Source organism: Cavia porcellus, unplaced genomic scaffold (genome assembly GCF_034190915.1).
Source record: "Cavia porcellus strain 051 isolate PalLab524CR breed Dunkin Hartley unplaced genomic scaffold, mCavPor4.1 scaffold_8, whole genome shotgun sequence".
Classification (NCBI taxonomy): domain Eukaryota; kingdom Metazoa; phylum Chordata; class Mammalia; order Rodentia; family Caviidae; genus Cavia; species Cavia porcellus.
Window position 1 is genome coordinate 90600701 of NW_026947491.1, and position 71027 is coordinate 90671727.

At 49.7% G+C, this 71027-nt stretch overlaps 3 long non-coding RNA genes across 3 annotated transcripts; 2 read left to right on the forward strand and 1 right to left on the reverse strand.

Annotated features, from left to right (window-relative positions):
- The first annotated feature begins 8357 nt into the window (after window positions 1–8357).
- Window positions 8358–21160, forward strand: LOC134477398 (uncharacterized). The gene is made up of 3 exons (XR_010049457.1): window positions 8358–8750; window positions 16237–16337; window positions 18935–21160. It is a non-coding gene; the product is annotated as an uncharacterized LOC134477398 (long non-coding RNA).
- A 22232-nt stretch (window positions 21161–43392) lies between these two features.
- Window positions 43393–56356, reverse strand: LOC134477399 (uncharacterized). The gene is made up of 3 exons (XR_010049458.1): window positions 55969–56356; window positions 55343–55516; window positions 43393–48094 (listed from the first exon to the last, which is right to left on the reverse strand). It is a non-coding gene; the product is annotated as an uncharacterized LOC134477399 (long non-coding RNA).
- Window positions 56357–56865: 509 nt separating this feature from the next.
- On the forward strand, window positions 56866–63059 carry LOC106028932 (uncharacterized). The gene is made up of 4 exons (XR_002792757.2): window positions 56866–57094; window positions 58456–58614; window positions 59470–59640; window positions 60343–63059. It is a non-coding gene; the product is annotated as an uncharacterized LOC106028932 (long non-coding RNA).
- Window positions 63060–71027: the final 7968 nt, after the last annotated feature.

Sequence of the window (71027 nt, forward strand, 5' to 3'; positions counted from 1 at the left end):
AAAGAAAAGATATAAACAGTAATAAATCACTAGCTGATGTATACATATTGTCCCCCTATAAATAGTTGTTCAAGGTACACAAGTGGAACATATAAATGGGAATTCAACCAGGGAGACTGCAAACAGTTCTGTTCAACTATCCAACAAAAACTAAGTATTATGGCTATCAGTCCTACACACTTCGACATGTACGGGTTTATCCATATCTTCATTTATGTTGAGACCTAACACAGCTTATTAGATTAAAATCCTTCTGAACGAAGATTAATAATATTGCTGGATTTCACATCATAACACTCAAGAATCAGGATTGAGCCACTTTCTTTCCTTCAAAGCTTTTGTTCATTTCATCATGTGTCATCAGATCAGTTCTCATAAACTGTTTACAGGTTTTACATAAACATGAGTCTTAACATGTATTTCTATCCTTTCTATATTAGAGGGAGAAACAGAACAAAGCAGGACAGAATAAAACATATTCCTATAGACACATAAAACTAAAAAGACATATAAAACTGCTGTATAAGGAGTTCTACCATGATCACTGTGTTGATTCTTGTTATCATCAACAGAATTGGCTATATCATCAGATAAAGTGTAATTGAATATATCAGTACATAACAGAATTTACAGAAATACAACTGTGTAGATAATGTAGAGCTACAAAAACAGGTAGTAATCAAATCAGAATGGATATCATGGTGAATCATTGTCATTTTCAGTATAGTTGTCTATACTCCTCAACTTGATACCATCAACCTAACAGTTTTGAATAAAATCTGTCAATAATAAGCAGCAATCAAAGAAGTCAGATTTAACTAACATCAGTCATGATACAACATTATAAGTCATACATGGATCCTGACTGAGTTAATAGGAAATTAAAGATGTCCACTGTGCTAGGGACAGCTGTCTGTGCCCCTCAGATCCAGTGCTTTTATACAAACTAGGACGGAACAAGTTCCAACCAAGCAGAGTGGTGTGAGTAATAGGGGTTTTAATTCCTGATACACTATTTGCTATATTTTCTGCTGTTTTTAAAAGACTATTCCTCCCCTTTAGTCCCCCAGAATGAACTGTGTATTTTTGGGTCTCCCCAAAACTCATGGTTTTGTATGGGGGGGGGGCAACCTGCTATTTACCTAAGTGTTTCTGAACTTTCTCACTCCTGGGCTGGATTTTTAGTTATATTTCTTCATTTATTAAAGACTGTCTGTTCAACCTACCCATAAATACTGGTCTAGTTACCCCTATTACTCTCTGGTTCCCTATCACATTGAGCTCCATTTTCTCATGTTTGATTTTGGTTCATATAGCCTTCTTCAGGCTAATTATATTTCCTGTAAAGAGCCTCTCAGTAGACCCTGCCTCTTGATCCATTCTGCCTGCAATTCTCTCTTTTTTCCCTTAAGTTAGTGTATCTAGGCCATCTATATTAGACATTATATCCAACCTTCTCTCCTTCATTTCTGTTGAGTTCTTTTTCTGTCATTACTTGTCAGTTTGTCTTCTTCATTTCACTTTCTGCTCCATTCGTTGTGGCCTCTCTGCCACTGTTTCTGAAGTCTTGGTATTTTCCTTTTTTAGAATATCCTGCAATTTTCTCTGTAGAGTTGAATTGGTGGTTGCAAATTCCCCTAGGTCCTCTTTATCCTGAAAGCACCTTGTTTCTCCATTAATTTCTAGGGACAGTTGTGCAGGATATATCAATCTTGGCTGGAAGTTATTGTCTTTCAAAGCTTGGATTATTTTGCCCCATGCTCTTCATGATTTGATGGTTTGTGCTGAGAAGTCTGCTGTAATTCTGCACTGAAACCAACAAAGAAAGAAACTGGGCCTCCTATATACGCTTGTATGGAAGGAACAAAAAATATGAGAAGAGGAGGCAACAAGAAAGGGTCCTCAGCCCCCAATACTGAGAAAACTGATCCAGGAAAGGTAAATGCAAAGGAGAATGAAGACAGAAAACAAGCAATATCAGACACGGCACCAATAGACATAAAGTGATATCTCTGGAGCCTCATAGACGAGTTCAAAAGTGAAGTATTTAACCAAGTAAAGCAAGATATAAGTAGAATAAAGAAATGCTAAGCACCTCCCAAGAAAAAACAGATGGTGGAATGGAAGAACAGAAAAAAAGGGGAGAAATGTTTGATGGAGAAAATAGAGAAAACATAGAATACGTGAAGCAGGTTCAAAGAGATTACCAGGAAACTAAAAACTCTATTGAAAGCTGGCATAACAGCTTGAAAGAAACTAAGGATAGATTATGTGAACTGGAAGACAGATTTGTAAGGTGGGAGCATGAAATGAAAAACTTCTTAAAAATAACAAAGAAATAAGCAGCAATAGTACAAAGGAAAGAAGATGATAAGAGGGTCTATAACTTAAGAATTAAGAATGTAAAGGAAGAAGTAGGGACACAAACAGATAAACTACAAAGGCTATTCACAGAAATAATCAAGGAGAACTTCCCTAATATGGGAAAAGGTAAAGATACTCAGATGTATGAGGCATACAGGACCCCAGCCACCTACACCCAAACAGAGCTACACCCAGGCATATAATAATCAGAATTCCAGAAATCCAATATAAGAACAGAATATTAAAAGCTGTCAGAGATAAGAAACAGATCACTTACAAGAGAATTCCCTCCTTACTCTTCAGGAAACAGCACGGGTGAGGAATCACGCCGTCCCTTATGCTTTATTCATGCATTCGCTGCTGTCTGGGGAGCCTTCCTGCAGGCCAGCTCCAGTTCCAGGTTCTGGGGATACGGTGGAAAGCAAGGCAGTGTCACCACCTTCCTGGAACTTACATTCCAGGAGTGTGCGCACGTGTGTGTGTGTGTGTGCACGTGTGTGTGTGTGTGTGTGTGTGTGTGTGTGTGTGTGTGTTGGGTAGGGAATGGTGAAAAATAAGCACACTAAGAAATACCGCAAATAAGATAATTTCAAGAAGTGCTAAGCACAAACAAAGGAAACAGCAGAACATTTGGAACAGCCCCAGGCACTAACTCAGCCACAATGCGTGGAGATCACCCCAAAAGCTTGCGTGAGGGAGAGGAACCGTTTTGTCTCATTTCCCCTTTTTCTTCCAGAGTGTTTGTTGATGTCTTATAGGGAAGACAAAAATGATCTTTTCCTCTCCTAGATTTATGGCTGAGATCGCTACGGCCAAAGACCGGTTAACAAGAGACAAGAGACTGATTTAGTTTAAATTTTACACAGCACAGGAGCCTGCACTGGAGAGGCAGCCCTAAAGAAACACGCGAATATAGGTCGAAGAAGAGCAGATGGTGGTGGAGAAGCAGAAACAGAGGACCGAAGAGAGGATCTAAGGTGACAAACTGGAGAAACCGAGCAAGGCCTGGGCATCCAGGTTCTTCTGATCTCCAGGCACAGGGAGGGCGCCTCTCAGACCTCTTAGGACCAAAATCAGGGCAGTGGGTGGGCCGGTCAGAGAGACCTTCCTGCTTCTGCGGTGGATATGTGGGGGCAGCGGTCCCAGACTCCCTTCCCGCCTCTGTGCCTGTCTAGTACGACTCTCTGAGCCCCGCGTCCCAGCCAGGACCCAGGTCAGGGCCTGATGCCCTTGAGCTTGCTTGGAAGACAGAAGTCCCAGAAACCCAAAGCAGAAGCCACCGCTGTGGGCTTTGGCCAAACACTTTGAACTCAAGACATTTAAAAATATTTTTTTAGGTAGAAAGTTGGCTGGATTGGAGAGACAGTGGATAGTTTAAATTGAAATAAGAGATACAGAAATCTACAGGTAGCTCTTAGAAAAACTGAACATGTAAAAGTTACATTGTTATAATAATCATATCTAAAGACGTGACGGTACAGACTAAACCGCAAGCTGCTTCAGAGCTCCACCTCCAAGCCCAATCGAATGTTCTCCTCATTAGAGACTGTAGAACTGTAGTTTCTGTACATTGAAAGCACAGAGGTAGGCAGAGAAAAAGCAATGTTCTTGAGAAATGAGAGAGCGAATGAATTAGTAAATCTTAGTTAACCCGTCTATGAGTGCACGCTGCAGATAAAACTCTGGTGCATTTACCATGGCCAGACACAGCTTCATCACGCCTGCCAGGTGACACACTGACACACGGAAAGGCTTCCAGCACTACTTCTGCACCTAAAGTCAGCCCAGAGCAACCAGCTGGGGGCGGGTGTGTGTGTGTATGTGCATGTGTGCGTGCGTGTGTGAGTGTGTGCGTGCGTGCGTGTGTGTGTGCCTTAGCCCGTGTCTTCCTACTCATGACCCTCAAGAGTCATGATGTCCAAGCAGAAATGCCCAAGAGCCCCAAACTTACTTGGAGCAACATTGTGTGTGTGCTGACGTCAGTGTTGTGAGCTTGGCCACGCAGGGGGGATGGGGAAACAGCGCTTAGGGCTCTGATTTAAGGTAGCCAGTCGTGACAGACATCTGGTCTACTCCACTCCCTCGGTAGGCATTTCACAGACACAAATAAATAGGATCCGTGACCCCAGGCAGCTTGTTACCTTATGTAAGAGACACGACAAAGAAGAAATTAGGATGTTACTGGGAGGCGGTAAGTCGAGCACACGATCAACGTCTAAGCTAGGTGGGTCTGTCGCTGTGGGTTTACTGCTGGAGCACAGAGGACAGGAGGGCAGTCAGGCTGCAGCCCTCTGTCTGGGGCTCCGCTCCTCACACAGCAGGTTTGTTCCCACCTTCTCCTCTCCCCCTGTGCTCTGATTCCGTCACCACCATCCTCGCTTTTAGCTGAAGATCTCACTGTTTCATCAAAAAGATAAAAACAGTTAAAAGAGGTCTTCAGTGAGTTCCACACACACGTCTACCTATCTACCTGCCTGCCTACTATCCAGTACCTACTGCCCACCACTCCTGTCCACCCACTGCTGCCCAGCCACTACTGCCCACCCCCCCGGCTTGGCCCTCTGTCAGCAGGGTAGACGTCCGCGTTCCTGGCTGGGGCCAGCCCTGCCCTGCGCCTCTCCTGACTACGCGGGGACCCCTCCAAGCGCCTCTGCTCCGGGTTCCTCCCTCCTGAACCGTCACACGCACCTCCTTGTCATCGTAAACCGGATGGCGGCTTTACCTGGACGCCGCCTTCTCACACGACTGCCGCCCGCCCGGTCTCTTTCCTTCCCTTTACTGCCATTTATTTGCTGTGTTTTCTCTTACTGGAGACCAGCACTGTTATGGGAGCGGTGGAGTTAATGTCTTGGCTCAGCAGGATAGAATAAAGCCAGTGAGGAGAACAAGAGACTGAGGGTCACATCAGCACCCCATTTCAGGGTGGCTCCCCAACACCTGTCTAGCAAGGTAAGGAACAACTCCAGGCCTCGGCTTCCTTCACTGTAGCTCTGATTTCTTTGAGTCAGAGCACAGTGAAAACACGGGCATTGGCTGACCACACATTGCTGTTTTTATAACCTTCCTAGATTTAGCCCATTAGCAGGGAATAATTTATTGTGCTGAATTGCAACAAAGCTGTCTTGAAGTAGGTGGGGAGCTATTTGAGACAAACCTTGGAATATCAGAAACTGCTCTAGCTGAAGCTCAGTCAGCAGGCAGCCAGGACAGTTTCTAAGCAGTCAGCTGCAGGTCTCTGAGGAGGAAGACAGGCGCTGGGTAAGCACACACCTTCCCCACACTTGAAGTCAGTCCAAGCCATCGTCACCCGATCTCACTACTGAGGGCCTGGAAACTAAGACAAAACCTCGGCCTTCCTTCTCGTTACAATCAAACCTGGTTACCTAAAATTGCAGAAGAACTAGAAAAATGGAAAACCAACATTTAATATAATTATTACAACCAATTGTTTGCCAGGGGATAGACAGGAAGGAGAAGAGAATGCACACACCTACTACCAGCACCAAAGGCACTGTCCTGTGTTTCAAGACAAGGACCACAAGGACAGTGCTGCAGACCCACAGAGTTTAGGACTGGAAGGGACCTCAGCGGTGACTCAGGTCCCACTGCCTGCTCACTTGCTGTCTGATGGAAAAGGAGGAGGGGAGGGCTGAGGAGAGGCATGCACAGGATAATGGGGTACAGTGATCCCCATTGGGCACGAGACTAAGAAGGAAGAAATGGGTGTTTTGCTACATACGTTCACTCATGTGGCATTTTGTTTCAAAGCTCATGTGGCAGTTTGTGTGAGAGGCAAGGGGAAATAGGATGACTTCCTGACACACTGCTGGGCACCTGACTGGACAGAACTTCATCTAGATTTCTGCACTTCAGCAAAGAGGAGCAACACTAGATGAAAGAGAATTTAAAAGCAGACTTTTGCGGGGGGGGTGGTGGGGTGGGGAATAAACCAAGCTTCAGGATGACTCAGCCATGGAGAGAATGCATTCTGGTGGAAACAGAAATAACTGTCCCCCAAATAAGTGTTGCAGACGTTGAGATGACTGGAGTTCAAATCCCATAAAACATCACTGAGTAGTTCTACAACCTTAAGGAAGTTACTTACTTAGTGTGGGGTCTACCATGGTCTGTCCTTGGCAGAAACATTGGGTCCAGGTCAAGATGACATGTTTTAAATGGACCATATCATACATAATCAGATCAACATTGTGGTCAGATTGACTGGTTATAATTTACTGGGATAGGTGGTCAAATATTCAAGGAAAACCAGGCTGGAGACTTTGTTTCATTTTGATGATTCCTTGACAGGAAAGTGGCAGCTGTGCCCATTGTTCTGCTAGATAAACTCTGCATGATTAGCTGGGTGAAGAGGGTGTATATATTAGACATCCGTTGGGGAGACAAAATGCAGGGCCTCAGGAACCCTTCCAGCTCCTTCAGGAAAACGGCCTCCTCAGGATGTGAACGGTCCCTGCCAAGATGGCGGTCCCTGGGAGTTCCCTTTGACTCACTCTGGGTTCCACATGAGACCAACAGAGCTCCTCACACATTTGAGCCAGGCTGTGTTGCTTCCTAACAACTTTCACCTCGTCACTGAAGACCACCTTGGAGGCTCATCTGTTCTAGTTGGCTGGGTCTAGTGTGGGGACTCAGGCCTGAAATCCTAGCTACCCCCAAGCTGAGGAGGGAGGTTCTATGGAGCCCAAGAGTTCCAGGTTAGCAAGGACAACATAGCAAGAGCCTGTGTAAAACCCAAACCACAACCAAACACACAGGACAGACAAGGAGAGTGCAGGCGAGTGCCCCAGAGCTGGAAACCCAAGACCTTTCCAGAAAGTATAGAAAATGCAGGGGCAGAGCATGAGACTAGAAGCCTGAAGACCGGATAGGATTCTGTTTGGAAGTTCAGGGAGGAGACGGTGGGCACGGGTGAGGGCAGGATAAGGACTGGAGTCAGGGGACAAATGGCGGCAATCTTTAAGAGAGGGCCCACGACTGGTGGGTGTGAAGCCTGCCCAAGGCCCTGGAAGTATTAGTATAGCTGTACAGCCTGCAGAGGGCCACACAGAGGAGCCTGCACTGCAAACAGAGACAATTCAAGTGGGAGAAGAGGGGAGAGAGAGAGAGACAGAGAGAGACAGAGACAAAGAGACAGAGAGACAGAGAGAGAGCGACCATGAAAAACAAGGCCGCATCCCAGTGCAGTTGTTTAAGAACCTAGATGGAGACAGCAGTTATGTCAGTGGATAATTCTATTTTTCATTTAATTGGGCTCGGCTTTGCTGAGGTTGAATTGTATTTTCTGCCATTGACAAGCAGAAGAGTCTGGCTGATGTGGACTGCAGTGGCAGAGGGGTGAACAGGTGATGTCACACACACAGAAGAGAGAGTGCCAGGAACAGGCGGTGGATGAATGGAGGAGGAGGCTGCAGGAAAGCGCTTGAGGGGCACAAGGAAGGGTAGACGCGTGGGTCAGAGAAACCCGGTGAGGACAGAGTTTCCCGCCGGGAGGCAGGCTCTGTGGATCTGGGCAGGGCAGGGACGCGAAGCTGGGGAGGGGAAGGGAGGTACAGATGAGTAAGTTGCGACACCTGCTGTACCCCTTCCTCGAGATGAGGAATTATCCTACATCAAAACATGCACTCACAAGATAATACACAGACTCAGGACAAAGGAGCAGTAGGGGTTGGTGACATGGAATGCATTTGCCAAATCAAAGTTACTGGGTCTCACCCCCAGCAGATCCGGGGCGAGGCCAGGAAGTTGAGCGTGTCGCGTGGTCTCGTGTGACACTGATGTCACATTTGAGAACCACTAATGGGAATATTTTGCATAAGGTGAGGTTGGAAAGAGTTTGAGTCAGAATGTGAAAAGAATCTCCGTGGCACGGAAACAAAGCAGATGCCAGAGGAAATGATTGGTGGCAGTGAGAATCGATGATTGTCTCACGTGACAGATTATCAAAGGCGAGAGGACTGTAAGTCAGCTAAGGGGATGACAAGGACGGCGCCTTTCTGTAGGATGGGAGGGCGCCGGCCTGCTGTCCCAGGACTGGGGGAAACACGCTGGGCACGGACCAGGGAAGACAAGCGGAGCCCGCAGGTGGAGGGACAATGACCAGGAGCAGCGACGGAGGTGGACGTGGGGAGGTTAACGGAGGGAGGAGCCCAGGCTTGAATTGGCCACTTTCTCCCTTAAAATTGAAAATTGACTCATGTGAGGGAGGAAGCAGAGGCGTGGGCGGTTAAGGAGAGAGGGGAGGTCAGGACCCACATGCACAGGCCACAGCGCAGCACCGGGGCACAGCTGCAGCGGGGACCCCTCCCCCAGCCAAGCCCGGCAGTCCGCTCTGGAAGCAAGAAGAAGGACCGTGGGATTTGTCCAGGGTAAGGGTGGCTTTCTCCCTTGTCTTTTCAAAAACAATAATACCTCCATTAGTGAGCGTTCTGGGAATAAAACTCTTTACTATGAAAACAGGCAGCCTGAAAAACAAAAACATGTCCATAAATCAGGCAAGCAGAATATTTCTAACCTTATGACAAAACTGTGTGGTATGCGGTTTCTTTTTGTCTTGGATTGGAGTCGAGTTTAGATCAACAGCAACATCCCCAGAGTGAAGACCCCTCTCGGGGGCTGGCATCTCCCTTCCTCTTCCTTCCCAGCCCGTAGGAAACCTGGCTGGGACCTGTTCATCGGGATTGTTACAGCTGAGGCTGGATCTCTCATTCATGTGTTGCTTTCGTCAAGATTATGGACTTTAGATGCTTTTGTTCCCACTGTGCTTTGGTGCTGGACTTTGCTTCCACGGAAGAAGTTTAGATGTTGGTGTGGTTGTGTATCTCTGTCCCCTGCAGGCTCCCATGCTGAAAGCTTGGTCCCCAGGGTAACTACTGAGAGGTGATGGACTCTTTAAGAGAGGGAAGTGACCGGAACTTGGAGGCCCCACATTTGCAAGGGGTTCACGCCCGGGTTGGGAGACTAGGTTAGGTCTCAAGGGGCTGGACCGGTCACTGGGAGAGCAGGTGGTCAAAACGAGTTGGGTTTTCTTGGCTTCCCACTTGCCTCCCCCCTCATACATGTTCTCACTGTGTGATGCCATCAGCTCCTGCCAGAAGCTCACAAGATGGGGGACATTCATTTTTGGACTTTCACTGTCTGAAGCTGTGAGCTACATAAACGTTGTTTCTCTATAAATCACCAATTCCCAGATATTTTGCAATTGCAACACAAATGGGTGAAGATGGGTGTTAAAGGTGCACAGAGTTCTGATAGTAGAGATATTTCACCGGATCCCCATGCTTGTATTGTGCCCAGAGACCAGGAAGACACTCAGGAAGTGTTTCTGGAATGAATGAATGACCAGAAGTGAACAATGGTGGTGGGCATGGGCTTGGGACAGGAATGGGAGGAGACACTGTTGTTTTCCTCAGATCTGGGGGTGAGTAGTTGTCTCAGCCCATTCTGTGCTACCATAACAGAATACTCTAGATTAAACACTTTACAGAGAACAGAAACTTATTTCCTACAGTTCTGGAAGCTGAGAAGTCCAAGCTCTAGTGGGATCTTTATTTATTTATTTATTTATTTATTTATTTATTTATTTTGCCTGTGTTGTCATAGGTTAAAAGGTGACAGGGAGAGCGAGAGAGAGCAAAAGGACTTCCACTACTTTTTTATAGAATTCGATGCATCCATCCATAAGGATGGAGCCCTCAGGACCTCAATACCTGCCATCAGCCCCACCTCCCAGTATGGTGGCACCGTGGATGGTTAGCGACTGAGAGATACGTTCAGATCACGGAAGCACTTTATTTGAGAGATGATCCCAAACAAGACTGGCAGGGAAATGGGTGAGAGAGAGAGGAAAGGGAAGGAAAGCGGCAGAGGGTGATTAACAAGAGGGTGCCACTGTGGTCAGCAGGGTTCAGTCCCGCTGGGACCTTTGAGAGACGCTACAGAGCTGTTCCCGCCAAAGGCATTTAATCATCAGGTCCTATTTGCCATTGGGCGAGGACTGCTCGTGGGTTCGAGCACTCGTCTATGTCTCTGGGGACCCTGAAGTTAGACACAGCACACACAGCGTGGGACATCTCTCAGGCAGGGTGACACAAGCTGGGTGTTTATCCGTGGATAAATGCTCTGTGTCTTTTGATACAGAAAGATCCCCAACATTAGGTTTGTAAGAAGCAAGATGCATGGTGGTTGAGTAGAATAGTATACTGCCTTTTTCATATTTTTATATGCACAGAATGTCACTAAAAAGATGCACAAGAAACTGGAAACAGTGACTCCTCTGACCTAGAAATTGGAATGGAAGAAAAGGCATGTTTTTACTGTAATATGCTGTAGTATCTGATTTTCTAAACAAGTTCATATGTAACCTATGTTAAATATACTGGAATTGTTGTATGTGTGTATACAGATTGTAGTTACGAAACAGAATAAGAACTTGTTTCTCCACCTCCATTCCCCACCTAGACCTTTGGGGATTGGATCCCAAAGGACCGTGGCAAGTTTTGGAGCTCTCCATTCCATGGATGTTGGGATATTCCCCTGCCAGCCCCTAGGGGAAGGGTCCTTTTCTGGAATTTTTCCTTATTGCAGTTTTCAAAGGTCTCCGCTTTCCTTTGGCCCAAAAACATAGTGTCTGATAAATGTCAAGACAAACACCAACGATCAATATATTCTGGCTCAAATCAGACTAGATTTTCTTGATAATATACTGCCAGCAGAAATGTTCTCATCCTAAAGGAAAGTCCCCTGGAGCACAACGGTCCCTCTGTGGAGGTGTCCAGAATATCTCAGCACTGGGCCAGGCACTGGCCAGTCCCAGAAGTGCCTGGCTGGCGTGTTTTCACTTTGAGGAACTGGGGCTCTCTCTACAGGGCTGGCGGAGGAGGAACTAACTCGCCCTTATGAAACTGGTGGACCCCTGTTTCTTTTGCTGCCTCAGCCTCTCCATGGAAGATGGGGTTAATCAGCTAAGTGTTTAATTTAATCAGCACAATCAGCTGCACTGAGCATAGAATGCCCAGACTGGATGGCATAATGTTTTGGCAAGAAGTAGGGTTGGAGATGCAGAATTCCTAATTCTCTCTGTTGGCACCACTGAATACTGATGACAGAGATGGTGATTTTCATCTAGATTAGTGTAATAGCAACTCCAAACACTCTCCCTATGTCCGGTCATGACACTCTTTAAACCATCGCCCAAAAGGTGGTCACTGTGACTTCTAAAAGGTGGAAGCAGCTCTGATGACCCATTTCTTGTATTCTGCTTTTCTACATGAAGTATTCTATTTTCTACATTCCAGTAACCAGAGTGCTCAAGGCCTTTCATGGTCTGTAACTCTGGCCAGTTTCCTACCCATGTGACTACCGTTTCCTACATGTCTGTAATTTCAGCAGTGTCTGCTGATCTCTTATATTACCAAGCTCAGCAGTGCTGGTTCTCTGTGTTTCCATGGTCCTGTGCAATCCCTCCCTAGTATGGTGCTCTTTCTACTGTATGGCACTGTTGTGCCTTCTTGTCTACACCTTTTATTTGATGGTGAGTTTTTCTAGTCTTTTGCCTTTCTACTCAAAGCACGCAGTACACATTCAATGAAAGTTGTTCACTTTCATGGAGTTTTATTGCACATTGGGTGGAGGGCACCCCGCTGCAGAATCTTTTATACCACTGCCGGAAAACAGGTACCAACATAGAGCAGGGAAAGAGCCACAAGGTTGGTCCTAGACCTTGCTAACTGTGATGTTAACAGAGGCCCTCAGTGTAGATGAAGTTCCCTCTTCCTTTTTCCCATCCAGCGCCACCTACTGTGTGCTTCTGTTCCACCACTTTGTGAACAAACATCTCCTTCCACTCGCAGGGCTGCTTTCATGGTTCAGAAGAGGGTTGCGGGCTGAGCCCCTGGAGGAGAGGCTGCAATGGAAGTTCCTGTGTGGGAATTTGGAGGCGTCCTCTCAGGACTGGCATCTGTGCAGGAAGTGAAAGAACCAGACTGGGAGAAGAGGGAAGTTGGGCTGTGGAGAAGGAGCCACAAGGCCTTAGCTGACCCCACAGAGAGCCTTGAAGCTGGTGAAGTCCTTCAGGGCTGGCCCGGGTTGGGGACAAGTGGCTGAGTGTTTATGTCCCTGCATCAACCAGACTTTGGGTGCACAGCACCCCCAAGAAGGGTCATGAGTCTGAGCTAGGTGGCTTCTTCCACCACAGGCGATTTCTCTAGGGGCCTGAGAACTGAGAGCTGTGGGTGGGCAGCAGTTGCAGGCATTGTAGGGACTTAGTCTTTTAGTCCTGAACAGGGATCTGGGCCCTGGGCCATTCTATGTCGTGTGTAGATACTGATTCTGGAGTCCAAACGCCTGTGTTCACCTGTGAGCTCCACCACTGGCTGAGGGTTCCAAAGTGATAAACCTGCCTCAACATGAGTGGCTGGAAAAATGTTTGTCATGTGTCAGGATTCAGTGGGGTCAGCTCATTTGGGTGCCACATTGTCAGCCATGATGGCTCCCGCAGGGGCGGAGGCCGCACTTCCGGTTCCCCGGCGAGGCCGGAAGTGCAACGCAGATTCCGCTCCGACAGGGCTTGGGTGGCCCCATGGAGTTTTGTTTCCAGATTCAGCAAATCTTGGCACATTTATATGCAACAGTTTGCTCTTTAGTTTGCTCTGGAGCTGTAGATAAGTAACTGGAGAAACTAGAAGAGAGAAAGTGAGGGAATTTAGGAAGAAAAAGTGGCCGTTTCTCTGGGCTAAGGAGCAGCTTCTGGCCTATGACCTCCATTGAGTTTTCCCTTCCCTGCTCTGCTGCCCTCAGCAGATGATTGGAAGATGGAGCAGAAATGCCAGCAGCAGCTCCAACCAGCCACGCCCAGAGAAACCGCTGGTAAATCATCCTTACACTCGGATTCACGGAAATATCAGTGTTTGGAAGAAGCATAACATTTACAACTTTATTTTATATGTGATGGTTTGGTTTCATTTTCAGGAGTCGTGATTTCCACATAGATCGCAGAGGTTTGATGAGTTGCCCATCAGTGGAGCGTAAGAATGGCAAGACAGTAGCTTTCATAAGAAATTTAAAAGCCTTGTTGTGGGTTAAGCAGTAGCTTTTGAAAAATTAGACTGTCTTTGGCTATGGAAAGAGATGTTCTCTTTCTTATTTTGCTCATTTAACCTGTTGCAAAACTAGCAATGTTTTCAACCTTGACAATGTCCTGGACTTTTAAAATTTTATTTTGAAAATAGTGTCAGGTGAGGCCCCAGACTCCCATGACAACACGTGTTGCCTCAGGGTGACTTTAGAGGTGACTGGAACAGAGATCTTCCCTGCTACCTCTGGAATCATCCTGGTAAGTGAGGATGCATGGGTCAGCCTCTCATTGCCTCAGCTTAGACAGAATTCAGCGATTCTTTCAAGAACCTCACAAAAATGACCTACTCACCGCATTCACAGTCAGCAGGCTCATCTCTTTCCTGTTTCCCCATGTCTCCCTCTTCTGGGAACGAATAAGATTCTTTCTTCTCGAGAAGGGGTTCTGTCCCCTCCCTGTAGCTACTGTGTCATTTCGTGTCCCTGAAGCCTTGACTTCTCTAAATAGGCTTGTCACAGCCTTCCTCAAAACACATATTGCTATCCTGAAGGGCATTGAGGGCAAGGCTGGGAAATAGTTTTTAGCTTCTCACGGTGTGTGTGTGTGTGTGTGCACCAGCTTGCTGCAGACGGACATGTTTTGCAAGGAGTCTTCTTGATCTTTGATAGTCTCTTCTCATTCATGTGAACCCCAATATACTGGCTACAGAGCACCATATAGAAAGCATGTGACTACCTCTGTCTCATTTAAGAAAATGGAGTGGGGAGAGGAGGATTTCCAGCCTAGCTTCCTGCCCTGATAGTCCTCAGTATTGTGCACTAGGTGGAGGGAACCCACTGCAGAATCTTTTACACACAGCCGGAAAACAGGTACCAATGCAGAGCCGGGAAATAGGGACCAGGCTGATGATCCCAGACCTTCCTAACTGGGCCGCAGCAGTGACCATGAGTGTCTCCGCCCTGTCCCCCGGGAGCTATCTACTAAATAGAGCTATCAGCTAATTGCTTAGAATCACAAAGATCATCCACATCTCTCCCACAGGGTTTGAAAATACTGTAAGTACTTTCAACAGGTTGCAGAAAACTTGGAAAATCCAAATGAAAAGTACAGAGGATGACAAAATTCACCAATAATTCCTCTCGGTGGACACTGCTACTATTAAACCGTTAGTATATTTGGTTTTAAAAATGCATAATGATGCTTTATCATTGGCTGCATTCACTCAGCAGCAGGTTAAAATTCTCCATTTCAGCATCATGAGGTTTTCATCTTAGCATGAGCTTTGCAGTGGCTTGATGATACTGCATGGCATGGATCGCCATGATGGACTGATTGATTTCATACCCTTCTGTCTGATGTTGGGGATCCCTTCCCTCTCCTTGGATTTTTAAATAAACAAACATAGAATGAATTACTTCCCTACCAGATATTTTGTTTTCTGACTACTTTCTTACCAGATACTCTTCATGGTAAATTTATAGGGTATAATTTATATGTATTTTGGGGTGTTATTTTGGTCAACTTGTCTTATAAAAAGTGTCCTCAATTTATACTTCCTCCAGCAGGATAGAAGAGTGTTTTGGTGACAATTAGGGGTGACCAGTGACCACACTGGCCAAATAACTCAGGAAGTGGAAAAGTCTGATTTGGCAGCCGGAGTCAGATCTTGCTCTTTGATATTGCTGTGTTTGTCATACATCTGAAAACAAAGCAGGAAAAGCAAACTCTGGCCTTTCGGGGTCAGGGTCATCCAGAAGGATCGAGGGAGCTGAAGAGCCATCAAGGATCTTAATGAGACTTCATATTATTCTTATACTCGACATCTAGTTTCCTGTATTAGAAATGGCACTTGTTCAGAGACCAACAGCCCTGGTTCCGTTCCTGAGTTCAGGTTGCTGAGAAGGAGCAGGACAGAGCCTGAGACAAAAGGCCCAGGGATGGCATTGTGGGTGTGCGGATACACCCAAACCATCAACATGCAAGACTCAGACAAGGGTAATGTTTTGTGAGCTCTCAGTCAAACAGAAAGCAAAGTGAGCACACGGAAAAGCAGTGAATTTTATATAAGAAGACCTCAGGTTGTCCCTGGCATTGGAAAGCAGTTGGTGTGGAGTGATTCATTAGCTTCTCTGGGTCTGAGTCTCCCTTTAACAGAGAGGTCGAGCAGGACAGCTGGCCATAAATTCACACTGATGCATAAGGCTGCTGTCAGTGTTGAAATTCTGTCAGGCTTGTGGTGACATCACCTGGGGCCACCTTAATATTAGTAAAGTGGGACAATCCAGCTGGGGGACTCCTGGAGGAGACACCAGGAAGTGCTCCCCCGGAAGCTGCCCTGGTCAAACTCTGGACCACGGTCTGGTTAGACCTTCAGGTCTACCTGGTGCCTGTGGGAAGTGATGGGGATGGAGGTGCGTGTCGAGTGCCTCACAGGGCAAAGACTGCAACCCACAATTCTAAGTGTGTGCAATTCTACAGGACAGACCGCCTGGGAGTCTCTAACAGGCAGATGCACCTGGTGCATTGAGAAATATCCAGCTAAAACTAGGAGTGGCCATTGTTTGGACCTTCACTTCAACAAACTAGTTTTGAGGCATCCAAAGGGAAATGAAGCCAAACTTGGAGAATTTTAAGAAATTATCATTAATTTGTGGTCTTGCTATAGAAAAATGTCCTTAGGCATTGCCTGCTACAGTGTGTATGCACCTGATGACAGTACGCTAAGTAAAGATGTCACCCACAGCAGGGCAGACACTAAGTATGTGATTCCTCCCATATAGGTCTCTCGGATGCCGGACGTGGTGGTGCATGCCTGTGTCCCAGAACTAGGGAGCTGAGGAAGGAGGATCACTTTGAATCAAAGGCCAGCCTGGTCTACATGGTGAGTTCAAGGCTAGCCTGAACTACATAGCGAGACCCTGTCCCTATCCTCCTTCCAAAAGAACCTTCATAAACAGAAAGCAGAATGGTGCTTTACAGCCAGCAGTGGAGGCCTAGTAGGAAGTTAGTGCTCACTAGTTTCAGAATTTCAGCTTGGGAAGACCAAGGAAGGTCTAGGGTGGATGGTGGCGATGATTGCCTAACAGCACGAAATACTTAATGCTCCTGAACTGTACACATAAAAATCGTGGAAATGCTCACATATATGTTATGCTGATCACAATTTTACAAAGCCCTCAGGTATTAGGAACATCTACAAGTGGATAATGTGACCCCAAGATTTGCTTTCAAATAACCTAATAAGAGCAAAAGATGGGATGCTGGAGAGGAAGAAGACGAGGAAAGTGTGGGTAACTCTTGGAGCTGGGTGGTGGAGCCTGGGGCTAATCATCGTGCTCCCGTGCCTACGATACCCCAAACCGTCTGTCCCAGGGAGTTTAAAATAGATCGTGTTCTGATCAAGTTAAATTTTCTGAGATGCTCTGTGCATTTATGCTCAGTTTTGAAGACTCAGTGGAAAACAAACCAAAACCGAATCCTGCATCACCCTAGTGACACGAACTGTCACCGCGTGAAATTGAGCATAAAATGAGCCCCAGCCAGGAGGAGGCCACAGAGACCGCCTTAGCTCGAGCCACACTCATACATTATGCATATGTTCCTGGGGGGTCCTTGCCCTGCCCCTGTCGGGGTGCGCATCGGTGGTCCTCAGGTTGCTGCCACCTTCCAGCTCACTGGGCGCATCTGCAACACCAGGGCTCAGGTTATTCCCCAGGCCAGGGAGCAGGGTTTCTCAGCGGTTCCCAGGCAACTGTACTGTGCAGTCATGGGAAGACTACCTGTGTAGGAGCTGCTGGATACACAGTAGGCACTCATCAGACGGTGATGGAAAAGGGGTCTGGTCTGAGTTACTGATTATGCTGTGTTTTAGCCATTTGGTAAAGCCTTTTGCAGAAAAGAGTTTCTATGCTGCCCTTTCTCAGCCAAGGGAAGGACCTCCGGAGGCCCTAAACTTATTTGTTGGGTCCCAGCTAGAGCACGCGGCTTACGCTCCAGGCAGCAGCACAGTCGGTTGCTGTACCAGGAGCCTGGAGAGAGAAGGGCAGTTTCCGAAATGCTTTGGGGGCATCACGAAAACCTCACTGTAACACAACGCTTTTTGGAATAGCATTAAAGAAAAGCAATTGAAGCCCATTTATCCAAGGAGAAATGAAAGCCCCTGGGATGCGAGTTTTGTTTTGAAGCCGAAGAAGAAGCCTTTCATCATATCGACCAGAAAAGATACGATCGGTCTGAACCCGGAAGGATACACAGCCATTCGAGATCTCCACACGTGACTTCTGCTGTTCAGCTCTGGGCTCCACCTCTGGTGCCTTAACAGGCAGATTTTCACCGCCCTCCCTGAGAAGCCCAGTGCTCACCGATTTAGGTAACTGAATGCATGGAGTGAAAGCTCCACACAGGGGTCCTCCTCACCTCTGTGGCTTGGTATCTAGTGAGAGCACTCACTTGATTTTCACTGAGTCTTCAAAACTGAGCATAAATGCACTTTGGCTTCCAACGGACTGACAAGAAGCACCCCAAATAACTCTTCCCAGTGGCGATAGAATAAATGATCCCAAAACCTTGGTGTAGGGAGGCATTTTTCCCTCCAATCAGAGTGAATCGTAGAGGAATAGAGTCGCCATATTTGGCAAATAAAAAAATATTTGGTGAAATTGGAATTTTGGACAAATATTTGGAAATATTGCTGGAGACATCATTATATCATAGAGGTTTAATTTTTCTTGGAAATGTTGGTTAAGCTGGGCATCCTGTGTTTTATCTGGAAATGCTAAAAAGAGACATCCTTCCTCTCAGATGTGCAGAGGCTGAGTATTTTATTTCAATATGTTCAGAGATTCTGGGAAGTGCACATGGTCAGTGAATGTCCAGGAATATGGACCGGGGTGGGGTGGGGTGCTTTTGGTGAAGAGTATAAGAGGTCAGTGTGTTAGTTTGCAGTTGCTGTGTAACAAGTCACCCCAAGCTCTGTAGCTACAGGAAGTAGTCCTTTATGGCACACACTCATTGTGCAGTGGGCAGCTCCATCTCCAGTTGTGCCTCTCTGATTTGGACAGGGCAGTTCACCAGGGGGATACAGCTCACGCTCCTCTCCCTCCTGAGAGCAGACGGGTAATCGATGTGCAGTCTTATGAGGACAACACATGCTCAAAAGGCCAAGTGGACACATGCAAGGTGTGACTAGCATGCTGTCATTTCCACCCCTGCACCCTTGGCCAAGGTCAGACACAAATTAAAAGGGTACGAAAGCATATTTGTCCCCGGCAGGAGCAGGAATGCTGGGAGAGAGAAATGGGGCTGAGGTCCCACAGGGAGACTGAGGGCCAGGAGGAGGACATCCAACCCCGGGAACCTTCAGAGCCAGGCATAGGGGAAGAGGACAGAGCAGGTCAGTGACCAGGTGGCGGGATTACCAGGTCAGGGGGCCTTAGGTGGAAGAGTTATGTGATTCTTCATTTCTGCCCTCGACTCCAGGGTTTGCGTGCTTGCCTGGAAAGGTTTGCATGGCTTGACGTGAGCAGGCGGGAGTTTGATGGTCTGCAGTTCTCAGTGTCACCCCGCAGTCGCTCCTCGACTTCTCTGCCATCTTTAATGGCTCCTGTGCTTCAACAGGTGAGACACGAAGCCCACCGTACAAGACAATGCTTGGTGCTCATGACTGTGGGACCCAGGACTGTTCTCATTCCCGGAGGAGAAAGTGGATGAAGAAAATAGGAAATTAGTAGCACCGAGCCTACGATGCGAGGGCAGGCCGAATCCCAGGCTCACATGGTGTCCTGGGGAGTCTATTCCGCCGCTCCTGGGCTGCCTTCTCTCGCGTCCTGCTCCTTTACCAGACTCCAGGTTGGCTGCTGAAAGCTCCAGATTCATACCTGACAACTCAGGCAGTGAAACACACTTCTTCTTCTGTAGCCAAGTGAAAACCCTGAGAACGGAATGCTGAGCCCACACAGGGAAGATGTCCATGCGCGAGTCACCAACACCAGGACGCTGACCCACCCGCCCTGGGCGTGAAACCTGACTGTCCCCTAGACCCCTGGGCTGGGAGCCAGGGAGGGATGGGGAAGTCGGGAAACCACGGTGAAAGAGGGGACAAGGCGCCTCTGCCTTGCCTCGTTTCCTTCCACTGAGGCTGCGGGGGCGCCTTCCTCTCCCTTGAGCATCCAAGGGTCATCATCTCTGTGGAGCACAAGGTGCCACCCACATGGCTACTCTCTCACGAACACTCCCTACCTTATTTTGGATGGAGGCCACCACCCCTCATCGTGCGGATCTCTTTAATTCTCTTTTTTAGTGTCTATTTTCTTTGTGTACTTCTGTGGTGTAATTTACTTGCCTATTGTGTGTATTGTTATTTTGTGACCAAAACATTTTCCCTCCCTCTCGAATCTTCATGAAGCCCACCAGAAAGGCACTGTTGACCCACACAAGGTTCCCTGGCATCAGAAAGTGATCGGCTAGTGTTGTGCACTAGATTGAGCTCAGGCTAAGAGGCCAGCTGCGGTGTAGCTGGGTACACCAGATGTCTTATCTGGTAGACCACTGAAAGAGAGGTTCAGTCTTTGTATTTTACAGCTCATTTTAGAAGGAGAGACCTTAGTCACCTAGGCTAACATCAGGGTGCACGATGGGCCTATGTGTGGACAGCTCTGGCTTTGCATTTGGGGTTCTCTTTCCATTTACCTGAGCCAGTGTCTGGCTTCTCTCTGGGACCCGAACAGGATTGAGTTGATCCAGGGGAGCTCTGGAGCCCAAAGCCCACTTTCCATTTGGTTTCATGAGGAATAAATGTTTGCTCCTCGCTCTGCTGGGGCTGAAGCAGTTGGCATGTGCTGTGGTGAGGTGCAAAGTGGGCTCGGTCAGCAGTGGGTGGGATGACCCAGAGCCTCCTGGAAGGAAGCTGCCGGCATTTGGAAGAACTCATGCCCGGAAGCACTGCCCAGGGTTAGTCCTTCGGTGCTTTTGAGAGGGCTTCACTCTAACTCAACAGTGGATAAGCTAAGTGGTGCAGGGCGAAAGCAGAATGGAGGAGGTGACCCTGAATTAACACCAAGGCTGTCTTGCCCCGGAGAGCTCCAGGACACAGATCCTTGGGAATGTCTGTCCTTGCCAGTGACCTCGAGTGTTTATCTAGCTGTCCGCTGAAGGTTCACCCTGACATTTCAGCAGCGAGGCAGAGCTTAGGGATTTACGGTGTTGGTTTGGGCAAGAGAAAGGGGCCCCTCCCTGGGGCTCAGCAAGAAACACAGTGCAGGAAACCCCCGTTGTCTCACACCACGCAACGTGGGGGCTGAGCTCCCCACCCCGTGAGTGTCCCCAAGGTGACCACGTGGAGGTCAGCCACAGGCAGCCCCTTGTGCCCTGACAAGGAGCTCAGGGAGGTAGGAAGGAGGCAGGAACCAGGCAGAGGATGCTTCCTGTGCAGAGATCTCTGCCTCGACAGAGAGGGCGGTAGGAAAGGGTGGTTTAAGGGAGAAAATGCTTCTCTGTGCATTCAAAGAGAATTTTAAAAACCGTTTAGTAATGAGGAAGTATCTGTGCAGAGCCGGGAGGGACAGATAGGAAGAGATGCCCGGGGGGAGGAGATCTCTGCTTTCCAATTGACCACACTCTACACTGTTTGCTTAAATTATCTTTCATATCTATTGTTTTTTAATGGAAACATTTACAAAAGGCTGCTTTAATTAAAACAAAACAAGTCACAGGCCTCCTTCCTCCACCTTTATTCTCTGTGATCCAGGAAACAGGAATTCATTTACCAGCTGTGTGGACTTTGGCAAATCTCTTAACCTCCTCTGGCCTATTACCTCAGCTGGGAAGCAGGGTTTATAGCAGCGCCTGCTTCAAAGCGTGCCCGGGAGGACTGAGTGTGTAGGGAGTGTAAGTGTTAAGCTCTGGTTATCACATGCACTCCTACATCCTGGCATCGCTGGTATTGTTCAAACACTGTTTCAACACAGACCTCAGTGACGTGCCACTTCGTCCCCAAAACAGTGCCTAGCGGTCACGTAGGTGCCAGCAGCAGCTGTCTCGGGGGTGTGCTCCGTGCTGTCATGGCTGGGGCTGTGAAGGACGAGGACACACGGTGGCTAGCTGGTTCCCAAAGGTCCAGAGCGTCGGGAGGGAAAAGGAGCAGCTGTTTGGAACTGGAATCAGAGGCCATGGCAGAAGGCAAGGTTGATGGGGTAACACACACACCTGTCACCATCTCAGTAAAGCAAATTACCCTCCATCGAGTCCTAAATGTGTCCAGGAGAGATCTGAAAAGCACAGAAAATGTAGAGTTGCCCAAGCAGGAAACCAGGAAAGGAGTCTTTAATTTGGCTGAAATGTAGTCTGTCTACTCTTTCCTCTCCTTCCGGCATCTTTAAGGTTTATTCCCCTTTCTTCTGAAGCTACCAGGGCCGGAAGGATCTTTGCTGTATCTTAAATCACAAACGCACTGGACAGGATGCCCTACTTTATCATGTATTTCCAGCCAGTGGAATCAAGGGTGGGGAGAGAATCTTCCCTCCAACTCCATGATGAGATTTCTGTCTTCACAGTCCAGCTGAGCCAGTTTAGCATGCGTGCTCACCCCTAGGCCACTAGTAGTGGTCAGGTAGACACCTTGTGCTGCTGGCCTAACCTGGTGTTATTAAGGGAGGAGGGCTCATTAGCTTCGACCTGGGCTTTTTCAGCCTGGACAGTATTGGCGTCTGAGGAGTAAGAAGCTCTTCATGGGGCTGTCCTGTGAATTCCAGAATGTTTGTCATCCTTCTTTATCTCTACCCATGCAGTGTCAAGAGCAAGGGGCCATGTAGAAAGGGAAAGGCTGGGAGGAAGACGCCCTGGGTGGGTGTAGCAGTCCGGTTTCTGTCACTACAATGAAATACTTGAGGCGGGCTAATGGTATGAGAAAAAAAAAAAAAAAAAAAAAAGAGGCTGACTTAGCTCAAGGCTCTAGAAGTTCCAGGACGTGGCACCAGTGTGAGCACCGATCTTGTGCGAGCCCTGTTGGGTGTGTCACACACAGCAGGTCACAGCATGGTGGGAGTAGATGTGGGAGAGACAGATCACACTGCCAAACAGGAAGCCGGGAAGGCCTGGGGCCCACAATCCCTGCTGAAGACCCCACTCAATCTACATGAGGACCTCCCCCTTGGCCCTCCCTTTTCACAGCCTGGGCCCCCACTTTTACAGCGGGGAACAGGCCTCTGGCACGTGAACCTTTGAGGGATGCACTGAAACAAACCTCTAAACGCTGAGCATAGAGTGTGATCTTGTAGGCATGGTAGGGATTTCATTTCTTACCCCCAAACACCAGTGAACTACCAAAGGGTTTGGAGTCAAGATTAATGGAAACTGGGGCACGGAGAAGGAACGGAAGGGACGAAGCAGACCAGGTATTAGGGAAAGACAGTGAAAACTAAGCGCAGTTTCAGCTAGGTGCTGGAGGGAGGATTGGGTTTATTTCAGCTCGATAAGGAGCTGGACCAGGTAGCCTCTGGTGCTGGTGTCGGTGTGGTGAGGAGAGGAGGAAGAGGCCACCAAAGGTGCCGCAGGGGCTTCTAGCTTTCTTACTGCAGGAGCCCTGGAGAAGGATCCAGGTGAACAGGAAGATTACCTTCTGATATGCGAGTCCGAGGTGGTGTGAGACACCCAGGCAGCAAGGGAAGGGACCGTGGGAGGTGCAAGCCCAGTGCTCAGGGAGCACGCGGGGTTGGGACAGTGCCGCCTTTGGAACCATGAGCACCATGAGAACTCATCCGAGGGCTCCGGACACTCAACAGTGAGACACAGAACCACATCCTTGCAGGGAGCTGCCGGGGGGGGGGGGGGGCCTCCCCCTGAGGGGCGCATTCCTTAACAGCTCCAAGGCTGGAGCATTCTGAGAGGGGGCTTGATCAGCTGTTGGGAGGAGATGGAAGGTAAGAACCAAAAGATTTCCCTGGACTTAGTCACAGGGAGCCTGTGGTCAGCCCCAGCTAGAACTACTTTGGAAGTAATGGGTGCTGGGCAAACACAGGCTGAAAAAGGACTGATGCACGGAGAAGGCACACAAAGGTGATTCCTCCTGGGGAGACAGAAGGACAGAAGGGCGGAGAGAGACAGAAGGAGACACGAGCATGCATGAGCAGGGTTTCTCTCCTAGTGGACATACTTGACCACGTTTGAAGTGTTATGGCGGGGGGCAGAAGGATGAGGGTGGTGGCTTAAAAATCCAGGAGAGAGAAGCAGAAAGGGAGCGGGCAGGGTCCCTACGGAGGCAGGAGGGGGGCACCTCTGAGCCTGAGAGGGCAAAGGCGGGGATCCGGGATCCGCTGCTGTGGGCAGGGTGGGGGAGGAGAGCAGGGACACCACTGCGAGTGGTTTGTGACAAGCAGTGGACAGCATTCCTGCGTGAACTTTCTACAGCGCCTGAGCAGGAGAGGCTCACTGCTTACAGGAAGGGTGAGTCAGATGTGTTTGGGAGCCACACTAAAGCAAGTGGTTGCCACCTTCCCCAGAGTTTTCAGAGCCTTTAGTGTTCAAATATTTGCAGTACATGGCCAAGAGGGGGGCAGAGGAAACCACTTCCCATGGTCCCGCAAGTTCCATGCAAGTTCAGCCTCTCAAGGGAGCAGGGTTTCACACCACACCTCTGGGCCACACCAAGCCAGGCCAGCACTGCGTTTTATCGTGGGACAATATGGCGCCCCCACAGAGAGTGGCTTTGCTGGCTGAGGAGTCCCACAGGGTGCGGCTGTAAGAGGCAAGCTGGTGTCCCCAGGCCTTCCCTTCCCTTCCCTTCCCTTCCGTGAGCACACTTCTGTCACTGCTGTTTCAAGCCCATGGCTGGGGCAATCTGGTTCTACTTTGAGAGGTGGAATTAGACAGAGACATCCACCAGACCCTGTGTGTGATGTCCAAGAGTCCCAAGGTGTGTCAAGAATTGTTCTGCTCTGAGTTCAGCCCACAGGCTGTTCTTGAATGGGTCCTTAATTTATCTCTGCCTCAGTTGCCTTATTTGTACCAAAGGGAATAATCATGATGTCCTTTCTGCAAAGAGCTGTGATAGTCAAGTAGATAACACTTTCTAAGGGCCTAGAAAGATGGGATCCAACTCAGCAGGAAGAAACTGTTAGCGCTTACAGGTTGAGTATTGCTTATCTGAAGTGCTTGGGACCAGAAGTGTTCTGCAGTTTAGAAGGTTCTTTGATCCATGAACTTAATTTGTTCTGTGACTCTGGAGAAGATGGCTCTGGTTGTGTTCATCACTCAGTACAGAGTTTGCCAGCGGAAGGGAAATTTTGCCAGATGGTTGTGTTTGCAAACCGAATTGTTCAAAAACAGAAGCGTTTGTGAACTGAGGCGTTACTTGATCTGTGTGTACTCAGATATTTTGAGAACCAGAGCCAAGCCGAAACACAAAGTCCCCTTTGGTTTCGCACACATCCTTACAGACTTAGCCTGAGGGAAATTTTATTTAATATTTTTATAGTGTAATTTGTTACACGAGGTCAGGTGTGGAATTCCCACCTGTGGCTCAGGAAGCTTTGCATTTTAGAACATTTTGGATTTTCAGATTTCGATCTGGACTAAGCATAGAAGGGCCTCTGTGTCCCAGCTCATACACAGGGCAGCAGGAAAAGCTGCTCTGGACTAGGAGAGTGAAATGACACAAGTGTCAAGTGAGGGACAGAATGAGGAATAATCTTCCCAGAGGCTGGGCCTGCCTTGGGAATCAGGGTGGCACCCCAATCTTTACCGAGAAGCAATCCCCCCATTAGTCTTAACTAGCTCAGTAACTTACAGCACCTAGACACGATGGCCTCCCTGGTGAGTCAGGATTCACACCCAAGCCCTTTGGTTTTCGTGCCAGGATGCTGGTTATTACCACACACACAGTTTGCCCAGGACCTAGATGCACCTCACTGAGAAAAACCTCCCCTCAGCCAGGAAGCAGACCCCACTGCCAGCAGCAGATGGAGTTTGAGGATCCAGGCGGTGTTTCTCCTTTCGGGAGAGGCAGATGGTTCAGCCTCCAGCTCCGCACCAGCGTCTGACCGAAGCTGTGCAAGGTATTTCAGAGATCCACAGCACAGGGGACCCTGAAAACATCTCAGCAGCTGCTCTGCGGTGCTCAGCTCAGTGGCTGGTGTTGGACACCATGAATAATCTTAGCCTGCTGCCGCCATGAACATGCGCAACTTCTGAGTTTTCTTCTTCTTTCTTAGAATGCCTGAATCTTCGCCACCCGCTGTGGGCTGGAGAATCTTCAACAAGCACACCTGGATGATCCTGAGGGAGGAAAATACAGTACTGATCCTGGAAAGAACTCAGTACTCCAATCTGGGTTTTCTGGAAAGCACACCAGATGGAGGGATGGGTGGAGGGGGGTCTCTAAAGACAATTTTGAATGTCAAAGGCATATGGGGACCAGTTTTTTTGACTTGGACTTCTGAGTCCAGATAGAATAAAGGGGAAAACTTTTCACCTGAGACCCTTACACAGCTCAGATGAGCTCAGTGAAAATGAAGAGAGTTTGTAAGCCTTAACCAGCGGCAGTAAGTAGTTTGCATTAAAATCTTAGTCTCTGTGATGGATCTCAGTGGCTCAGAACCTGACACCTAAATTCTGAGCCCGCCGGGCTGCCCAGGGACATCTTTGCTGTTTCTCTTGACCCAGCTCTGAGCTCAGCCTGTGGCAGCAGGCTTGATTTCTGTTGATAAGGACCCCATATTTTTAAACTTTTGAATGCAAATGAGTCATCATCCAAGACGCCAATTGGCTGACACCCGTTCTATTTGGTCGGATACTGGATAATGAAGAGGAAAAACTGGTTATCTACGCAGAAAGGCAGCGAAGAAAGGCAGTGAACAGCAGCACAAAAATAGCTTCAATAATTACAAGCCTTACAAAGGCTGTTGTGACGTAATTTATGAGTCAAAAATGAAGTGTGGGTGACACGAAGTGAATCACTCTGTGAATCAGAGGAGGAGCCGCACTCGTTTAAATGTGTTTTGTGAGCAGCACCGATCTGTCCTGAATAATGTGTGCCCTTAAGCAAGTGATGGATAGCCCTGCGGTCTAACGCAGAAGAGATACGACTTTTGTATGAAAAAACCAGAAACAAAAAAACATGGTGATTCTTATTAACTTGGTTGACTCTGACCTCACTTTCCAAAAAAACCCTAAAAATCCCATAGCTAAAGAATGCTTAAGCTCTTGGGGGATGCAGGGCTGGCATCTTTGGCCTTAGCATGTGAAGGGTAGGAATAAGAACATAGTTTTCCATTTGTCTCCTCTGAGAACAATCTCTTAGTACTGCTGTGTGCTATGTGTATAAGGGTTTCTATTATGTACACCACGGACCCCCATATTTTAATACCCACATTAACTGTAATTCTTTCCAGTGATGGGGGGGGGGTAGGCGGTAGGATCTGTTTCTTTGGCTCACTGTACCTTGTTTCCAGAGGTAGGTGTAGAAAGTTTACCATCTTTACTGGTCTATTGTCCTATACTAAAGATTTGGGCTTCCAGAAATAGATTTTGAACTTCAATAATTGGTTGCGAACTTCAATAAACGACACTAGTTTCATGAATGTGCTCCCGATTCCAAGATGGAAATCATAACAGAACCACGTCAGAAGCAGCCTGAGGTTGGGGGGGGGGTCCACATTTCTCAAAACTGTCGAGGATGTGGGTCCAGCCAATGGCTAAGATGCCTTGTTGAGTTCATAGAACAAGCAGCGGGCTTAACTTTATAATGAAGCCCTGGACAACAGGATTTAGATAGTCTGTGTAAGTCTTAGAAATGTCTTTAGAGAGAAATCTATCTTTGTTTTCTTCCTGTTTCCTGCTAATTGGAAGGTGGGTGTGATCACTGGAACTTACGAAGCCAGCTCAGACCCTGGGGTTCTAAGACACCTTGGCACTGAGGGACAGTGACAGGAAAGGGTCTTGATTTTCCTGAACTGTTTATCCTGGAATTCCATTGACATAAATCAAGGAATACATTTCTGCCTGCTTAGTTCCCAAGTCTCTTAACATTAGTTATCTGGTGCCTTCGATCATTTGTAGCCAAATTTAATGTGAAGCAGGGCGGCACTGAGGAGCCCTTCCCAGGAGAGATGCAGAGGTAACGGCAGCGGGAGACCACGTGTGTCCTCTGAGGACAGCCTGTAAATGAGGATTTCTGTCAAGCAGCTGAGCCCTCAGCATCTGCTCTTCCCTCCTTGCCCACCTGGGTTAGCCACTGCCTACCCCAGGGAGGGATGATCACAGGTGCAGGGAGAGGCCAGGAGTGGTAACCAGCAAAGAGCCCTCTGTGGGAGACCGTCCAGCTGAGCTCTGCTGAGAAATGAAGCCCTTGTGTACACCTTTCCCCGACCTCTGCCTTAGCCCTATCTACTGAGATGTGCAAAGCTGGCTGTGTTGAACCAGATGCTCCCTTAATTGGCTAATAGAATGTGACCAAATCCACTGAGATGTCAACATGCCTCACTGCAGCATGTGACTGAGAATCCTCTGTCCCCCACTGTGCTGATGGCTGGCAAAGGGGATTGAGCAACAGCCTGTGAGATTCCAGGGCTATGAGATCGCACCTCGGCTGAGGTCACAGGACTCACAAACAGTGACACATTCCTGCCAGTAAGGAAGCCAGCCTTGCATACATCAAATTATCTACTGTATTGCTAACCGGAGGCCTCTGTGCCTGGCAGAAAATTGCTTCATTTCTCATTACAGCCATGCCTGCAAAGCTTCTTTCCTTCCTCTGCCAGGAGCCCACACTCACCTCCCTGACTGATACCTTCTGTTCCACTGAGCACACTGGTCATCCCAGAGTCCCCCCTCTCCCCCCACTGCAGAACTTTCCCTTTGTGTCTTGCTTTTGCATCTGAGTGTCATAGTGCCAGGTGGGAGATCTGAACCCTCTGCGGGGAGCCTTGTACCACTCCACAAGGCATCAGTCAGGTGAGGTCAGTGGCTGCAGTAAAGAAGGCTTCCAGCTCTTAGTGAGTAAAACCACCTTTGTGTCTCATGTGTGTCACCTGTCCTTACACAGGACAGAGACAGGGACAAAGAGAGCAGGGGCACCAGGGGTCGGCCCTGGAAGCTTTTGCCCAGAGGTCACACATGTCCCTTTGTTCACATTTGGTTGGCCAAAGAGGTCACAGAGCCAAGTCTGTTTCTATGTCTCACCTTCCCCAGAAGGGAGGCACGGATAGCACAGTGCACTGCAGCCCCCCGGTGCACCCCTTTCTGTCTTGACCCCTGCAGGGCTTGTGTTCTGTACTCCTGACTTTTCCTCCTCTCTGTCACTGCTCACACCAGGACCTGGGTGATGCCTCTTCCCTCCTTGACGTCATTCATTGTGTGAAGCTGGTTATCACGATCAACATGCTCAAGTCTCACAGCGTTCTTGGGAAGAAGGACTGTGATTCTCCCCACTTTACAGATGGTAAAACCGAGGCACCTAGAGACCGATCAGCTTGGCCAGGGCTGTAAGCATCAGAGCCGGGATGTGGCCCCAGGCAGTCCGTCTTCAGAATTTGCTGCCTTACCCTCCTTGTTCCTTTGTTTTATGCTAAGTGTTTCACAGATATTAACTCATTTATCTTCTGCAAGAGGAACCTTCTATTTGACACTGTTTTTATTGTCACTCAACATCTAGGAAGCCGGAACACAGGTTGCGGAGTTCTTGTGAACTTACACCAAGCTGACGGAGCCCTCTGCCCTGCTTCATCTTCCCACACAATGTGTGCATTTACAGCCTCCAGGATCCAGCCCTTGCGGTCATGGGACCAGATGAGTCCGAGTCTGGCTTTAACAAAGAATCCGATGGAAGCAGCCTGTCTCCACTTCAGCGAGTAGCTGAGGGTGTGAGTATCTGCTCGTTCGTAACTCAGCTACAAGCCCCGGTGTTGTGGCCAGTCCTTCCTCTCTAGGACTTTGGAGAAACATTCTGCTATGGCCACAGAGACGGCCTCTATTCCTTCCTCTGGTGTCTCCTGTCCCCCGTGGAGCTGTGCAGGTGGTTTGCTCCTTTATTTCCTGGTGAATTCATGGTTTGTTCCATGGACATTTATCCAGCCTCTAGTGAATATTTCTCAAACCCCACTAGGTCTCAGGCACTACAGCAGAAACTGAGGACACAGCGCATGGTGTGACACCGGCTGCTCTGCTGAGCTGAGTAACACACAGATAAACAAGTGCTGCCTGATGGGGAGACAGTGACGTGAGGAAGGGGGACAGGCACAGCGGGACGGGGAAGTCCTTCTCAGGGCTAAACAGCCTCAGAAGGCAGTGGAAACCTCAGAGCTAGAGCACAGGGAGATGGGGTGGGACACGGAGGGATGTGGGTAAAGATCCGAGAGAAGAACACGTACAAGGGTTCTGAGGCAGGTGCACGAGTGGCAGGATTGAGGTACAGCAAGGAGGCCAGCACGGCTGGAGCAGAGCAAGTGACCCAGAGAATCCGGGGGCAGGAGCAGGGGGAGAGAGGTGGTCGCTCACCCAGGGCTTTGCAGGCCTTCATGTCCTCTTTGGATCTTATTTTGCATGAGAAAGGGCACTGCTGGAGTGGGGGACTCACCCTGAGAGCCACAGCTGCTGCTGTGTGGAGAGCAGGGCACCTAAGGGCCACCGTGAGGGTGGCTGAATAAATCACAGCACAGGAGAACCACAGATTGAGCCATTACAAAGACTGCCTGCCAGCCTGCTAGTGGATTTGGAGAGAATGCCACCAGGGAATGCCCCAGAGCAGCATGGGTAGCACCCCACTTTCACAAGGGCTCTCTCAGGCTGCCTTACGCACAAGTCTATGTCCTCATGGATCCGGTTATGCAAGCTCAGGGGAAGGCAGGAAAAGGCATCTGTGAGACAGTTTTGGGGGCTGTGTAGTTTACAGGGGGCCAAAGAAGGAGGAGGGACAGAGAAGAGGCCATGTTAAAAAAATATCGTTCTTAAAAGGTTCATATTTGAATCGATCACCTTTCCACGTGTATACAAATGCCTTTGGACATGCATGTTTGTTGTGGACTTCATGGCTACGTGGAATTCCGTCTACATAGGAAGGAACTGTAAGCTAAATGTGGCTTTCTATCAGAAGTGTGACTGCTCACTTTCACTGGGAGGCAGCTGAGGCTGCCTTAGCTCAGCAGCTGCCCAGGGCTGCAGAGTCACCAGCACCTGGATGGAGGTCTCATTCCTCAGCTCCCCCTGCTTCTGCTCTCCATGTTAGTTAGTTTTGCATCTTTCTTCCTGCCTCCTAAAGGAAATCCTTCCTTAGCAAACGTGGAGAGAGCCGTCACCTCCAAGACTTTCTAGGAAGACAGATTTCCTGAAACTTCTGAGCTCTGGTAAAGCTCTTCAGCTTCCAACTCAACCCTGTCAACCCAAGGGTAAGGTGGCCCCCCTACCCTGGTGGACAGAAGAAGGCTGAATGGGAGACATCGCCCCTCCAAAAAGGAAACCAAAACAGAGCAAGGCACGTTATGCAAGCACGAACAGAACTAACTTGTGGGCTAAGATGCCCAGAGAGGGAACACGTGCGTTGCTGGTGGGATGTGCAATGGTGCTGCCCTTATAAAAATGAGACACTTGTTCTCCCAAAACCTTAACATTAAAAACAAGGACAGAGAACCAAGAGATGGTAGCAGGTGGCAGGAGAGACGAGAGGGAAAGAGAAGTGGGGTATAGAGAATTAAAACGTTTTATATACTCACACCAACTCCCCATGGTGAATATAATCAGTATGTACTGAGCAGGAACTGTCATGGTTCATGTCTGTGGCCCCCAGGCCTCATGAGTTGGCATTGTGCATTTGTGATTGGTTCATTGTCTAGTGCTTGGATTGATGGTGTCAGTGCTCCACCCACAGAGGGGTGGAGCCAGGATGTGATGTAATGGCAGGAAGAAGGTGTGTCTTGCTCTTTGCTGGTTCCTGTTTGCTGTTGGCTGTCGCCATGAACTGCGGCCCAGCCATTCCCGCCTGCCTTGGAGCCAACTGAGTGTGGACTGAAACCTCCAAAAACTGTAAGAAATAAGCCTTTCCTTTCCCAACTTTGGGCTTCAGGTGTTTTGTCTCAGTAACAAGTAAAAAGTAATACATGACTCTTGAAGACGGAGCCAGACCCCCAAAGGGACAAATGTGTGATGTTATTTCTAGGGGCCGCTAGACAAGTCACACTCGTGCAGATGGAGGTTTGCATGACTGTATGAGAGCAGGGGGTGGGGGCTGGGGACTTAGTGTTTATTGGGTACCAAGTGTCATTTGGGGACAAGGAAACAGTGCCGGCTTTATAACAACGTGCACATACTTAACGCCGGGCACTTAAACATGGACCCTTATACATGGCTCGGAGGGTGACCTCGACCTTAGGCATATTCTACCATAATGTTAAAAAAGGGAAAGGCAGATGAGAAGCCCTATCTGATAGAAAAGCCATTGTCCTAGTGACCGCTTCCCAAGATGCCTGGGGAGGGTGTCAGGCGGGCCGTGACAGCCCACTGCCCACTCTTGGAACCTTCTGTGGGCCAGGACGGGAGGCTTCTGTTCCTGGTTCACAGCATCAGCTGGCTCTCAGAGACTCTGGCGGGTATCACCAGCCAGCCGGCAATCTCCGCTGTGTCCTGAGGACAACCTCCTGACCCAGTTAAGTGCATCTAGATCTCTGCCTCCTGAGGCAGGGTGCGGTGACAGCCACCATCCATCACAGAGCCAGGCCGAGGGGACGGCCTCCGTGGAAGCATCACCTTCACAGAAGACCTGGCGAGGCCGTGAGCAGCTGTGCAGGGACAGAGCCTCGGACCACGCTGGACTTTCCCTTCCTGGATTCTGGTTCGGTGCCACCGTGTTGATCCCGCCTTTATGCTCAGTTGTCGCCCTCCCTTTAGACGCAGATAAGCATTTCTCTTCAAGGAGGAGAGGAGTTCTTGTCACCGTTCAGAGGCAGCACAGTGTCACGAAAGCCCCTGAGTTGTGCCTTCCTGCCAGCAAAGCCATTTCTGCCAGGAGGAAGGTCTCAGCAGCCATTGGTCACATTTCTAGTGCCTCACTGGGTGCCGGGATGCAGGGCTTCTCCTCCTCCTTGCTCCGTCACCAGCACCTGCCCCTGGGCCTGGAGAAGAGAGGACGTCCCTCCTCGGGCACCTGGCGGACAGTGGCGCACACACCATCCTTCTCAGCGGGACCCCACATCCGTCCCTCAGCCAGAGCAGCTGGTGGGAGAGCAAGGTTCAAGCTGGTGCTGAAAAGGAGGGGCACCGTTCATGCAGCGCACCCAAATGCCATTCCACTCCCTGGGGAAGGCTCAGCTGCACAAAGCTGCTTTCTAGCTCATGGGCACAAAGACAGAGTGGTGGGCAAGGCTGGGTGGGAAAGTCATACATCCGGCTGTCACCAGGCGTTTGCAGCCAGAAGTGGTCCGGTCTGAACCTGGGCTGTGAGCTCTCTCCTCAGCCTTCCCAGGGTCCAGATCGCGGGGATGAACTTCAGAGCTTCGCTTCTCTTCAGACTTCCTTCCTAGCACCCGCCCAGCCTAGAGCCCAGGTAGCCCCTCCTAGGGGCCTCTGTCTTGGTCACCATCACCTCTCTTTTAGATATTGAGACCCATCAGCTCCTTGCTAGTGAATAAGACTGTCTGGGTTCAAATCCCATGTCCTCAGGCCTCAGCTGGTCAAGGGGCAGCCCTCTGGGGGTGGAGGCAGAGGGCCTGGGGCAGCTCAGAGGCCCGTCCAGGTGCTGGACAGGGGAGCCCATGCTGCGCAGAGCAGTCTGGGAGGTGATCCCAGCTCCTTGCAGTTGCTCGCCTGCTTGGCCCCTTAATTCATCCCACATGTGTGCTCTGCTGGCTGGAGGAAGCAGCCCCGTGTCAGGTCGTGCCTGCGATCGAGTCAGAGTGGCTTCCTCCTGACACGCCCACGTCCTGAGCAGATGTGCGGCCAGGGCAGGGCAGCATGACCATACGCCTGCCTGCGGAGATCTGCCTGCGAGCACGTGTGTGTGTGTGTGTGTGTGTGTGTGTGTGTGTGTGTGTGCGCGCGTCAGAGCACCATGCAGCATGGAGGTGCAGCCAGCAGCCCCTCTCCTCTGGGGGACACTCGGGTGGGGGGTGACAGCCTCTGGCGTCTGAGGCAGGAGCAGCCTCTGTTAGGAGCCCTGCAGAGGGTGACTGCACCCTTTGCCCACTCATGCTTCCTATGCAGTGGGCGATAGCTGCCCTTGCTGTGGCCCGCAGGGGACGCGAGGCTCCCAGCCGTAGGGGAGCTTGCTGACATCACCAGCAAGGGTGTAGCATGTGTCCTTCTGCTCACCGAGGAAGAGATGGGTTGAGTTTTGCAGAGAAGGTTGTGCAGGCCAGGGCGGAGTGCAGGGCCAGGGCTGCAGTTAGCTCGGCCGCCTGCTCATCCAGTCCTGTGGTGTCTGGGGGACAAGAGCACAGCAAGATCTCCAGGTCCCCAAACACTCGCTGCTGCTCTGATCTCTTCTAAGCGCCCTCCCCAGTGTGAAGCCCCTTCCGTTTTGTTTCTTCTGGGGATTTCAGTTCTCCAAGGGTGGTGTTCTCTGTCACAGCCCTGGGCCAAACAGCGGTGACATGGAGGACAAGGTGAACCAGGGGCTGGGCTGAAGGACCAGGAGGGCAGTGTATTGCTGTCCTCACTTGACTGACCCTGCACTGAGCCCCCCAGGAGAACCCAAGGCAGCTGTGACCCTGCACCTGGCCACCCCTATGTAAAGTCCATCAGGGCCACGGTGGTAGAGGAGACCTGCTTTTGGAACTGCGATCTTTGGGGTCATTGCTTGCTTACACACCCATCTTCTCTCCAGACACCTGGGGCTCCTGGATGCAGGGTGCGTGTCCTTGTCACCCTGAACTGTGCCTAGTGTAGTGCAGAACCTGGTGTAGAGCAGAAACTCAGCCAAGGTTTGTGGGAGGAAGGAAAGAAGGGAGAGGGGAACGAGGGAGGGAGGAAAAGAAGCGGAAGGGAGGAAGGAAACTCAGTCAACCTATTTGGCTCTTTTCTATGGTGACAAACTTACAGGAAATCTTCAAAGTGCCTGGACCAGCAAGCAGAACTGTGTCTAATGGGATTTTGCTTAGCCTAACAATTGACTCAACTTCCAAGCTTCTCCCACACTCACACACATGTACACACACATGCACACACATACACACGTGTGCATGCACACAAACATACACCTGCACATATCTTTAAGCAAAGCAAGCAATTTTCCTAGATCTCACTTTCCTTCAAAGCCTGTGGAAACAGAATGAAGCCCCCTTTAATTTCTCTTTAGTGAAACTCACTGGTAACATTTCAGTACCTTACACTCATTTATATGTGTGTGGAACATTAAGCAATAATAAAAATTTCCAAGTTAGATGAAAGCATCTTTGAAATCTTTTTAAAATAGAAACTATGTCAAAACTACAAAAGAAATACCATTCGTGGGCTTAGACATGGGGTCAGCAGCACACGTGGTCAATCTCGTGGTTCAGACAGGTTCAGGGGTGCATAGCAGTCCTCACGACAGCATGTGACTCTTTCATCTGAGGACAGAAGACACGAGTGAGTCCATCGTGACAAATTCAACAGTCATTCAACAAATAGTTTTGAGAGTCTGCTGGGAAGGACATTGATGGTAAGTTCTGTGGCTGGGCTAAGGTAGACATGGGTGCTGATTTCATGACATTTTCATAATATGGAGAGAAAAAGAGCAACAAAAAAAGCAGAGAGACAAATGTAAAATGTACACAGTAGTTAGAGTAACGGGTAAGTGCTATCAAGGAGGTAACTTGGGAGAGGAAGCAGAAAATCCCGTCTCAGACATGGTGGGCGGGAAGGCTGCTCACCTCTGAACGGGAAGGATGCAGAAGAGGGGGCTTAGGGACAGCAGGCACAGCTTGGGCAGGGGCTGTGAAAAGGGAGAAGTGTGTGTCAGGGCTCTGACCGAGGCCGAGAAGCTCGTAACCAAATACCCAAAGCAGCGGAGGCCACAGGGTCTGGGAGGAGATAAAGGTCAGATCATGACCTCACGGGCCAGGGCAGAGTCAGCAAATCCTATCCCAGGTCAATGGAAGGCCACGTGAGATTCTAAGCCCAAGAGAACAGAAATGCTACCTCAGGTAAAAGAAGAAATGAAAACATAATAAAAGAATTGCTGAGCACTTCTAAAGAAGACACATAAAAAATAGAGGAGCATAGGAAAACGAGGGAAACCTTGAATGAACAATGTAAGAAAGGGTTACAATCCATGAGACAGATTCAGAGAAATGTCTAGGAGATTAAAAACTCCATTGAAAGCTGGCAAAACTGCCTGAACACAACTGAAGGTAGACTTTCAGACCTTGAAGACAGGACTGCAGACAGCAATCATGAAAGGAAAGATCTCTTAAAAATATCAAGGAACCAGGAAATAGCAATGCCAAGGCTGCAATCCAACACAAAGAAAAATAGCACAACTGATAGGTGTCAGTGAAAAAGCAGGGGTCAACACAAATAGCACACAGAATTATAACAGAGAACTTCCCTCCCATTGGAAAAGGACCTGACACACAGATAAGTGAGACACACAGAACTCCAGTTAGCCATAACCACAATAAATCTACACCCAGACATATAATAATCAAGATCCCAGAAAGTCAACACAAGAACAGAATATTGAAGGCTGTTCAAGAAAAGAAACAGATCACCTATAAAGGAAATCCCATCAGAATCACAACAGACTTCTCAATGCAAATCATCAAGTCAAGAAAAGCTTGAAGTATTTCAAGTTCTGAAAGAAAACAACTTCCAACCCAGATTGATGTACCCTGCAAAACTATCTTTCAAAATGAACAGAGCAATAAGATACTTCCATGTCAAAGAACTGAGGAATTCATGACCACCGAACCAACCCTACAGAGAGTGCTAAAGGATATTCTAGAGAGAGATAAAGATGACCACGATTCCAGGAACAGCAGCAGAGGGGGATCAACAACCAGGGCCGTCAGTTGGATGGAGGAGAAAGCAGGGAGCCAACAGCAGGAAAATACCAAGGCAGAGATGAGCCAGTGCATGCTGGCTGTAACACGTGGTCCACTCTGTACAGCGAGAATCTCTGTGGCAGGCGACCTCTAGAGGCGCAGCACGGCAGCCAGTCTGATTAAAAGCCAGTGGCATTTGTTCAGGTTAAAGGTGGTGGCCTGGACCCTGGCAGTGGCCGCAGAGGAAGAGAACTGGGTGCGTTTGGAGATATTTGGAAGCCAGAAGAGACACGACAAACTGACAGTGTGGATCTAATGCTGAGAGTCAGGGACAAATGAAGGCTGATGTCCTAGCTTCTGGTTCCTGAAGGGTCGCTCAGTGCATGGAGGGTGGGACAATCATCTCTTTCCCAGCTTTCTAAACACCTCTGAATCCACACAGTAAGGTCCAGTGGGTCACAGGTGGCACTGAAGTGAGTAGTTGTTCCCAACACTTGCCCATGGGACGTCTCCATGGTCTTTGGGGCATGGGGCATGTGATAAGATGACAAAAGAATGAAGAAGCCATCTGTGCCCGTGGGCAGTGATTGTGTGCCACCTGCAGCACTGAAAGTGGAGATGGACATCGAGCACCTTTATTGAAAAGGTGATGTCAGGGGCAGGGCAGAGGTACTCTGTCTTGGTGTTAAGATGCTACAGAGGTGCTGGTGTTGCAACTGAGGCTGAAGGCTGGGTGCATTTTTCCCAGGTCAGCGGCAGGGAGATGGGCGGCAGTGTCAGGGAGGGGACAGAGCGAGTGAGGGATATGTGAAAGGACTCAGCGCATCCGCAGAGGACGTGCAGGGTCCAGTACCTGTGACAGTGGACCTGGCCCAGCCTGGTGGGAGGTGCTGAGGGTTTGATCCCTTTGGTGAGATGGGAATCAGTAAGGCTGTGTGTCCCCTCTGCTTATTTCCAGCGCTGGGGAATCTAACCCGGAGCCTTGGAGTCCTGGGCAAGCGCTCTGCTACTGAACCGCATCCCCAGCTCGACAAGGCTGTGATCCGGATTGTGTGTGGGGACAGCTCTGGCTGGAGATGCAAAGTGGGTTGGAGAAGCAGGCAGAAGTTCAGGGTCTAAGTAGGAGGTAAAACAGTCCTTGAGGGGCGTGCTGGAGACAGGGTCTCGCTCTGCAGTTCAGGCGGGCCTTGAGCCCACTTTGTAACCTGGGTTGGTCTCGAACTCTCAGGGATCCTCCTGCCTCAGCCTCCCCTGTGCTGGGATGACAGGCATGCACCACTACGCCTGGCTTAGTTATGATAATTATTATAGCCCACAGCTCCCCTGGGACTTCCGCCGTCCTGAGTTCTTTAGACAGATTGAAAATGTAATCCACACAGCCCTCCTGCAAGGTCAGCACCCTGTGACTCCTACTTTACAGATTAAGGCTGTGACACAGAGGGGTTAAATAATTTGCCAAGGCCACACACCACTGAGTAAGCAGTAGAAGAGAGATTTGGATACAGAGAGCTGGCTCACAACTGAAGAATGACCTGTGGTCTAAAAAGGGAGAGAGCTCGGCTCGGGGGAGAGCTCACCCCTACCCAGGAGTCGGAGGGGAGGTGGGAGAGAGTGATAGCACACAGCTCTTCTGAGAACAAGGACCAAGGCACCGGGACGGGCGAGGCCGCGGACAGCTGCGGCCCCGCTCCTGCCTGTGCTGTACGCAAGGCAGCAGCTTGGAAGGGCCTCTGGCTACACGTGTGGCAAAAGAGAGCCCCTGGAAACCCTGCTTGATCCGGGCAAACAGGGGTTTCCCAGCCAAGGCCAGCAGGCGCCTGTGTGCTTCCAAGACTTCCCTGGATTGCCTCGGGGGTTAGGGTCCTGCCCTTCCTGGGCATGTGGTGAGCCCTGATGGGCGGAGGAGACACAGCCCTGCAGAATGCAAACCAGGAGGCCTGGGCTGAAATCCCTCCCCTATCTTTGTATCCTGGACGTGGGTATGTGTGTCAGCAAATGTCACCCAGCCCCAGGTTCCCCACTGGGAGAAGACCAGAAGCCATTTTTCTCCTGATGGCCACAGTGGGCTGCTACTGATGGCTGAGTCCTTGCTGGGTAGATGGGTTTCGGGAGTGGTCTGGCAGCTCCTGAGTCAGAGCTGTGCTCTTAACCAACTACCAGGGGAAAATGGGCCCTAGAGGAGAGTGTGCCATCCTGGGGAAATAATTTTCACTGGTGAACTTGTGCCTCTCAGTTCCACAAAGGTAACGTATCTGCCCAAGTTTCCAGACAATGCTCTGAACTTACTGAACTTTAACCCCTGAGAAGAGAGAAAATATAATGTTGACTATTCTTAGTCTTCCATCTCTCAGTGGTGTCCTGATAGAATTTTCGGCACAGAAGGGAACCATCTGATAGAATTTTCAGCGCAGCTAAAAAGATAAGAAATATGAAATAAAAGTGGCCTTTATTTTAAGAATGTGGAGAGAGACTCCATGACCTCTGGGGGTCTGGCATTTTCTCCGCCAGACACGCGGTGTGGGGGCATACATGTAGCTTAGGTTTGGGGTGGTGCCTAAGGGGCATTAGTGATGCACAGGCACAGGTAGGCCATTAGTATTCATTTCGAGCCACAGGTAAATTGCCTAGGGGCGGGAAAGGTGACCTCAAATAGAGACCCTTGGTTCCGCCTCCCACTAGCTAGTGTCCCATCTGGGGCAAGATCCTTTCAGTCCTTGGCCAGAAATCTGCCTATCTGATGGTATTTGTAAAGCATTTTATCTGAGCATAAGAATGAATAATGTAGACCTCAAGCGAGGTCCCCTTTTAGTAAGGGAAGCTAGGCAATAAACAGACACACAGACAAGTTACTTCAATTCAGATTGCGTTAAGTACTTTGAAGGACCCAAGATGGGTGACGTGGGAGATTTTGCAGGGGTGGTCAGAGCTGGAAAGGGGCAGAGGGGATAAAGGAGCTGGGGGCCAGAAGAAGACCCACAGCATAGAGGGTCCAGTGCTGAGCGCGTCGGCAGGAGCCGACCTGCTCTACTGAGAAAACAGGAAGCTGGCACCTGTGCAGGGGATCAGGCAGTGCATGAGGCCGAGATGGGCAGGGGGGTCACAGAGGACAGGGGCGAGTGTGACTTTGTTCCAGATGCTCAGGGAGGCGGCTGGCAGGTTTGAGGCTGGAGGACATCAGCAGAGTTGAGCCTCGTGTGGATCCTTGCACCTGCGGATGGAGGTGAGACTGAACCTGGACAGACACTCCAATTAGGAGACCGTGGGTCTTCAAGGCCAGAGAGGAGAGGAGACGGAGGGCGGACTGATGGATTCGATGCAGACAGACAGAAACTGGAGCTGAGAAAGCCTTGTAGATTCTGACCAGAGGAAAGGAAGTGCTGGGGTCAGACTTCTGCGTTCCTAGCTCAGCAGGTCTGTACGCCCCTGTGAGACCGTGGTCACCGGGATCTTGTGTTTGTCGCACTGGAAGAGCTCTGTCGTCAAAGTGAGCAGGACCTCACACACAGCTAGAAAAGGACCAAGGACAAGGACAGCTGCGGGGCAGAAATAGCAAGGACGAGCTGGTTTCTTTCCTGCGCCCCTTGCCTTTTGCAAGAATGCTATCAACCACTTCTTGTCCCTAAGAGTGCCCCTTCCGATTGTGAGCAAAGCCACGGTCATGAAAAGTGACCCTTGCATCCTTTGCAGCCTCAGCTGTCTCCTCTCTTCCCCATCATCTCCTGCTTCGCTGGGCCAGGAGGGAGCAGAGGGTGGGCGAGGAGACGCCAGAGGAGGGTGGGGAGAAGGTGGGGAGGAGGTTGGGGTTCCTGGGAAGAGGAGGCAGAGATGCTGCAGGCTTTGCTCCTGGGCCTCTCCTCCCTCACTTACTTGGCTCAGGGCTCCTTCCAGGAGCACCGAGTGCGCACCCTGACAGGAAGACGCACAGCTGGAAGGCGAGCTGGGGTAAGAGGCCTCGGCCTTGCATCCCGTGGCTCTGCCCCAGGTTCACCCTGCAACAAGAAAGCAGGCTTAGCAGAGCATTAATGTCAAGGTTTCATAATCTCCTGTTCGGCCGCAGCTGGTGGTGCAGCTTGGAGTCCACTGGATCCCATTATATAACAGATGGTTCTGTTTTCAAATTTTCTCCAAGTGTTCCGACGGATTTTTTCTTTTCCTTCACTAAATTCATATTTCCCATCTGACACTACCCCCTGGGGCCAAACTTTCATCTGGGGTGCAATTTGGAAGGTCTCTCCCTGGCCTGGCCTTTAAAACTCCCAATAGCAGGAGACTCCCAAGCCCTGCCCCCCACCGCCCCAGGGGCTGGCCAGGCATGGTGCAGGAGGACAGCAGTCCTTCCCACCAGTGGGTCTGGTCTCCACCGTCTCCAGCCGCAGGTGGGCTCCCTGCGCTCCACTAGGAGAAGCCAGCGCCCTGGAGATGAACAGCGCGTTCCCTCCCTCGGGTAGCCCTGGTTAGCACATCAGCATTCCTAGTGGAGATCCAAGCTCCTCCAAAGGAGAATAAAAGGCCTAACTATTACTGGCCCATTGTGTGTCTCTTAATTGTGTCACCCTGGCCCTCAGCAGGGTTCCCCTGCTCATTATTTCCAGCCTGGGCTCCTCTGCGGTCGGTCCCCTCTCCTCTCACCAGCCAGCTGCCTACAGCTGTCAGCCGCCCACTCCCGCCCGGCCTTCCTGGTGTTTTCATCTTCCTGCCAGCATTGTGAAATTTAATTTATAGCAAAAATGTTCCCCAGGCCTCCCTTTCTTTACGAATCTCTGGTCGCTTCCGCCATGTAGAAACCTCCCTCGGTTTCCGAGCACCTGTTCCTGGGGACTTCCTTTGGACAGCGGTGCTTTTTGTTTGCCCAGGTCTGTGTTTTCAGGAATGAAACAGGAAGCAGAAGAGAGTCTGGGGGCCGCGCGAGGGGTGCTGGCTGGAGAGCGGCGCACAGGGGGCAGGCGCTGGTTTGGACCCCTTCTTCTGAGGGGTCGTCGCACCAGCCTCCAGCCTCTGGACCACATAGATCAGGGAGCCAGGAGACTGGGAAGTCATAGGGTAATGGAGTTGGCGCCCCCTAGAGTTGTTCAGAGCGGCAACTTTCCAGGAGAGCCCAGAGACAGGGGCCTTGCGGTTCACATCCCTGTGGCTGAAGATCATTTTGGTCACTGTGTCTAAGGCCACTGTAAAGAAAGGAGCCACTTCGTTATTCCCTGTAAGGAATAGAGCCATCTTGTTATTCCCATCGAGCAGAAATTGTGGGGCCAATGGAAATGCATGGGAACAGACCCCCCTCAAGGCTGACGGGGCCCTCGGGGAGCCCGGGCTCTCGTGTAACCACAGGGCTCTGCCCCTGTGGGCTTGCTCAGGACACTGGAGCTCCGGTGTAACCATGCTTAGGCTGCTGGACAAGGCCAGGCCTCCTTGCACGTGTGTGAGGAAGAGGCCATCTCTTAGGTCAGTCGAATGAATGATAGATAGATCTTCACATGGAAAACTAAAAATACTTTCTTAAAGTCTCCCTGTCCTACTTTTAGTCTCTTGGATGTACACATTCAAAATCGTGTACCTCGGGGCAGCAGAGGTGTCAGTCTGACGCCAAGCCCTGGCAGCAGGCTCAAAGCTGCGGATCCGCGATCGTGGAAGGCAGGTGATATTTTAGATTTTCTAGTTTTATATTATTTCTCTGAGCTTCTTTCCGGGGGAAGACAGAGGAAGTGTATTCAGGAGAATTATTCTTAGACATACAGCGCACCTTCCTGGAAGAAAGTCTTTGATGAATTTCTAATGGAGGAAGGTGAAATCCCAAGGAGGTGGCTGCGGAACCGATGCAGGTTAGACAATGACAAGAACTCGCGTGGATCCCCAAGGGGCAAGGGAAGGGCAAGAGGAAAAGATGGAACGGGGAAGGGAGGTGAGAGTGGAGGTAAGGACCGGCCCCGCTCAGGAGCAGACCAAGAGGGACACGCCTCGTGGCCCGCAAACGAGGGACTTCAGGGTAACAAGTGTTACCCTAAGGAGGGATTTGTCCCCATATATCTGATACCTAGGCCATAAGGCCGCCTTTCCCCTGAACTGCCACATGGCATTTTAGTAGAGTCTGGATTGTGTAGGATTGTAGCATGCATGCGTGTGTGTGCGTGTGTGTGTTTGCACATGTACATAAATCCTTTTTGGGGAGTGTGAATAACTGCTGATGTCTCGTGTGCTGTTTGAGTTAGAGCTCAGGCAGAGACAGCTTCTGGGAACAGCATAGCCTGGCAGAAGGAACCCAGAGTTGTAAGATCCTGACAGATTTCTGGACTTCCCAGGGTCCCTTCCTTGGTGATAGAGGGGCTCAAGAAGGCTGAAAGGACTTTCCCCTGGACAAGGGACAGGGAGGGCTCCAGTGACATCGAGTTTTCTTTCCTGTTGTGGCCCCTGAGTTCTTAGAGAGTCTTGTTTAAACTCTGCAGCCTAGCGTCAGGCTGGGGTGCCGGTGGCTGAGGGGGAGTCACTGGGCCACACTCGTACTGGAAAGAGAACCAGGAGGGAACCCCTTCCTCTCCCCCAGGCTGGCTCAGTGGCGGAGCTGTTCTCAGTGAGAGACCTTCCTGGCTGCATCTTAGGGACCAACACCATGTTTCTTTACCTCCACTCCAGTACAGGGACTTTCTGTCTTCTTCCCTGCCATTCTTAAAACATTAAAGGTTTTATTTTTGAAAAGGCATCTACCATGCTCTGTGTGTATCTCTGGTTCACATGTTTGCAGTATGACAACCCTAAGAAAGTCTGCCCTTCTGGGTAGATATATTTCTGAGCATTCTGGAATTTCATAAATTTTAATCCATGCCATGAACATGTCTGGCAACTTCTCCCTAGAATAGAAATACTGTTATAGATCCCATGGTAATTAATATTTTAAGAAGCTGAGAAATGAGTACAAATGCGATTTAATCATTAAACTTTTAAAGATTCTGTACATGCTTCATCTCTCCTCAGTTGGGTTCTGGGAGCCCATTTTCCTCCTGTATTTAATCTGCAGTGCTTCTAGGAAGATATTTCAAGGAACAAAATAGATGGGGATCTTGGTGTAAAGTACTTTCCCTAAGAAGCGGTTTCTTAAGAATGCTGTTTTAGGTAAAGCTCTGTGGCTTCTGGGAACAGATATTTATTAAAACACAGTTGTAATAGAGAGTTTTAAGGGCCTCCAAGAACAGGAAATGTGTAGACTCACAGTCTTTTCTGTTGCTATCACAGAATACCACAGACTAGGTAATTTACAAACATTCCAAGTTTATTTGCTCTGGGTTCCAGTGGCTGAGAAGCCACCCCTTTGGAGAGGGCCTTTTTGCTGTGTCATTGTGTGTTTGCAAAAATGTGGTAGAACTCATCTTTTTTTTTTTTTAAATCAAGACCGCTCTGCCACAATTACTAGTCCACTGTCTCTGTAGCAGTGCTATCCATTCGTGAGGGTCAATCTATTCATGGCCTCATCAGCTCCTAAAGTCTCACTTCTTAATGCTGCTAAACAGCAGTGAATCTCAGCATGAGATTTGGAGGGGACCCTGAAATTCACAGCATCATCTCACCTGGATACAGGACATGGGAGTCACAGACTGGGACAAACCTCTGGGTCACCTCCTTCCTCTCCCACTGGGTTAGCAGAGAGACACTACCCTTCCAGTTCCCCCCTTGGTGCTGGTTCCTTTTTCCCTGTCCACACTGTCCTCTAGGGTAGTACTGGCCTTCATGTTGATATGTGGTCTATGATCTATACCATAAGCCTGGTTCATCAGTGAACGGGTTCTGAGGGTCCGGTCACTGGACAGGGTTGTCACAGCCATGGCGTGCAGATTCGCTTGTGGTGGCTCCAGAGTGGTGGTGGAGGCAGAGCTGAGGTCTTGTGTCTTAGGACGCAGAGAAGCTTTACCTGCTACTTGGGAGCGCAGCTGAGGAGGCAGTCAAGGGGCCTGAACACCATCGGGAGGAGACCGAGCAGGCTAAGAAATTGGAGATGTCTTCCTTTTTTGTGTATTTGAATTTTTGTAGTTTGAACTCTAAAGAGGGACGCTATTTGGGGCTTAACATTTGGGCTGTCACTTCACTGGGAATTCACACTATGTAACTTTGGGGTAGTCTTCTCTGTATTAATTGGGTTCACTGTGTGAGCTGCAGCAGCCGCTCCTAGACCACGTGGCTGGGCTGAGCATGACTGGAGGTCAGAAGCAGACGCAAGAGTGATTGTTTGACTCACGGTAAAATCAGCCTTGGAGCTAAAGATGTCCTTTTCCATCAGAGGCCTCTGAGACCCCTGCCCCACAGAGTCGGCAGTGCTGTGTCCTGAGGGAGGGCACCCCACCGCCAGACAGCCTGGGACTGAAGGGATTTCAGCACTGAATTGCCAAAGTCCCATTCCCGGTGAAAGGTTCCCTGCTCCACCCAAAGGAGGAGCAGCCTGGCTCTGCCGCTTGGCCAAGCTCTTCCCCAGGGGGTGGCGAGAGAACAGGCTTGCTTTGGCTGCCAGTGGGCTCTGGCTTCCTTCTAGTGAGGGCTCTGCGTGTGTTTGGGCGCCTTCTATAGCAGTCAGATACAAAAAAGGGGAAAAGCAGAAGCTTCCGGTTCTTGTAAGTCCAAGCTTAAAATACCTCAAATGTTGCTTCCATGATGCTATCCAGGTCCAGGCAGACCTGGAGCAGCCTGGATTCCAGAGGAGAGGGAGGATGTGGCCTCCGGTTCCCTGAGAGATGGAACAGGACGCCTCTACAGCGCAGGAGAAAGGGGGTGAGGTCGTCTTTGGGAGCGATCTATCTGCTGCGCTACCATTTCCCAAATCGCGAGGCCCCCAGGAAGGTAACTGGTGTAGGAGTCCCTCTAGGGCACGTTTTATGTACCCTGAGATGAGTCCCACTACCTCCTTGCGGACTCAGATTCCAAGACAGACGCATGTGCAAATACACAAGTGTAATACAGGACGATGTGTGTGCATGTGTCTATGCACACATGTGTTTACACACAAGTATATGTGAGATGAGAATTCTGTGTAATGGTTTCTTTCCTTTTGGGGTGGCAGACAGATGTTGTTAGACTTCACAATGCACAGGGTTTGGGGAATGGATAGGACTTTGTGTGGTATGTGGGGGATGAGTATACCAGGCCCGTAAGAGTTTCAGAAATGTGAGAGTGCATTGTTTGCACTTTATGCCTGCAGTGTGAAGTTGCGTGTGAACCCCGAAGAGCAGGATGGGAATGTAGCACGGACCTGCTCTGCCCTGTGGGAGCATGGACTCATTTTAAAGTGGGGCGTGATGTCATTCAGTTTTGGTTCTAATTTTTGATGTTATCCTTGGGCAGAGTTAACAACTATTTCTCAAACACCTTCTGTATGCCAGGTACGCACACCTACATACCTTAACATGTATTGCGAGAACTCTGTTCTGAAGATTAGCACCCTCACTAGAAGAAACCGAGGCACAGGGAAGGCAAATAAACTCGCTCCACCTCACCCAGCTGGTAGAAGGCTCGTGCCTGCATCTGAGGGCGGGAACTCTCTCTCCTTAACCGCACTGTGTCTCTGTCTGCGGACTTTAGGACCGATTGTTTGCTATAATATAAGGAGAGGCTGGAGAAGGCTCCACTATCTAGGAGGTGTGGAAGTGATTCAGGTGAGCACTATCACATCCCCAAAATTGTACCAATAGTTGGAAAAAGTGACAGAAGCAAATCTCATAGACATTAGGGGAGGGAAGATAATAGGATTAAATAAGCACCTGAATCCGTAGGGCAGAAAAGAAGGGTTGGAAAGGACTGAAATTCCTGGTTTGGGTGAGCTGCTGTGCGAGACACTGGCGCTGTCATAAATTAGACGGAGGTGAGGATAGTTTGGTTTGGAGGGGAAACCAAGTCCAGCTTTGCTACATGGGATTTGAAGGCCCGTGTGTGGGAGGCAGCTGGGACCCGGATGGGCTTCACGGAGAAGCCAGCTTCAGGGAGGGAGTGGCCCCTTGCACCAAATGCATCAGGAGGTCGGGTAAGGTAAGACATGTATCTCTACCGCAGGACTTGTAAGTACAGAGGTCAGCACGACCTCGACGAGGCCGCGTAAGTGAACGGGTGGCCGCGAGCCAGCCTGCTGTGATGACGGGAGCAGGAAGGGAAGTTGGCAAGGGGTGGCCCAGATTTCCAAGAACTCTCCAGAGGAGGAGCAAACACTGCACAGAGATTTACAGAAGGAGGCAGCCAGGCAATTTGCTGGCTGGTTTGCTTATGTTTTTAAGACCTGGGCTGTTTTCTGAGATGCGTCAGGGGGAGAGGGAGGTTCCAGATGCAGGGGGAAGAGGAACAGAAGTGACGAACCTAAGCAGCTGAGGCCCCACAGGGGGGATGACCACAGCACAGGTGGGGGGACTGGCTTTACAGGAAGTTTCTCCTTTAGGAAATCAGGAGAGGAGACCATAAGGATGTTTGGAGAAATGGGTATATTTGTAGTCACGTGGTGAGTAGCAAATTCAAAAGTGTCGTGTGTCTCTAAGAAATACTAGCATGTCATTTGTACAAAGAGGAAAAGAAACCTAGGCTCAGAGAAAAAGACGGTGCAGGTCAGAATAACACTTGGGTGAACAGGTTCTGGAAGGCAAACTGCATCCCTGAAGAATTCATTCTGTGCTGAGCACCAGATCGGGTTGATCCGTAAGCATAATAACAGTGAATAAATAACAGCTGGGCTTAGACCCTCTGGACATAGTAGATAGAGGATGCTCTATAAATATTTATTGAGTGACTGCTGTTTGCATTTTATGGCTGGCCTGGGCTGTAGGTAGGTTCTTCCTCTTCAATGAATCCTCATCAATGAATATTGATCGAACATCTACTGTGGAAAAACCCTGACACTGCCGGAATCAGGGGAGGAGCGAGTGGGATTCTCAGGAAGCTCCAGACAGCCCCTGCCCTCCGGGGACTGCCAGCTAAGTGCTGGACATTAACCCTTCTCTCCTTCCTCTCCCAGTGTCTCAAGATCCTGAGTGGTGACCCAGCATCCCAGGTGGTCCCTGAAGGATGCTGACCACAGCTCTACCCTGTCCCATGACAGGGTCTCCCAGTGTCAGAAGTAACTCTACTGGTGGGGCCAGAAAGCCAGCTAGGAGCTCAGGGTGTGGTCCCCAGTTCCAAACAGTAGTTTCAAATGCAAATTCTTAGGCCTCACTAGGAAACTTCAGGGTATGGCACTCAGATTTCTGGGAGGCACTTAGAAATTTGTGTTTTGGCAAGATTTCTAGTAATGGGATGCTCTTTCAGATTCGAGAACCGCTTCCATGGGCCACAGTCGTGTTCAGAGCCCATCTCAGGAAGCTTCTGAATGTTTGGTCCCCAGCACTTAGGCCAGACATCCAATAAATGTCTCCAGGAGTCCCGGAGCTCAGCCGGTGGTGTGCTCCTGTGTGGATGGAAGGAATGCAGAGGGGAAGACCGGAGAGCGAGGAGGAGTGTGGACCTGTTACCTTCTCCCTCTGCTCAAGGTGGGCTGGGAGCCAGTCAGGGGACACAGAGGGAACCAGAACTGGGGTTGGAAGTCCCCTGGCCAATGGTGCACAGCTTGATCTGGAGTCTCGGCCCTTTAAGGACAGTCGGTCAGCGGTAGTTTTATCATGACAGTTATTACTGAAGGGGTATGATGTGCCGATGCCACTGGCTGCCTAGTTATCCCACAGGATTCTCATCAGTGATTTCCAGTTTATCCCTGTGTTTCAGAAGAAGGAAAAAGGTGAGTTAGTTTTTCCTAAAGTCAGCCATCCAGTAAACTGGTAGAACTGGGACTTAAATTGAGATTTGCTCTTAGATTGATAAATCTGTAAGTTATAGGGGTCTAAAATACAAGGAAAGTTCCAGACTCTTGGTCCACTTAAGAAATTCTCAGGCCGGGGATTTAGCTCAGCGGCGTAAGCACCTGCTTTGCAAGCAGGCAGTCATGAGTTTGATCTCTGGTATAAAACAGAAAGAAAGAAAGAAAGAAAGAAAGAAAGAAAGAAAGAAAGAAAGAAAGAAAGAGGAATTCTCTCTCTCTCTCTCTCTCACTCACACACACACACACACACACACACTGCCAGCAGTTTACGTGAGACTGAATCAGTAGCCACCCCCCATCTGAGGGGTCCCCCTCTGTTTGCTTGCCCCCATCTTCAGTGCAAAATGGCCATTTCCCAGATTCCTTCAAAGTCCACGGAGTCCACTGGCCAGCACAAAGTGCTACAAGGCATCTCACAGCCTCCTGCGCATCTCCCTGGTGGTTCCTGTGTGACCCCCAGTCTCCTCGGTCCTAACTCTGTCCCTCTCTTCTCTCTGGAAGCAGCTGCTATGACCTCCACCCGATCATTCTTGTGAGAAGTGCGTAGGGAGCTCCCGAGCACAAACCGAGGAATTTGTTTTCCTAAAGCACGTGTGCGTGGTGGCTCAGCTCGGTGGGTGACTGCCTTCTGCACTGGCCTGAGCAGTCTTTCTGGAAAAATCAGCCCACTTGTCCCACTCCTGAAGCTGCCCTTCTCACCCAGTCTGCGGTCGGGTCACAGGAGCCCAGGATGCTATAAGCCCTCTGTGTCCCCAGCCTGGGAGCTATGGGGAAGCTGGTGCCTCACACCCCGCACCCCACAGACCCGGGCTCCCAGCTGCTCTGAAAGGCGCTGCTGAGTCCACTTCCCTGCCTGTCGCTGCTGGGCTGGAGAGCTCGCAGGCCTGGGGCCTGGGCTTTCTTCCCCGTGGCGTTTGGCGATGCTCATTGCTAGTGCTAGCTCGGCCCTGGCAGGGCTGAGACTGTGTAAGTGAAAAATAGAGGAATGAAACCTCAGAACACGTTATGACCTTCAAGAAGATTTGGTTTGGACTGGGTTCTAGAAATGGTCTGGATTTTGGTTGCAGAATTTTTGTTTCCCAAAATGCATTTTGAACTTCTTTGGAGAGCTGTTCACAGCTCCAAGAGGCTGTGAGGCCCTGGCTGGGGGTAACTGTGTCCCTCACTGGAGTCCGGTGTCACTGGGTGAAAGGAGGATAGGAGTGGACTCTGTGGACATCACCTCAGGGAAGTGGACTAAAGAGCTTCCCAGCGTCACTGCGTGGAGCTGTCCTGCGCGCTGCTAAAGCAGCTCGGTTACGCACAGCAGACACGGGAAACTGAGCCACACTGCTGACATCACGTCTGTGACCTCAACGTAACAGCAGCGTGGGATGCGGGCGCCAGCGGGCGGCCTCATTTCCTCCTTCCTCTGCCTCCCTTTCCGGTGCCCACTTCTTCCTACTGATTTCTTCTCCTCTTCCTCTCGCCTTTCTCATTCCTCTCCTCTCCTCTCCTCTCCTCTCCTCTCCTCTCCTCTCCTCTCCTCTCCTCTCCTCTCCTTTCCTCTCCTCTTCCTCCCTTTCCTCCTGCATTGTTTATCAAAGCAATCCATCTGGTTCTTCTGCTGGAGACAGATGACTGCAAAGATGTGGGAAACCCACGGATGTCAGAAGAGACTCTGAAAATATCTCCAGGGAGGTGAGATTGGAGACCACTCAGTGAGCTTTTCCTCACCAAATGCCCTGAACACCTGATTTTACACAGAGCCATCATCCGGCTGCCTCACTCCAACCTGTTCTACTTGGTGTTGGCCATGGGAACCAACTTGGTATCAAATGCAAATTACTCATCCTACCTAGTTCTGTCACCTACTGAGGTCATTCATTTGACTTTACAGCCTCTCCTCTGAATTTGAGAGAGAGAGAGAGAGACTAGAGAGAGACAGAGAGAGACAGAGACAGAAATAGACAGAGACACAGAGAGAGAGAGAGAGACAGAGAGACAAAGAGAGTCAGAGAGAGAACTGAGGTTGAATCCAGGAGCTTCATGTTGAGCTCTTTTAATCCTTTTCTATTTTTGAGACAAAGTCCTTCTAACCTGCTAAGCTGCCTGCTCAGCTGGGCTCTAACTTGCCATCTTTCTGCTGCGTCCCCCAAAGTGCTGGGTTGGTAAGTGTGCACCACCGTGCCTGGGGATGGCGTGTAGTGTCCAAAGCCAATCAAATCAACGAAAAGTATGCTAGCATCCGTCTTTATGATTAGTGACTAACCCTGACCCTGACCCTGACCCTGACCCTGACCCTAACGCTAACCCTGACCCTGACCCTGACCCTGACCCTGACCCTAATGCTAACCCTAAGATCCTCATCAGGCAGGTGCTCAAGCATAGCTCACTTAAGACTGCTCCTTAAAACCCTCCTTCTACTGCCTGGGAACAGAGAACAGAAAGGCCAGAGGCGCTGCTTGTGAAAGGGTTGGTTGTGGCTTCTGGTTTGTGACACAGTGTGGCACCAAGAGTAAGATGAGTTGACTTTGCTGAGGGACGTACCCGGTTCCATCGGAGGCTCCCCTGAACATTCACTGGCGTCATCAGTGAAGTTGCTTTCTTTTGCTGTCAGGCACAGGTACTGTGAGGGCGCAGTGTCCACCACGAGTCCCCTGAGAGAGGGTGCTGAGGAGGAGGCTGAGGGGAGGACCCAGCACGAAGGAGAGGACCCAGGCGAAGGAGAAGACTCCTGAGGGACGCCTGGGTGTCTGGGTCTCTGAGGCTGCAAAGCCATTCGGTTCGTTCCTGGGGCCCATGCAGTCTCGGTTGTATTTAAGACGGTTTGAATTGGGTTTCAGCCACTACGGATGGAAAGTTCCAGGCAGGGACGAGAGACACAGTGCGTTAGTTGTGAGGGACGCCCGACCCCAGAAGCAGGGGCAGGGGCTTCTCAGTTGTGTTTACCCATTGACAGGTAGAGATAACAGGCACTCAGTAATATCCATGGTAGAGTTAGGGCGAGGTTGGGCAGCTGGCATGCCTCCTTTTGTTTTCTTAAGCTTAGAGAGTGGATAGTCTATTTCTGATTGGTTCTTGAAGTCCTTTTTAAAAACTTTAAGCTCGTCCCTTGTGCCTGTAACAGGAAGTAGAGTCACCCAGGCTGGGCTGGAGAGGCGAGGGGGTGTCCTGGGGTGGGGTGGAGAGGAGGAGAGGAGCAGGTTCAGCTGCCCTGAGCTGCGGGGCGGGGTGACTCTGTTTCCCCGACAGCTCTTTCTGGTGTCTCCATGCAGAGCTTTGTCCCTTTGGAAGCTGTGGGCGCCATCTTTATTCACCGCACGCTGCTTGCTTCCTTTCTCCTCCTTTTCTGCTTCTCTCCCTTCTTTATGCTCTTTTATTTTCTCCAGTAGTCTTCTCTCAATAAATCTCCCACTTCTCTCTTTTTGATTTTTCTTTTATTTTGCACAGCTGTTCCTCCTGCTCATGGTCCGAGAGCCATGAGTTGGTTGGTCTTCCTGCCCGCCCTCCCCACGCCCATCCCGGGTCTCTGCCCTTACCCCACCCCCCGGAATCTCGGGTGCAGGCTGGCGATGGAAGTGAGGGAGCCCCTGAGGGGTGCCAGTGACCGCCAGCTCTCCAATGCTGTCGGTCCGGAGCTGAAAGGCCTGAAGCATGGTGTCCTGCATGATTTGCCCCCAGCTGCCTCTGTGGAGGTCACCACCATCTCTCAGTAGGTAACGAGCTGGACCAGTGTGGGAGAACACAGAGAAGACAGTGGGTCACAAAGTCTTCAGAAAACATGGTCCTCAGACAGAGATGGAGTCCTTGAAGTCAAGGGTGCAGGACCCAGTTCTCAGTTCCAGAAGGTTCTGGCCAAGTTCCCTAACCTACTGAGTGTCACTGTCTTTACAACACATTCAGCTCTTGGTATCCATGAGCTCCAAGACCTCCTCTTCCTCCAGATTCCCAGTCCGTGGCTCAAGGTCTTATACAAAGTGGCATGGGATTTGCTTATACCCTATGCCCACCCTCCTGTGTAATGACATAGGGGAACGAGACACCCGACCTATTGTACGTCCAATATGAGTTCCTGTTCTCTAAAATCAAAAAGGGAGTTTTAGGAACAATGCAGGTTAAGAGCAGAATATATTTGCTGAGAGAAAGAAAGCTTCTAAGAGAGCATGAGAGAGACATACGCAGAGACAGACAGAGACAGAGACAGAAGAGGTCCCGAGTGGGTTCCAATGACTCTGTCTTTTCTAGGCAGTTTTATAGAGTAAAATCACAAAGTGAGGCAGGTCTAAAATGGGGGAAACATGGGAACTCACAAGACGGGCATGAAGTGGGACAGAGCTATGGTCAGCCAGTGAGATTCATTGCACAGGTAAACTGATTAAATCAGGAACAAACGGGGAAGCCAGTCGTGTAGCTAGTGGGCATGAACAGAGAACAGTGTCTTCCTAGGGGTTGGCATGGTGACTCTTGGCTTCCTCAGGGCGATAGAGACCTATTTAGAATATCAGTCCTGATGTGTATGCTTAGGAAGCATGTGGGTGCATTTGAATCATCTTTTGTCTTAAGGTCATGCCCACAGTGGGAGGCGTCTGTCCCCTTCACAGTTGCCAGGCATGTGGCCTTCTGCACTGGTTCCTTTGAGGACCCAGCCTTGCCTGTAATGTTCTATGTAACTCAGCTGCCTATAACAAATTTGTGTCACCTCTGGGTGACTTGATGACTTGTGACAACTAATACAACATAGATGCCATGTAAGTTGCTGTTCCACGATGCTCTCTAGGGACCGGTGACAGGAAGCTGCCTCCCTTCCCCCCTCAGAAGCAACTAAATTCTCTGAACAATCGGCAGGGGGGTGGTGTGGGAGACAGAAAGGCGGATTGGGTGAAGCCTAAATTAATTATTTCAGAAGCAACTAAATTCTCTTCGTCTGGATGAATCTCTGGCCTCTGAGTCTTTGGCACCACCGTGGCACCTGTCCTGTGGTGGCCTCTCGGCCATTTCCGTCTAGGACAGTCCTTTCTCTGACAAGAATCCCTCACCGCTGTCCAAAGGGGAACATGCACTCCCCACCTCATGAATGAGTGAACCAAGAGAGAGGGAGGCGGGGTCGGTGTCAAGGACAAGATCTGCACATGGACGTCGACGGCATGTTTGCGGGCAGCAGCCGTTCTTGAGGTGCACTGAGCCCATGGTGGGGAGCTCTGCTCTCCAAGTATACTTGGTGTTCCCTGGCCGTCCACAGTGGCGCCCACAGAACCCCCGTGGAGACAGGTGGCAACAAGGAGGCTGTGGGGTCTCTGCGTAGAGAGTCTGAAAGTCCTACCAAGGACAGAAAGGAGTGACCAGGAAGCAAGCCCAGGACAGAGGCAGAGACGGAAGTCACAGTATGGGGACCGGCACAGGCCTGGAATCCCGCTGGCGCTCAGCTTCTCCAGGCCAATTTCCTTGCGCTGTCCCCATCCATGTGGGGTTTTAGGTTTCCTCTGCTTCAGGACTTCCTGGCCGGGAGCACCCTGTGCCTTATGCAGAGCTCTGAATGGCTCCTGTTGACTTCTGAGCCCCTTGAAAGCTAGGCTCACTTCAGTTGATCTTTGCCCTGCTGTTCCTGCAGTGGCCTGCTTAGAGGTTTCCAAGCATGAGATGCCAGTTTGCCCACCCGGGGACTCAGCAGTGATCTGAGCACTGTCTTAGGTAACTGGGGGCACAATCTAGAAAAAAAATTGTAAAATGCATGTTTGTAAAAAGGTTTGACACAGGTGACAGGTACGGAATGCATGGCTCTGCACCAGTGTGTGACAAAGCTCTGGCTCTTCTTGGTCAAGGTCACCGACAAAAGCAAAGAATCCTGGCTCCGAACCTGGGGTCAACCTGGAAGTCTGGTGGAGAACTCGGAGGGGCTGGGGGAGCACGGCCCCTGCCCTGGTGGAAAGTCTTGGTGGGGTGGCAGTTTAGGATCCAGCGTGCTTGACAGAGTCCCTTCCAATCTGAAAATAGACTGAACTTCCTGAGCTGCTTCTTTGGAAAGCTAAAGCTTGGAGGGCTTTTCTGACTTTGAGCCTGCCTGTGTCAGCATTTGGAGGAGAAATGAGCATCGCACAGAAACCCACCGCATTAACGATCAGCATGGGGGTGGGGGTGGGGAGGCAGGCCAACTGTGTGAAGCCTAAAGATTAAAGAATAACCTAAAATCCAAGTCCTTCAACTGTTTTCACCTGAGCTCTGTCCAAGCCACTCCTGTAGAACAACTTCATATTCTCTGATGCATCAATAATACGACTGGCAATGCGATCACTAAATGCCTTGGCAGTTTGATGAGGTCATTAATAATACCTCTTGTCAGTGACTTAACTCTAGTTAATAACTTCCTTGTGACTTTCGTCAAATCGATTTTCCTGGGGATGTTCATTTCCAAAGGTTTGTGGATGTCCTTCGACTGTTAGCCAGTGACAGAAATAGCCATTCTGCTGTGGCGTGTTTTGAGGTTTTGCCCTTACTTCTAAGAAAGAGGCGATAATTGTGTAAACCAACTACTCATCTGCGTCTGGCATTCAGCTTGAACCTAAAACCTGAAGCAATATTTTCTAAAAGGAGTAGTTTCGTGTAATTTTCACAATAACAGTGTGCCAACTCCAACTATGCTAAAATGGCAGTTATATAAGTCTAATAGAGGAGAAAAAAGTCCTCTCCTCACCTCTCTTCGGGAACAGTTTCTTAGAATTTTCCTGACGAATGCAAGCTAATGTTAGTGCACTGATTTCTCAGCTTCTGCTGCTCTCCCCACGCTACCAATCCAAACCCACTTCCAGGCCAGCGCCAGCCCAGGCTCCCAAGGGAGCTGTCTCCCGGACTGCCCTGTGGGGAGCAGGGAAGCTTAGGAGAGGGCCAGCGAGAGCCGCTGGTGAGATTCCAGGTCTGCCAGACAGTGGAGCAGCCTTTGGGGCTGGAAGGCGGCGAGAGATGATAGATAGATGATAGATAAGATAGACAGAGACACTGAGGGAGACAGAGTTGCTTCGTGCATGAAATGATGATCACTGAGAATCTGTCACTCACCCTAGGAACCTGGAGCCCCTAGGCTTGGCAGAGGGACGGGGGCCCCCACACACTGCTTGTTGAATAAATGAACTCTTTGAACAGAGCTGAACAGGGTTTGAATAAACTTACAGATGACCGATGTGTGCCAGCATAAGAAGGGAATTCAGTCTCCGCTTCTTTTCCCTGTTCTCTTCCTCTTCTAATTACACAGATTACCTGGAAGAGGGTCTCAGGTGGAATCAGGAGGGCGTCTCCCACCATGACGGGTAACATATATGTAGATATATGTAGTCTTTGAAATTTCTGAGAGAGAGAGAGAGAGACAGAGAGAAAGAGAGACATGCATACATAATCTCTGAGGCCCCTTGACACTAAAAAAGTCCTCTTTTTCCATCTGCAGCATAAGCTAGGTTAAGAGTTGGTCTTTGTCCGGCTTCTGGCCCAGAGGAGCCTGGTCTCCTTTACACACAAGCGTCCTTTCACCCACTTAGGGAGCCCTGGCCTGAGTCCTCTTCTTCTGAGCCTCGCCCCGTGCTTCCTGGCAGCCCCGCCCCACCCTCTTGAGCTCCACACTGCAATCTGTCCTCTGTCTTGGAGATTTCTCCTGGCTCAGGAGTGCTCACACTTTTCCAGCTCTGACTGAACCCCAAGGGCCCAGTGGGCAGTGCTTTGCTCCAGGCCCTGGCTTCCTTGTCCCCCCTCGCCTGGCCACCACCTCCGCTGCCCATCTCCTGTCCATCCCCTCTCCTCCTTACCTTGCTTCTGAAGGTTGGCTGCATCCTCGCCGAGGTCACTCACCTGACCTTCTGCAGGGCCCTGCTGGGACAAGTCACCTCTTTTGATGCCACTTCAGGAGGTAGCTGTGAGGTTTTTGAGCCTTATCTGCAAAAACGGCCCAGAACGTAGCTGGCAGGTACCTCCTCCTGTCCTTTACTCCCTTGGTTCCCCACTCTCCGTCTCTCCCTGGTCTTTTTACCACTCCACTTCGTCTGTGAAATCTCTTTTTTTGCTGACCCTTTTGCAGAGTTCTCAATTTCTTACCGTCTGTTGCCTTGTGAATTTATGTTTGCGCAGGGTAATTAAATTCACTTTGTGGTTTTACCCAGCGTTCACACCACTCTCTCCTGAGCAGACTCGAAGCTCAACTAACTGTCCATTCACAAGGCAGGGCTGGGGTGGCTCACGGGTCCCCGGGGTGCCACGCCTGCAGAGTGTGGGCTTCTCACGGTCCCACCAATTTTGATCCAAGTGGGTCCAAGTGGGACCAATTCTCATGGTCCTACCAATTTGAGTGTAAACCCAATTAAGGTCTAGGAGACCCAAATAAAGGGATAATGAACTCCACAAGTCAAAAAACAATCCCATGAGAGCAAACTTAGCAAGGATTATGTAAAACATACCACTGTGACAATGTCACTACAAAACTGTATTTATTATTTAAGAAAGTTCAATTTGCAGATAATTGACCAAACCGTAACCGATCATCCATGAAATGAATTGCAAATCATTTCAAAAATCAAAATTATTTTTAAAAATCCTCTCAACTTCTTTTTCAATGCAAGTATTATATTTAATGTGGGATGTGGGTGAATTTGAAAATATTTGCTATGATGTGGGTTGGGGTTTCCAGAATAAGAATGCTGGGCCTTTGAAGGTCTTGAGCGCTGCCCGGCCTCCTGTACGCTCTCCATCTGGCGGCCCTGCAGGAGCCGGAGCTTGGCAGGCTGAGGAGGAGAGATTCCTCCTCTCCCGTCTCCGAGGCTCCCTGTTTCAGTGGGTGCGGCCCAGGCTCCGGGTGGGGAGCCCTCCTGGGCAAGTTAATCTCATCCAAGTCTCTTCGTCAACCTCCTTCATCAGAGGCTACGTCTTATGGTCTTCTAGGTAATTATGCATTGAATTCATTAGTTCTTTCTCGTTCCTTCTGCTGCTGTTGCTCACCTTATACTGGTCACCTTATAACAGTAACTAATAATCTTATACCTGGTCTCCCTGCAGCTGCTCGGTCTCCTGTCCCCTCACAGCCCTGGTCCTTAGAATCCTTCCTCAGGGCTCAAACTTGGCGGGATTACTCTGCTTTCTGAAGCTTTGGGAGCTTGCTCGGATGCAGGAGAAAACGTGAGCTCCTGGCCCAGCACAGAGCACCGGGAACTTGTCCTGGCCTGTTCCCGTGACCATGTCGGTTGATTCGCCCACCTGGCAGTCGGCAGTGACTCTCTACCTCTGAGCTTGCGTGCCGTGACCTTCCTTTCCAGAACACCCTTCCCTCTTTCCTGCTTCACCTTGATTCTTTAAGACTCAGCTCAGGTGTTGCCCATCCGTGGAGGCTTCCTGGGAACACCAGGACTTGCTTTGCACAGCACCCAGCTGCTTCCGTGATCTTCCACTCACAGCCCCTGTGTCCCACTCTGTCCTCTCATCAGTGGGTCCCTGCACAGCAGCCGAGCTCCCATTCCTGTCCCACCCTGCAGATCAGGAGAAGGCCTTCCACTCCAGGGACTCCAAATCCCAACCCTTCTGGGAACCCCAATCCTGGCGCAAACTCAGATACCCAGGAATCCACCTGAAACATGTCCCCTAAAGGTTGTTTGTTTCATTTTTTGAGACAGGGTCTCACTATATAATTCAGGCTGGCCTCAGACTCTGTGGGATCCTCCTGCCTCAGCCTCCTGAGTGCTGGGATTACGTGCTCTACCGTGTCAGGCTGCTTTTCATTTGCTCCAGGAACTGACTTCACCTCTATTCTCTCTAAAGCAGAGAGGATCTTTTGGTTTATCTTTAATTTGTTTTCCTCGTGATCCTGTGATTTGATACTTGGTACCCTGCGCCAAGCCTGGATTTTAGGAAATTAAATGTGTTGGATTCTGGGAGAAACCAGAGGAGTGACGGGGTATCTCTCTGCAGACAGGGTGTCCCGATTCAGCTCTGGGGTTGCCATTTGAGAACACAGCTGGAACATTTTGAGGAAGAATTATTTTTCTTAAGCCATGCCAGATAACCTGACTGGACACAGTGGTATCCAATTGCTTTTAATCATTTCTATTTAATTTTAATTGTTTCTATCTATTTTAATCCTAACTACTTGCACGGTTAATGGAAAACAAACAGTGGCACCCGGGGCCTCTGCTGTCCTCAGTGCAGCTTGCAAAGCGCAGTCTCGGTGCTGCTGATGTGAGAGGGACAGAGACGCAGGAGCCCGAAGAGAGGCATCTGTGCATCCTTTTCTCCCTCTTCCGGCTTTGCAGTTCCCCGACTGAACAGCCCAGCGGAGCCTGCTTCCCTGCTCTGGAGTTACAAGGCAGGGAATAGAGGAGGAAGTGCACGCCTCGCCTTCCTGGCTCTGTTCTCCACTTCCATGCACGGAGGGAGTTTTCCAGAGTCCCTCTAGGGAGCGAAAGGCAAGGGTGAGTCTTCTCCTCTTAAAGAGAAAATATTCTCGGCCCGCAGGGAGGAGGAGGAGGAGGAGGAGGAGGAGGAGGAGGAGGAGGAGGAGGAGGAGGAGGAGGAGGAGGAGGAGGAGGCAGAGGCGCGAGGTTCCTGTGACCCACCCATGGGCAGTGCCACCTTGCAGCCCCACGTCCTGAAGGCATCCAGGAGCGAAAACACGAATCAGGGCTCTCTGGGCACCATGGCGATTGGTGAATAAAGGGGCATTGGGTGTTGCTCAGTACCCCAGTGTCCATCCAGGGCCAGGTGTGGAGGACACCCCACCATGGCCATTGCTAAGGACTCCAGCTGCAGGGCGAAGTCGTTGATGTGGAACGCAAAAGCGTAGGCACACTCAGCTGACAGTTGGGCAGAGGCTCCCACCACCGCCATGCGTGTTCCCTGCACACGTGTGCAGAGCACAGATAAGGTTATTTGTTTGCACTCTGCTGGCCGCAGCTCAAACATTTGCTAAGCTGACATTTTCCTGCATTTGATGTTTCAAGCACATTTGTTGATACCTGGATTGTTTCACAGAATGAAAGATAGAAATTTTTGAGTTATTTGCGTAATAAAAGGCCGTATCTTTGCCTAAAAACAAATAAACAAACAAAAGAACTACCACTTGGTAACTCAGCTAGATTGCTACTTAGGAAGCTCCTGGCCTCTTGCAATAGGTGTTTCCCTGTGTCCTGAGATGGTGCTGGCTGTGTTTGGTACCTGCCACTTCTGCGACCCTCACAGTGAACCCCTGCAACACAGGTTATTTCTGTAATAATAATAATAATAATAATAATAATGGTTATTGGAATATTGAAATACCTAATTATCAGTTCACAGGTGCGGAGACCAAGTCAGGAAGAAGGGAAATAACCCACCTGAAGGCTCACAGCTGGTGAGTTTAGAGCCGGAACTCAGACCTGGAAGTGGACATTAGCCCGCCCTGTCTGCCCCCGACTCTCTGCGGTTGGTTCCTGCTGCCGGAAAGCTCTGGCCTTGACTACGTGAGTCCCCTCACCCTGTCCCCGTACCTCCCTTCATGATGTTTGTCCCAGTTTGTAAAGATCTGATTGTTTTGTTTCCCCTGAAACTGTGAGCCCAGGATGGTAGGCGTGTGGCTTAGAAAGCCAAAGACATTGTCCCTGACGTCTGTCCAACCCCCTTTCTTCCCGTAATGACAGAATTGTGGCCGTGAATAGCAGCAGCCTTGCCCACGTTTACCAGCCACTTTTGCAATTACATGGAGCGTATGATTTTTATATTTTGCCTAGAAACGTGGGCATAATCATGATGGCAGGTGTCATGTCTATTTCTCTGTGTTGTGGTTGCCTCTGGAGCTCACTGTGACCTCAGGTGCACGACCCAGGGGCTGAATGATAAAGATTTGTGGGTGGCATGGGAGGGAGGAAGGAGAACTCGGGTTCCCAAAGCACCCAGCAGAACGGAGCCACCCACCAGCTTGAATGCTCATGCCCAATTATTACATGGGGACAATCCGCTTGAACTGGGTGACCTTTGTGACAGCAGCCCAACTCCACCCCGAATCTCTAGAGCCCAAGTAGGTGGGAAAAGCAGGAGCTCAACAGATATCTGTTAAGTGGTCAGCTGGAAAACTGCGTGAGTGATCGTCTCTCCTGATGATGTTTTCACAGAACTACCTGTAAGACGGCACTAAACCTCGCTTCTTCCCTCCTGTCTTAACACAGCACTGCTCACACAAAAGGAGATCAAGGAATGAAGAACTGATGGAAAGCAAGTGTCCGGACTGTCTACAGTCACATTCGTGTGTCTTTTTACATCATTCCTGATGTGTAAATATTTGCAAATAGTTAAAAAGTTCAATCTCATATAAAAAGCAATTCATTCTGAAACTCATGTATGAGGGACCTTCCTGTCAATTATCAAGTCGAAATAACTGAGCTTTAGGTCAAGTAATCTGTTGTGTTTAAAGAGCTCAGAGTTAGGAGACCGTTATAGTCATACTGTGGTCTTGGACAAATCACCCAAGATTTCAGGCACTGGCTGAGCATTAGAGGAATGGTAGCTGTGTCTGATCAAAGGGAGACAGAAAGGGTCCTTCTCGGAAGCCCCTTGCAGTCCTGAAATGGCATGCTTCTGTGCACTACACTCCCTCTGCCCTTGACAGGGTCTGGGTTCATACTCACGAGGGATCCGATTCGTCTAAAGTTCTACCAGGTGGCTGGTTCCCAATTTACGATGAGGCTCACAATGGGCCAGAGACTGTGTTGAGCTGTGAAGTGCACTTAATGTGCCCTGAAACCCCAAGAGTGGCTACACCACTAGCTGCTGGTTAAGTATTTTCCTGATGGGCCCTGACATGCCAATGTGGGTACCAACCAGGAGTCCAGCTCCTTGTCCACGAGCTCACTCATGCATTCCCACGGCAGCTGTGTGTCAGGCTGTCTGTCACTCTGTCCATACAAGTCACTATGGGAGGAGATGGAAAAACAGCCATGGACGAGACAGACCAGGCTGTGTCCTGGGGAAGCTTACATCCTAGCTGGGGACGGGCACACAGCAGCAGTGAAACACGGACACCAATAAGGGCAGGTGAGGTCCGAGTGAGAGAGAGAAAGAAAGCGGCCAGAGCCACCTGCCAGGGATGAGAGAAGACGGGGTAGAGACGAGCTTTCATGAGAGTGCTCTGCTAGGGACCACAAGACGCTTGCTGCTATCTGAAGGAACAATCTCTGTGGCTACTCATGGTAAAACCAACAATTGCCACGTAGACGGGGCGACCCAAAACCACAGTGAGTGTTTACATTCTAAGCTGAAGATGAATCGCCGTTTATCCTCCTCAGAAATGCTCCTTACTTCAATTGTGCTTAGCTTGTTTTCCTTGCTACTTTCTAAAGCCTCTTACAGTTAATATTGACAGCAACTTGTGTCAAGCAGACAGAGGACATGTCCTCCTGTCCCTCCCTGGATCTGACACTGTGCAACAGATGGTTCTTCCCCTGCGGGAAAATGACCAAAAAGGGGAATCAGTTCAGGACATCGAGGGAGCCTCAGAAAGGCAACTTAGATGCTCCCAAAAGCCGTCCAGAGCTGCTTTAGAAAGTGGCTGGAACAGAGATCAGTGGCTTGAGGCAGTAGTTTAAGGGAGCCGCATCTTTCACTGTGACTATTTTTAATTTAAACGCTCACTGTAGGAATTGATCACAGCTTTTCCTGAGCGCCTGCCTTGTTCTTGGCACTAACACATATCCTTTGACTGTATCAACTTGCTTCTTCTTCACACAGACCCTGCAGGGTGTTGTTCCCATTTCACAGACAAGGACACAGGTCTCATAAACTCCCCAGAGTCCTGACACAGAGCCGAGGCAGAGCAGGAGATGCTGGCTCTCCACCGTTATCTGCTCGGCCCGCTTCTCTCTGGAAGTGACCAGGGTGATATGGGAGTCAGAAGCCTGGGGACAGAGGCAGGGCAGGCGAGGTCACTAACACACATGCTGCAGTAAGACCCTGGGACCTGCGTGAACAGCCAGTACTTAGAATGGGAAGGAGAGCCAGGCCTGAATGTTGGGGTGCAGTGGGGGTTGAGGTCAGGGAGGAAGAAGCATCAGCCGAGGAGGATGAGAAGCACGAGAGTGGGAGATGGCAGGGGAGGAGGCAGCACTTGGAGCAAGTGGGGTTCACTGTGGTCAGAAGAAGAGAGAAATACTTCAGAGGAGGGAGGGCGGTCCTGTGTGTGGTCTGTGGGACACATCTGTCGGGCTGAGAGCAGAGAAGGGACGAGAGAGAGGAGCTGAAGCAGGACTGGATCTGGGGGCGGGTTTGGGAGAACGTGTGCACAGCAAGCTTTGCAGAGCCCCGCCGTGAAGCAGGGTGTGGCAGCAGAGCTCGAGGTGTCCGGGGGAGGCAGTAGGCCAAGTCAGGGAAATGCACGCATCTGCGCATCCCTGCGTCCTACCTGCCTGGCAAAGCCGGGCGATCTGAGAGCACCTTTGGTTTCTGTGCCCCCAAAACCCATGCACTGAAACCTCTGTGCCATTTTCTCTCCCCTAATTACATGAAATAAGAAGCAAGTAAATAGGTTCATTAATTTCGAAATGGACTCCAGATGTGATACTTTCGAAGCTGTAAAGCTGTGGCAGTTATGTAGAAGCAGCCCTGGAGGCTGGGGTCATGCTGTTGGCTTCTCCATCGTTTCGCCTCACTCAGCCGTCACATAGACAAATAGGAATTCAGGGAGTGGTAGGAGCTTCCATTGCGTTTCAATAATTTTGTGCCTAGGATGTCTGTTTTTGGACTTAGGCTTTGGCTTTGGTCTCCCCTTAGCTATGTGACATCTGTGCTTGGGTAATTTCAAAAGCCAAGAAGTTGCCTCATTATTTGAGAATTGGATTCTGTATATGCACAGTCAAGCCTTAGTCAAAATAGAAATAAAAATCGTGTTTATGTATGCATTGACATGAGACTATTCATTGAGTTATTTATCCTGCGAACGTTTACCCCATGTTCACACTCTTGTAACCACTGTGTTAGAAGCTGGCAACAAAAACAAGACACATTCCCTGCTTATGAGGACCTCTCGAGAGCAGGGTCAGTAAGTAAGATGCTGTGGAGGGAAAACAAAACCATGGTGGTGACATCACAAGGGCCCACGTCCCCCTCGACAGTGCAAGCCACCTGTGCGAGTGTGTGTATGCATTCGTCCACTTTCTGTTTCTATAACAAAATATCTATGACCGGGAATTTTGTAAACAAATAAGGTTTAGTAAGCTCATAGTTTTAAAGGCTGAGGATCAAAGACAAGGTGGTCCCATGTAGTCAACCACTAAAGAAGGCAGAGAAGTGAGAAGGGAAACGGCCACATGAGAATGGACCAAGCGTGTGAGAGGTGTCAGTCTACAGCAGCTCACTCTCAGGAGACTACTCTTAACCCTGAGTGGTCTAATTGTTAAAAGTTCCACCACATTCAGGACCAAGCCCCCAGCACAGAGCCAGCAGTGTGTGTGGTCAGTGGGTGGGAGAGAAAGTTAGCTTATAGTGGAGCAGGAACTGAGACCGGAAATGTAAGTTGGCCAAAACCATTCACCACCCATCTATCAGTCCATCCATCCATCCACCCATCCATCCATCCATCCATCCATCCATCAATCCATCCACCCACCCATCCACCCATCCATCCACCCATCTACCTATCCACCCATCCATCCACCCATCTACCCATCCATCCATCCATCCATCCATCCATCCATCCATCCATCCATCTATCCATCCATCCATCCATCCATCCACCCATCCATCCATTCATCCATCCATCTCATCCATCCATCCATCCATCCATCTCATCCATCCATCCATCCATCCATCCATCCATCCATCTACCCATCCACCCATCCATCCACTCTCCCCACTGTTAATTCTTCTATTAACTTAATAATTATATTTGGGGGCTTACTATGTCCCAGGACCTGTGTTTATTGTTGTGGACACATTGGTGAGCTAAATGGGCACAATCCCCGCCCAGGTAGAGCATTTAGTTCAGTGAATGTAGGATACCAGCTGTGGTGAACTTTTAAAAATTGTGATAAGGTGATCAAGCCTTGTTATGCAAAGACAATGTGGGATTCATGTGCAGGTAAACTGTAGAAGGGATAAAATGTAGATGAGCTATTATTTTAGGGGCTGGGGCAGTGGTCTCAGAACAGGATGATGAGGAAGGAGTTCAGTTAGGAAGATGAGGGTAGCTGGGCACACCGGCCTCTGGCTGTTGATGGCTGTTTCACTCTTCACTTAGTGAATATTTCCTGAGAAGCAGTAAAGAACTAGCACTTTGGCACTACGTCTGGATTTGTCATTGGTTACCTGGGCAATCCCAGAAATGTTATTTCATCTCTGTATCCAGATATCTCCAACTCTGTACCACTGAACAATAACTCCTGATTTGGAGAGTGGCTCCCCAAATCCACATCTACTCGGTACCCAGGAGCATCCCCTTATTTGGAAGAGGAGTGCGTCTGATGCACTTAGTTAAAAGGAGGTCATGCTGATTAGCCTGACTTCCACTTCATCCAACGTTCGGTGTCCTTGAAAGAAAACAGGCACCCAGGATACCATGTGACACTGGAGAAAGATGTCAGTGACGTCTTAAGCCAAGGTGTGCTAAGGAGTGCCAGCAGCCACCAGAAGCTGAGGACGTGAGGAAGGGGTGTCTTATCCAGATGTCAGAGAGGGCCTGGCTCAGCCAGCACCTAGGATTTGGACCTCTGCCTCTGGTTTAGCTTCTTACTGCAACTGTAGGGGAATAAATGGCCTCCGGCCGTGGCCATTTGTTCCATCAGCCGAAGGAAAACAGTACATAAGTTTGCCCCGAGGATGAAATTTGTGCTAAGATCAGTGGCAAAGCGTAGGTGAGCTCAGTAATGCGAGTCATTGTTATAATGTGCACGGTGCTGTTCTCCACGGGCTCCTTCTGGACTCTCTTGGCCAAGAAAATATCACAGAGAACCAATTGTCAGAAATTAGGTGTGGCTGGGTACTTGGATGGCACTAGTGCTGGGTGGTATCCTGATCAAGCAGACCTTTTGGGGGAGATGGTGCATTTCCCCAGGGAAAGGGGTCCCCGGCCTGGGAATCAGCCTTGTCCTCTCCTCTTCCCTCAGCACATTTTAGTCCTCCGTTGGGCACAGCGGCTCCTGTTCCTCTGCTGCATCTCGGGCTTCCCAAAGGGAAAGCAACTCCCTTAGCTCTCTCAAGCCGCCTAAGTAAATACCACAGATGGGCAGCTTGAACCAGAGAAATCTATTTTCTCACAGTTCGGGAGGCAACAGGTCCAAGAGGACGATATCCACAGGTTTGGCTTCTCACGAGGACCTCTCTCTCTGGTGACGTTGTCCGCACCGTGTCTTCACATGGCCTTCCACTGTGCGTGGGACCCTGGTGTCTTTTCCAGGTGTACAAATTGCTTCTTATCACCAGAGGCCATCACATTGGATGAGGGGTCCACTCCAGGGCACTCTGGTCAATTTTAAGGGCCAAACAGTGTCACAGTCTTGAGATGGTGGCGGTTAGGATTTCCACGGGTGGAGTTGGGGAGGACACAGTTCAGCACATCACATTCAAGTCACAACAGCCACGAAGGATGGGGGGACCCTGGTGCTAGGTCACTGTGTAGAGCACCTGGCTCAGTGCTCACGGTTGAGCTCCTCCTCTCCCTGGATTGGTAGGCATTGGTAGGGCTGGATACAGCCCGGGGTCCCCATTGTGGTTTCTGGAGGGGTGACTCAGAGAGGGGCCCCGGGACACCGTGAAGGTGGACAGGACCTGCCTAGGTAACTTGTGTGGACTGCCTGGCTCCACGTCTGATCCTCTGCAGACTGCTGTCTTCCTCTGTTTGTCTTTGAATTCCTCAATGCCTGGTGCATAGCTAGCATATTTGTGGAATGAATGATTCACTTTGACAGCCTTTTCCCTGTGGGAAAGTCACTTTCTGTGCAATGGAAGTGTCTAGAGACCTTCATCCTCCTCCTATCTTGAGCTGAAAGAGGTCTGGTCTCATCTCATGGTTGCCCTTTTGCTGTGTTTGATGTTCACATGCATAGGGATCATTGTTGAAGGGTTAGCATGCCCTGGGTACAATGGGAAGGCTTTACAAATCCCTCTCGTGATCCTCCTGGGACCCCCCAATGACTGGAACATTCTATAGATGAAGAATCTGCCTTCCCACCCAGCAAGCTCCCTAGCTGTCTCACGGTCACCTAAGCGAGCGCTGGACCAGGTGGGAAACCCAGGTCTCTAGTTATGAAGGAGAAGCCCTAAACCCCCCATGCATCCTGGCTTCAAACACAGTTCCTGCCCCAGCTTTGACAATGCCCGCTGCCTTTCAGGACGGATTTCCAAGGACAGTCCTCCTGACTATTCTGATCCTAGTGGCCGTGGAAAAACGGAGGCTGGACTCATGAATGGACTATGAGAGATTCCATGTCATTAAGCCAACGGGACACTTTCTAAAATCTTTGCTTAAACCCATCCTGCTAGCGAAGAAACCTCCATGCTGCCCTCAGTGTGGTCTCCGTTTCTGTTTGTTTCAGCGTTTGTTACTCCACGGGGACTGGGCAGGGCTTCTGGGTCCCCACATCAAGAAGAAGAAGAAGAAGAGGAAGAAAAAAATCCACAGAGGAAACTGCTTTGTGTTTTCTTTTGTCAGTTAGACTTGAGCGATGAGATTGTTCTTTTCCACTCTCTTTCTTCTCTGCCTTTTTTTTTTTTTTCCTAGCCATTTTTTAAATTGTCTTCACATTGCGCGGTCACAGCCCTGGTGATGCGCTGGGATGAGTTTGGTATTCAAGGTCTAAACAATGGGGTGACTTCAGGACAGTTTCAGCTTCCCTCTGACTCTCCTTGGTTTTGTGGGTTTAAGTTAATGCTATTTGAAAGTTTTTGTATGTGTGTGGTTGAATATATACTCTAACTTGTTCTTTTGTGACAACAAGATTTATCCTGGCGGTGTCTCTCATACCACTGGAAACTGGAAGGGGCCCTACAATGTGAGCCTCCACGAGTTTTAAAAAGACAGCAGCCCGTTATGGGGCCGTGATGGCTTCAAGCTGCCCTTGAGCCCAGGACAGGCTGGCTCGCGTGGGAAGGGAAGCGAGCACGTGGCCTGTTAGATGTGTAATACACCGCATGTGCATTAGGACACATTCTCCCCCTTCTTAATTAAGATTTCTTCAGCAAGACTGCAGTGGCCAGAGAAACCGATTGGATGGAATTGTGTTAAATACCGATTCATCCCAGGTTTCTGTTTGTTTTTTCACTCGAGACGACTTGGCTGAAGAGGTGCAGGGATTCGAACAAAATATAGATGCTGGCATTCCATTCTGTAGATCATCCTGGCTCCCACAGAGGCCCCCCGGTTAAACTGAGCCTGTGAGAGGTAGCTGTTTTATGCAGGGGCTGACAATACCAGTCTTTTATAAATCATAAATCCTCTTAACCTCAAACCATTTGGAACCACCAACTGTAATCTATAAGGTTTCATCTCACAGGGAGTTTATTACTTCTTGGTGCCTTTCGGGCCATTGGGCAAATATTTATATGAAGCTCTCAGCTACTAAGAGATTTAAAATCACTCAGGATACAATGGAAGCTTCTAGACCATGCCTTCTCAGTGGGAGCTTTGATATAGGTTTTGTGCTTTGCCTTTTGTTGAGTACTGTGTGTGAGTTTGATAGCCATTTGATCGAATTCTTTTGAGTGATAATTGTTGCTAGACAAATCCTGGACAGAGCTCGCTCTCCCTCTCTCTCTCTCTCTCTCTCTCTCTCTCTCTCTCTCTCTCTCTCTCTCTCTCTCTTACCTTTTGCCTTTCTTTTATGGGAGGAAAGGCAAGGTAGACAAATCATCACTGTGTAATTCTTGCTTTTTCTGCACTCAGTATTTATTTTCTTGAAATTAAGTGGAACTCAGGGGCAATGATTACTTAAGAATCTCTACCAATTAGGATCCTTTAGCACGAGAGTAAGCAGTCTAGAAAACTTCAGCAGCCAAGGAATTTGCTGGAAGGATGTAGGTACTCACAATGCTAAAGCGAAGGCCGAAGATTTGACTCTGATGGACAGAGGAATGTGAGCGCGTCCAGGAGGGGGGCGGCAGGGTCACCCAATAAGACTCAAAGCTGTGGCTTAACATGGTCACAAATCCTCTCTTTGCCTTGGGAGGCACTGGATTACTCAGACAGCCACAAACTCCCAGCCATCCACACCGTGGAGTCTCTTGGGAAGGAGCTAGGACACCATTAAGAAGAAGCACTGGGCCTTCAGCAGCCTAAACCACTCCCTGGTGATAACACTCTTCGGGAAATAAGCCCAGAATTTCATGGTATTCTCCACTGTAACGCAGGAATCCGAGAGCATCAATAAATCTACTTTCAAATTAATTTTTACCTCGGTGAGAAGCATCTGATCATTTCAGACTCAGTGGAATGAAACAATTCTTTGGCTTCCAAAAGGAGAGAGTCCCGGAAGTAACACCCTAGAATCAATTGCACACCGCAGGTTGGGCATCGCTAATGAAGGCAGTGATGGAGCTCTGGGCCGCCCGCTTTTGTAGGGTTGGTTATTGTGAGCTGCTCGACCTTCACAGCTTTAGGCAATGCTTATGAGGAGGTTTCTTTCCTGTTTTATTTCAGTTTTGTAGAATGGCTACATTTGACCAAGCAGTCAGACGGGTGAGCATAAATGTTGGGCCGAGTTTCCAGGTAGATTTGTGCTCCACACTGGCATTTTTGGGGGGAGTGGAGGGGTTCTCTTTAGTAGAACCCAGCAGAGCCTGTGATTATGCAGGGAGGGAGAGGGATGGAGAGAAACGAAGGAGGAGCCTGCGTGACATTCTGACTTCTTTCTCATGCAAAGTAAAATAAGACACAAATTACCTGGACTTTTCCTCTGGGTAAACAAGAGCATTCGAGAAGGGCACCCTTACCCTAGAAACACAGCTGTTTCAAACATATTCTACCAACTTAGAAATAATGTTTTGCAGTGTATTTATTTCAGCCTTAAAATGAAACTGTAAGGTGGGTAAAAATAATAATTACGACCGTTGGGTTGTCCTAAGTCTTATTTTAAGCATTTCACACACAATATCTCATCTAATCTTTATATATAAGACTATGAGCAATAATTTTAATTCCATTTTAGAAAGAAGGACCTGAGGCTTAAATGATTTCTCAAACATCTGACTCTGAGTGTATTTCTTTTTTCACTGTATCGTGGAGGCCTCTCTGCCTGCTGGTCTACTGCGTTGGTCATTCAAGTTCTCAGCTGATCTTTGAGACTGACTTTTCTCATTTTTCCACAGACAACCTGACTCCTGAGGGCCAGCGCGGGTTAACAGCCACCGTAGCCATTTGTTGGCACTCTCAAATTGCTTTGTGAATACTTTTGTCTTATTTCAAGTCATTATGATCCCAGAAAACAGCACTTATCTCCACATTCTTGTTTGTGTTTTCCATCTTTCTGGGGAAATCAAGCCTTGTCCAAATTTACATGGTTAAGCTGAGCTTCTCTCTGCAAAGCAAAAAATCTTTTCTCGGAGTTATTTGGAAATCAAAGCCTCATGTGAAGGATTCCTAAGTCCTTGACCAATTTTTTTTTTTTTTTTATGAAGAATCCAAGTTATGTGTTTCCCCCCCCAGTGTCGTTCGTGTTGCAATGAGGGATTCGGCCGAAATTCCAGTTGTCTTGGACAGTTTCTCATTGTGTAACATGCCGTGTGTTTAGGGTGTAACGTAACGTCCGTCCCATCATTAATTGCGAGCTTACCATATGGCAGGGGCGAGGCTGGGGACTTTGCATGTCGTCACGTCCCGGTTAGTGGTGACGCCTGTGCTGAGGGTGGAGATGCCTGCGCTCCTTTTGCGCTCGAGGGGGCTGAAAGCTCAGAACCTCTCAGAGGCACGTTTGGGTTTCAAGCTTCGGTCTTGGTCTCTGACGTCCAGCAGCCTTTTCTCTTCATGTAGACTTCAGCTGGGTGGAGAAAGCTCAGTGGGGATGTGCCAGCTCTGCTCATTGGAGAAGTTTTCCAAAGTATTATGATATCTCCGTGGGAGAGACATTGCGGATAGAGGCTTCTGATGGCTTTGATTTCCTAGGCTTTGATTTATCAATAAGAAATTCTCCCACATGTGATTCCCACTCTGCTGTGACGGGTCCTGCCCTGCAGACCCTCTCTCCGTGGTCTCAGTCCCCCACGCGAACCTCACACAATGTCCCAGGCACATTCAGGACCTCAATGTCGCCACGGCTCTCGATCACTGTGAAACCGGGCCTGTGGTATACGAGGCCACATGTCCTGTGCGTGTTTGGTTGAAGGAATGTGGGCGGCCCGTGGGCAGGGGAAGAGACCTTATGTGTGTCTGTGTGTCTGTGTCTGTGTGTCTTCCTGTTGGAGCAGGACAATGTAATCGGAAGTTGGTTGAGTGGATAAATGCGGTCTGTGTGTGTAAGGGGTGACTGAGCAGCTTCATGCGCGTAGCTGTGTGTGTGCAAACGCAGAAACGAGCACATGCACTAGAGGAACGCGTGTGTGTGAGTGGAAGCGGGAGGTGCTGGCACCCGGGTTCCAGGACTGAAGTTCGGTTGAGGGAAACGGACAGATTCAGAGAGCTCCAGGTAACCCCTGAGAGGACGAGCAGTTTCCCTTTGACCAATGTGTGACTTCCCTTCATTTAGAGGCACACCTCACCGCAGTGAAACTGTTCTGACTGACGCGAGGCGCTTTCTTTAGTGGACCCACCGTCCTCCCTCCCACCATGATGACCCCCGAGCTGTCTTCCCGGGAGCTGGGAGCTGATCACTTCTGTCTATCTTTCCTCCAGGATCCGCGGACTCTAGCAATCATTTCATCACATCAAGATCCTGGT